This window comes from Xyrauchen texanus, chromosome 6 (genome assembly GCF_025860055.1).
Source record: "Xyrauchen texanus isolate HMW12.3.18 chromosome 6, RBS_HiC_50CHRs, whole genome shotgun sequence".
Classification (NCBI taxonomy): domain Eukaryota; kingdom Metazoa; phylum Chordata; class Actinopteri; order Cypriniformes; family Catostomidae; genus Xyrauchen; species Xyrauchen texanus.
The window spans coordinates 44,738,124-44,810,212 of NC_068281.1; the positions used below are offsets into that span (position 1 = coordinate 44,738,124).

The following is a 72,089-nucleotide window of genomic DNA, read 5'->3' on the forward strand; positions in this document are numbered from 1 at the left end:
AATCTAGCTGTTGAACGCAGGTAAGAATCTGTTTCTGCGTGAGCATATTGAATGGGAGTCTGTGTATGGCCCGGTTGAGAACTCGCAGGTCCAAGATTGGTCGCAACCCGCCACTTTTTTTGGGTAAGATGAAGTAAGGGCTGTTGAAACCCTTCTCCATCTCAGCTGGAGGGACGGGCTCTATCGCATCCTTGAGGAGCAGGTTTGTGATCTTTTCGTAAGGCGCTGGCTTTCTCACCGCGCAAGGAAGTAGAGCGGACACTGCTGAAACGAGGTGGGTGAACTGAATCGCGTAGCCGAGTCGGATGGTCCTGGCCAGCCAGCGCGATGGATTGGGAAGCCACGCATCCAAACTCCGTGCGAGGGGCACTAACGGGACGATTGCTTTTGACATACCGGGCAGGGCTTCGCGGTGGGGGTGGGGGGTGGGGGTCAGTTAATAGCGCGTCGGGAGGCAGAAGAATGGCGCGCACCAGCTGGATGACCCAGGGAGTGATGAAATCGCTCTTTATTGAGAATGTGGGTGCCACAGCCCGAAGGCGGTGCGGCAAATGAAACAAGGATTCTCCTTCCGGCTCTCCACCGGGGGACGGAGTGGTCTTGGTACCAGCTCCGGAGCAGTCTTGCTACCAGCTCCAGAGCGAACATCTGATTGCCTGGGTCTGACGTTCGCCCCACGGGTACATGGAGGTCCCCCATGTGGACAGAGCGGTTGCAATCCACTTGTGTCCCGAGAACACCGCCTGTCTCAGGAGTGCTTCGGAGCTTTCCTGGTACTGGAAGGGGTCCTGGAGACGGGGGGCGTACTCCACCTGCGAGGTGCTTGACGCTGGGGCTGAGAGCTGGGCCCGGGTTGAGGCCGAGCTACCTGTTGTATAGCCGCTGGGGGACGCCGTCGGTGAGCAGGGGGGGCGCGCTGGTTCTGCCGAAGTCGTCGACGGTGTCGCCGAAGAGGCCAAGCTGGGAGACAGGGGCGTTGAGAAAGCGTGCCTTGTCAAATTCGCACATCTTGACCATGTTCAGCCAGAGGTGACGCTCCTGGACCACGAGGGTGGCAATCGCCTGCCCGAGTGCCTGCTGTGACCTTCGTGGCTCTGAGAGTGAGGTCGGTGGCAGAGTGCAGTTCCTGCAGCACGTCGGGGTCGGAACTACCCAGGTGCAGATCTTAGAGTGCCTTGGCTTGGTGAACTTGCAGGAGAGCCATGGCATGCAGGGCGGAGGCTGCCTGTCCGGTGGCGCTGTAGACTTTTGAATTCAGTTATGACATTATTCTACAGGCTCTGGAGGGGAGTACCGGGCAGTCCCGCCAGGTGGCGGTGTTCTCGGGACACAAGTGGATCGCAACCGCTCTGTCCACATGGGGGACCTCAGTGTATTATGAGCGCCGCCCTGACCCGAGGAACCGATCGAGTAGCCGTGAAGGGGGGAAGGAGGTTTCCAGTCCAGCCTCGCGCTCACGGTGGCCCGGGAAAGCATAGCGGACATCTGCGCGTCAGCCTCAGACTGGGCGAGCAGACCCGAAAGGTGGCAGCCCTTGTCATCAGCATCAGACACCGCTGTGACGCTCTCCGATGCAGCGGCAATATCGTCATCCAATTCCGGGGTCTCAAGGGAGAATGCCGGCTGGCCGCGAGGCGAGCCGCACTCATCCAGAGCTCGGACGGAAGCAAGCAAGCGTGCCGGGTGTCGGGTGGTTTGTGGGGATTTACCCGGCGAAACAGAGCCCGTCGTCATCCCCAAATCGCCTTCATCGCCAGCCGGGTCATCCTCAATCCCGTTGGAAAAAGGAACAACGGGGGGAAGAAAGCCGCTATCGCAATGTTGCCATGGCTATGTTCTCGCACCGAGAACATGAACCATTCATAAAATGCTGCCTGCGTGTGATCGCAGCCCAGGCACATGAAGCAGCTTTTATTACTGTCAGAAGTGGAGAGAAATCAACCGCATCCAGGAACTACACAGAGGCGGAAAGACATCTTAAAAAGGACATTCAACGCCTGCTGTGTATTGCTCTTTTATGAGTGGGGACTCAAACTCTTTTAGAGGAAATAAACTTTTTTTAGGAGGAGAAACACTCTTTTAGGCAATGAAAGCGATGTTGAAGCGCCCAGGGGCATAAACTGCACAGCGTGCAGAGAGAGAACGCCAGCTGGAAACGCCAACAGCAGTGATTATCGCCAGTAGAGGTGAGTGAAACAGAGGTGAACTCAGCTTGCTGTTGCACAACGGTTCGGCTCTGAAGAAAAATTCTTACTGGCACTTGCTGCCCCGCTTCCCTTTATACCCGTATGTCCGGGGCGTGACATTGGCCTTTTCTCAGGTTCAGAGGTACGTTTAGCATCCAAGGAAGACCCCTTGTGTCACTTCATTCGACACAACGTCGAGTGAGTGACAGAAGGGGAACAAGGGACAAGCATTCTTTTTAAATTATTAATAGTAATTTTGTTTTGCTTTTTTGCAGACTTGTTCGGCCATGCACTAATGCTTTTATTAAAAATAAGTACAAAATAAACACACAAGTTATTAAAGGTTATAAAATTATAATTCCCTTTTGGGAGGGGCTCTGCCATGAACTAGCTCTGAAATGTCATTCTATCCAATTGTTCACCACAACAGCTAACATATTGAGTGGAGAAATCATAGACTACTAGAATAATCTGTCATTGCTAATATAATTTATTGCTACTCCCAATCATAGAAGAAAATAATTCATACAAATATTGCTGTATTTCACAGCATTATCTTCCTTCTAGTTTGTTGAGAAAGTACAAACAACCTTCTTACACAGAAAACAGCAAAATCAGCACAACAGATAATGTAACAATTCACCTACCTAATTGTAATTTTTATTTTCAGTGATAAGACTGGACAATGTTGATTCTATGAGTCAGAAGAGTGCCTAATTGGCTGAAACGCTTCCCACATGAAGTATATTTATACGGCTTCTGTCAAGTATGCAATCTCTTGTGTTTTTTCAACAACTGCTTTATGCAGCACAATGAGCTAGTAGCTAACAGTTAGCGGTTGTGTTATTGTTTATTGTACTGTGCTACGTTTAAGATGATGTCACGGCAGTAGAGGCGGTGCAACTGTGATGATCAGCCTATAATCCCACCCATGTTGAGGCGGCACTAAACAGCAGTGGAAAAGCAAGCTCAGAAAAGTAAAGGGAGTCGAGTCAAAACCGTAACGCGCAGTGGAAAAGTGCCATAATTGGCTGAAACTCTTCCCACGTAAAGTGCAGTGTTAAAGCTTCTCTAAAGTATGCAATCTCTCATGTTTTTTCAGGTCTCCTGACCTACTGAAACTCTTTTCACATGAAGTGCAGTGGTACGGCTTCTCTCCAGTATGCACTCTCTCATGTGCTTTCAGGTTTCCTGCTGTAATAAAACTCTTTCCACATGAAGTGCAGTGGTACAGCCCCTCTCCAGTATGTAATCTCATATGTTTTTTAAGGCTTCCTGAAATAGTGAAACTCTTTTCACAATGTGAACACTTGTATGGTTTTTCTCCAGTATGGACTCTTTTGTGCAGCTCCAAGTAAGAAGCTCTATGAAAGGCCTTCCCACACTCAGAGCACACATGATCTTTCACACCTGTGTGTTTTCTCTGGTGTTCTTTTAAACTTTGCACATGTAAAAAACTCTTACCACAAACTGAACACAAGTAAGGCTTCTCATTTGCATGAATTTTCCGGTGTGTTCTTAAGATCGATCTTGAAGAATATTTTTTGCCGCACTGATCACAGCAATATGACTTTTCCCCAGAGTGAAATGACAAATGAATTTTGAGACTACATGCATGTCTGAAACTCTTCCCACACTGAACACATTCGAAAGGCTTCTCTCCAGTGTGAATTCTCATGTGATTAGTAAGACTTACTTTATGTCTAAAACTCTTCCCACATTGATGGCATTTGAAAGGCTTCTCTCCAGTGTGTATTCTGATGTGCTCAGTAAGACTTTCTTTATATCTAAAACTAGACCCACACTGATGGCATTTGAAAGGCTTCTCACCAGTGTGAATTCTCATGTGATTAGTAAGACTTCCTTTCTGTGTAAAACTATTCCCACACTGATGGCAAGTGAAAGGCTTCTCTCCAGTGTGAATTCTGATGTGCTCAGTAAGACTTTCTTTATATCTAAAACTAGACCCACACTGATGGCATTTGAAAGGCTTCTCACCAGTGTGAATTCTCATGTGCTTAATAAGACTTACTTTCTGTGTAAAAGTATTTCCACACTGATGGCAGTTGAAAGAATTTTTGGCTTTTGCTTGTCGAGTTCTTTTTTGTGAGCAATTGTTTTCAGTTTGTGAGTCACTAAAATAGTTTTTTTCAGTTTTGAAACTATAAAGATCCGGATGGTGTTTCTTCACCTTTACTTCATTCAGTGCTTGACTTTCCGTTTTCACGTCCATCAGATCTGAAATAAAAACACAAAATGGCCACATTCATTTCAATGGACAAATTTTAAAATGAATGAAAGAAAATATACCCCAAAGTTTATAGTAGAAAGCTTCAGGGGTCAAGGCATTTGTTATTACTATATGTCACATTCAGTATGGAAAACAAACTACAGAAGAAGCCAAACTTAAAGGGGTCTCTTTTTTTTATTATTATTATCTTCCCTGAGGTCAACTGCTAATGTTATTAGGGCAGTGTAGGACAATGATCTAAAATATTGGAAAATGTCAAATCCATAGTGTGACGAGGAGGAAGGCGTGGCAGAGGACGCACTGAATAAGATGATACTGGGAGAGAGTCCGGTGGCGCCCGGCCTTAATCTGGTGTAGGTGGAGGGAATGGTGGGCCATGAGGATGTACGTCCGGTGCTGAATCAGATGATCAGCGGGAGACCAAGTTAAAGGGAAGCTGGAAACACCAGTTTGGGAGAGCGAGGCGCACGTGGCTTTATTGTGTGTGTCTGTGTTCATGTTTCTTTTATGTTGTTTTAAGTTGAGTTGCTCATTAAACTTTATGTTGATTGTTCAGTCAGTTCTCGCATCCTCCTTGCCCATTCTTTAACTGTTACATACGGATCTGGGAAGTCTGCAAATGTATTAAACTGTAGCACAGAGCGCGAAATTAGCACCCGCCACCCACCAAATGTGATGAGGCTGAATCCAGTTCGCAAGGTCACCCAAATGTATTTCACACGCAGGCTATTTTGATCATCTACCCACAACAGATGAGCAACATGTAAGATGTCTCTAAGTGACACATGACAAGAAATGCTGTTAGACACATATACACGTTTGAAGAAACACTTATTACATAAGAACAGACAAAACAGAGGCCATAAATGCTCTACTCTGATTCACTGTTTTCTCTGTTTCTTTCATCTGAAATCTGTTTGTAAAACTAATGTAATCTATGAGAATTCTGCAAATATTCTCTGATAATCTCAGGAGGTGCTGTGAGTTTAGTTTGCCTTATTACCACGAACCAGTTTGCGGTTAACATACATTGTGAAAGCAACTCTGCAGGTTCAGTAATATAAATCTTTGTGTTAAAGAAACAAAGATGAATTAAATAATGCAAGACACATTCATCTTAAACTTAAAATTATTTTCTATTTTTTGTTTCTATAGGCAGCATTAACTGTATTACCAAAACTGCCATACAAACACAAATTCAATCAGAACACACATTTGGCAGCATTATGTTGGGAACACAAGGTAATTTATAGTTTTTTTTTATTATGATTATTACTATCTTTACATTTATAATTGTTTTTATTTAAGATCAGGCTTTTAATAATGTCCACCTGTTGTCACTGACTGATACTTGCATGATGGCAAATGGAGCCACTGGAGACAGTAAATGTTTGGATTTGGGGAGGAATATTTTATTGATAAAATATTTTGTACATAGCCCAGCTCTAAATGTTAGTAATGTTTTTGTCACCAAAACTCATATTTATCATTACATCTCATATTTTAGTAACATATGATAATTTTCCACCCTGTCTCTGGCCCCTTGTCGGAAACGCTTGGTTTTGGCTTCAGAACTTACTTTAAACTTCAATGTAAATGACCACTGTCACACAGTCCCTTGAATACAGCCATATATGACACTCAGTTGGAAGAGAATGAACCAGCTCCACAACATTATAAAATTAAATTTCAGTGTTTACACAATGCAAATATAACACATTGCATTCAAATAAATTAAAATGTTCACTTATTGTAAGCATGTCAGCACCATAACCTATTAAACAGTAATGACATCTGAAATATGAAACCGCTTACTCGCAGTTTTTCTATCAGTTTCAATAGTGGTTTTAACTGCTCCATCCTTCATTAAAAGTTCCTTTGCAAACCTTATATTGTATTATAACTGGTTCACAAGGAATTCATGCTAAAATAAGCCACAAAATATGCACTTACATAGCACAGTGAACTAGTGGTACACACATACATTATCATCCTGCACTGAGGCGCAGATCGCCAAAAATGCATGTTTTCATAAACCAACAATAAAAAAATAGCACAGATGGGTGCAAGAACGCATCCAGGATGTGTTTGTACTCAAAACAGCAAGAGGCATAGCAGCTGAATGAATCAGAATGAGGTCTCGTTTTCAGAGTTGTAAATTGACACCACATATTTTAAAAGCAGTGCAAGATGCATGACAACAGTCTAAGGTAGAGGTCGACCGATAGTGGATTTTACCAGTAAGACACCTAAGTTGGGCAGTACCTGCCGATAGCCGATTAATCAACCGATAGTTTTAAAAATTGATACTGAGTGATACAACACTCAAAGTAAAATAGTGCTGAACTTTATTACAAAAAAAAACAGTACTGACTGAACTATGAAAATGTATGTTACTTTTTTAAACTACTAATACTAATATTACAATTTTAAAGTCAGCTGATTTTTAAATTGACATTGATTCCTTAGTCTACAAGAGGGCACAATAAATAGATAAACCATTCAGCACCATTATATTATTGCATAGAACATTCCTATCCTGGCTGTTAAAGAGCATTTCATTTTCAACTAATGAGCATAACAAAAAATAAAAAGCTTTAGTCTGTCCATATTCTCAAATGTAAAGTCAAAAGTAAAATGGAAACACTTCAATAGGCAGTTCACATGGTGTTACACTTGCACCGATGCCACAGTATACTACCCCAGACTCAAGCTATAATAACAGCGAAATAGCACATTGTTTTTTATTCAGTACTGTTGTATGTAATTTAGCAATATTCACAGATCAGATGTGTTTATGATATGCTTACACATTTCTCTCAGATGCATGAAAATATTAATTTGCTTTCTCACTTCACTAGCTTTAAATATGCAATTCAGCAGGATAACTAATGCAAAAAGATGGTAAAAATCGTGATATTTAAACATTTGGGTAGTACTTGTACATGCTCTAAACATTAGAGCATGTATTTTTGTCACATTGTTCTAACCGCTTGAGGCTAGCTTTAATGTTAACATCTTCTCAGCCTTGTCGGCAAACATCCTGCAGTTCCCTACTAATGCAGCATCTACTCAAAAAATCTATTACTTTATAATGATATGACAACATGTACTGTAGTGTACAGTATACATACCTTTTCATTGGTGATGTTTTAAATCTGCATCTGAAGTGTTCCTCTCCATGCAAAGTGTAGTCTCAAGTGTCAAAACAAACACCACAAGGCATCAGTGAAGTGAAATTTCACAGTAAAATGTTTATTTGGCCTCTAGAGGCTGCTCTCATTCTATATAATGGAAAGTGGACCCTTCCCAGCCACTCAAGCACCGGACGCAATTGGGAAAAAACTATCACTATTGATATTTGCAGATAACTGATAGTTACAGAAATCTGTTATCGGTGCTGATTAATTGGCAAAACCTATAAATTGGTCGACCTCTAGTCAAAGGCATCTGTCTAGTTCATGTTTATATACAAAAATAATTCTACATAGTCCTGATGGGTCCTTTTTGGTGTTCGGGAATACTGTAGTTAGCACTTTAGTTCTTATATGTCCTAATATCAATGAAAATGATATTCTCCATTTCATGACCCCTTTAAATACACAATGAACAACAGAAAATCTATTTTTCTTTTGTACCAGTAAACAAACATAACCGAATACACCTGCATCACTTTAAACAACATCTATGATTTATTAATGCATGGTTTCTAAAAAAAATTTATAGGGCTGTTTTCAAAATGTTGATAGTTCAAAAGATCGCCAAGTTTCAATGCACGTATTGATGCAGCACCTTCAGTATCTTTACTATGCAGCACTTTGAAAGTTTGAGGGTAGTCATGTCTATCATGGGACACAAGTGGCTGTTTCAATCACATGATCAGTAGTCCACAACATTTAAAGCAACATTATGTAACTTTTGGCCCTCGAGTGTTGGAGCATTCAAATGCAAACAACTTGCAGAAGAACATTTTATGTGCATTGTGATTCAACACTGCTCAGCTAGCGGATGAATCTCATGGTTTGAGATTACCTGCATTCTCTGTGAGATTTTCACCAGCAGAGCCGAGTCAAGATGTGCTATTATCATGTTGCTATTTTATTAATTTAAACATTCATAACCAAGATATTACTTGCTTTAAAGAAGATAAACAACACTCAATCACTTGATCAGAAGTCCACAACATTTAAAGCTACACTATGTAACTTTTGGCCCTCGAGTGTTGGAGCATACAAATGCAAACAACTTGCAGAAGAACATTTTATGTGAGATGAGATTCAGCACTGCTCTGCTGGCAGATGAATCTCATGGTTTGAGATTACCTGTTTTCTCTGTGATCACTCGGAGATTTTCACCAGCAGAGCCGGAGTCATGACGTACTTTTATCATGTGGCTATTTTATTAATTTAAACATTCATAACAAAGATATTACTTGCTTTAAAGAAGATAAACAACACTCTTTATATTTTTAGAATGCATTTTCAAGTGTTTTATCCACTTCATGTTAATGTTTGTGCTGTACGAGATGTGAGTTCAATTGAAGACACTTTATTTTGATTTTACAACCTACAGCTTTAGAGGACAATGCAGTTGAAATGTAATACTACAATGGTAGGTCTTTGCACTGCAAACAATAAGACTGTAATGTAAAATCAAAAAAGAGCAGGCCTCGAAATGACCACTTGTCTGCTTGTCCCGGAGAAGTGGATTTTTAAAAGGAGGCAAGTGATAAAGAATTGTACTTGCCCCACAGGACTGATTTAAACATGAATGTAAAATAACCGCCTATATTTGTGCTTAAGCCTAGGCCTGTGTCACTAATTTCAAGTTAATATTCTTACTCTGCTGTTGAAAATAATCACATAATTTTATAATCCTCTAGTGATCTAGTAACTGTGTGCTGTTTGACTGACAGGTGGCTTATGTGTGTGCAGGCTTTACACCTGCGTGTGTGTGGATACATGTCTAAGCGGTCAAATACATTTAAAAATTCCAACAAAATTACAAGATTACTTACCTGAAGGACAGATGTCGAGCCCTGAAGAGTAACAATAATGATGGCAACAAAATATCATTTATTAAACACAAAAATTATGTGCAGATGCAAATCATGCAGTACAAATGTTGTATTACAATTACATTAACAGTTTTCTTAATTGTTTTGTGTTTTGGAAGTAAAATATAATAGAGAGATGGTTACACGCTAAACAGATTCATATTATATTACTGTGCTATGAAATCAGTACTTTACTGAGTATTTTATTTTATCAGTACTACTTGAGATTAGCATATATTCATGGGGAACCACATTGTAACTATAGTAGCTTTTAGATGCAATTTGAAATTGTCTACTCATATAGCCTATCTGCTAAAAGGGCAATAAATGAAAAGTGATAGCAAATATGCATTTCTGTTACGGCAGTAAAAGAAATGAGAGAACAGAAGCGAGCACACGCACTTAGGGATAACACACACACTCATTTTGAAACTGCAGCAATGTCATAAAATACTTCGAACTCGTAATTATTAATAAATGTTACACAGTAACTTAATGGAAAATGAAATCTATTAAACGCTGCAAACAAACTGTTATCCCCAAATGTTTTTGATTAAAGCATTACAGCCAATAGAAGCTTCTACAACCCTAACATAAAACATTTCCATGCATTTTAGCAAGTAAACAACACTGGCAAACAGCTAACAATTAAATATTTAGAGAAAAATGTCATCCCGCTGCTGTCCAGAACTGTGACTTATTAATCAACCATTGTTTACCCAGCCGACAAAAAAGTGACGCAGATAGTAGCTGATCCTTCCTTCAGAGCTTATAGGCATGACAAACACGCAAGGGCAAAGGACCTCTGTCTGCAATTTCGTGCCAAATCTGTCCGACAGTTCTAAATAAAAATCTAAATATTATTGTAGGCTTACAATAGTTAATATTTGTGCATTTTTGTGAAATCTGGCATTTGGGAGTTAGACATGATTTAAGGCTCAGGTAAATAAAATATTGATATATTGATTATTAATCAATATAAATGTTAGGAAACCTCAAGGGGGTAATATAAAATGTACAGAATAGGTGGTCGCAAGGAACAGTTATCACAACATAGTACTTGTATTTTAGAGCTTCTTGAACAGGACGCATACACACAAAAGTTACTAAGGTTTTTGTTCTTCAACAATGACAGTTACATTGATGAGTTTGCGAGTTTACACTACACGATTTTAAGTCCGATTTTTGCTCGCCGACAGTTTTGTGGAGATTGCCGACAAAAGCCTGAAATCTTTGGCAAATCGGAGCTCGCTCCCGTGAGTATGAACTATCAAAGACACGATCTGAGAGAAGCGCCGACGCGTCACCGATGTCAGCGAGATATCTAGAATGTTAAATATCTGGACCTGTCTGCGATTCCAAACAGTGCAATGTGAAATATGTTTTGACTGAATACAACTGCAGCTTTGACCTACAGCCAATGAGAGACAAAGAAACAGGGCATGGGAAGTTTCAGTGGGAGGAGTCCTGATGTACCGGAACAGAACATCAACTAGCATGGCTGCGGTATCAAGAAAGTCTCTTTGGACCAAAGAAATAGAGGAAAAATTAGTGGGACATTGGCAGGAGCACCAGCGCCTATTTGATGTTTCATCTGAACTGTACCACAACAGGGTCATGTAGTGTGTAGGAGGCATTAATGTAAAAAACTGATGCAACTGCACAAACTGAACGATTAGAAATGGCAACGTTTATTATGCAAATTCTATGTATGTAGCTTTGAAGAAGTTTCATTTAAGCTGACAAACCACAAAATTACATAACTGTAATTGAAAATTCATTGTGTAGGCTATAGGAAAAATGCATATGCTCTAAAATATAGGTACAATACTATTGTCACAGAAGGTACAGTTTTGGTTATTCAGGGCGAGACAGAAATATTTTGAGTCTGGGGACAAGGCAGGGAAACAACTTGCCACATACATAAAACATAGTTTTCTTCCATAGTTTTCTTAATTCCTTCAGTGAAGTCTTCTGGAGGCAATATATTTACTTCTGCCACTTATATAAATAAGGCCTTTAAAGATTTCTATTTCAATCTTTATAGCTTCACATCCTTGTCAACCGATAAGGATATTAGCAAATTCTTGTTCCTAAATTGATGAAAGGTCAAAAAAGACTTTCTTGACTCACATATTACTTTGGAGGAGCTTGTTGAGGTAAGGTACCAAGGCCAGATGTTTTTGCAGCAGATTTTTTTAGGTCTTATGTCACAAAACTGGCTCCAATTATGTAAACATGTTATATAGTCATTAAAGAAAGGTGAACTCCTCCCAACCATGACAAAACCCTGATCAGTCTCATTCTTAAATGAATGTAAAAGTTATCGTCCAATTTCGCTGATCCAGTTAGATGTACAAATATTGTCTAAAATTCTAAATTGAGTAATTACACCTCTTATACATATAAATCAAGTGGTGTTTATTCGTGGTCATACTTCTGATAATATTAGATATTTTATTAATATTTTGTAGTCAGTAGCGAATGATCAGACCCTGATTGCTGCCATCTCACTTGATGCAGATAAGGCATTTTATAGGGTGGAATGGGACTTTTTTTTCTTAAGATTCTAGAAATTTACGGGATTGGGAACACTTTTATTAGGTGCATAAAGTTACTTTAAAAACAACTCTTAACGGCAGTGCAAACTAATGAATTAATTTCAGATTATCTTTCTCTTGGTAGGGAAACCCATAAATTTCTGTTCAGTCTTGCCCTGGAAACATTAGCAGCCACAATAAGAAAAGATGATTTTCCTGGTATTGTAGTAGGTGTGGTGCCTTACCTTCTACTCTACGTAGATTATATATTATTATTTGTCTCTGACCCTAAAAGATTTAAGCCTACCCTCCACAGAATTATTAATTATTTTTCCAAAGTTTAAGGATATAGGGTTGTGGCTGTGCCTGTCCGGAGAGAGAGAGAAAGCGGTAAGGGTGCTTACACCCGACTGTTATGTCTAACACCTGTCTCTAATTCCAGTGGGCATAGGGAGAGTGGCATATAAACAGCCACGCCACCGCCAGATGGGAACGAAACGAGTGACCAGAGACTGGTGTGTCTTATTTTATTGTGAAGCTGAAGACTCTTGAAAGACTGTTGAAAAGTTTGTTACACTGATCTAATTGAACTGAGATAAGCACAGAGAACAGTGCACACAAGAGTGTTGAAGGCAGAGAAATAAAGAGCCTTACTTGACTGCATTACTGCTCTCTGTCCCTTCCATCTCCAAGCTTGAACGCGTTACAAGGGTGAATCGGTACAAATCTGAAGCTTTTGCTCTGACAGAATATTGCCCTACCACAGCTTTCCAACCTGGCACCTTTCAATGGCTCAAGCAAGGCATTAGGTATTTAGGCATTTTATTTCCAGAAAATTTGAGAGATTTAGTAAATTAGTAAGTTAATTCTGACCCATTAAAGATAAGGTTCTCATGTGATGTTGATAGGTGGGCTTCACAACATTTGTCTATGGCTGGAAAGGTCAATGTTTTAGAAATTAATTGTATCCCCAAATTGAAATATCTACTGCAGTCTCTTCCTCTAGAATTTCCACTTTCTTATTTTAAACAATTTTATAGTATATGTACGTTTTTCATTTGGAAGGGTAAACAACATTGGTTACATTTCAGTAAGTTACATACACCAACTGACAAATGAGATTTAGGCCTCCCCAAAGTTTTGTTTTATTACTTTGCTTTTAATGTTATACACATGGCACATTCACAGCGCTTCACTTTTTCCACATTTTGTTATGTTACAGCCTTGTTCCAAAATTGATTAAATTCATTATTTTGCTAAAAATTCTACAAACAATACACCATAATGACAATGTGAAAGAAGTTTGTTTCAAATCTTTGCAAATTTACTAAAAATAAAAAAATTAAAAAAAATCACATGTACATAAGTATTCAAAGCCTTTGCCATGACACTCAAAATTGAGCTCAGGTGCATCATGTTTCCACTGATCATACTTGAGATGTTTCTGCAACTTGATTGGAGTCCACCTGTGGTAAATACAGTTGATTGGACATGATTTGGAAAGGCAAACACATGTCTATATAAGGTCCCACAGTTAACAGTGCATGTCACAGCACAAACCAAGCCATGAAGTCCAAGGAATTGTCTGTAGACCTCTGAGACAGGATTGTATTGAGGCACAGATCTGGGCAAGGGAACAGAAAAATGTCTGCAGCATTGAAGGTCCTGATGAGCACAGTGGCCTCCATCATCTGTAAATGGAAGTTTGGAACCACCAGGACTCTTCCTAGAGCTGGCCGCCCGGCCAAACTGAGCGATCGGGGAGAAGGGCCTTAGTCAGGGAGGTGACCAAGAACCCGATGGTCACTCTGACAGAGCTCCAGCGTTTCTCTGTGGAGAGAGGAGAACCTTCCAGAACAACCATCTCTGCAGCACTCCACCAATCAGGCCTGTATGGTAGAGTGGCCAGACAGAATCCACTCCTCAGTAAAAGGCACATGACAGCCCACCTGGAGTTTGCCAAAAGACACCTGAATGACTCTCAGACCATGAGACACAAAATTCTCTTGTCTGATGAAACAAAGATTGAACACTTTGGCCTTAATGGCAAGTGTCATGTCTGGAGGAAACCAGACACCGCTCATCACCTGGCCAATACCATCCCTAGAGTGAAGCATGGTGGTGGCAGCATCATGCTGTGGGGATGTTTTTCAGCAGCAGGAACTGGGAGACTAGTCAGGATCGAGGGAAAGATGAATGCAGCAATGTGCAGAGACATCCTTGATGAAAACCTGCTCCAGAGCGCTCTGAACCTCAGACTGGGGAAAAGGTTCATCTTCCAACAGGACAACGACCCTAAGCACACAGCCAAGATAACAAAGGAGTGGCTACGGGACAACTCTTTGAATGTCCTTGATTGGCCCAGCCAGAGTCCTGACTTGAACCCGATTGAACATCTCTGGAGAGATCTGAAAATAGCTGTGCACCGACGCTCCTCATCCAACCTGATGGAACTTGAGAGGTCCTGCAAAGAAGAATGGGAGAAACTGCCCTAAAATAGGTGTGCCAAGCTTGTAGTATCATACTCAAAAAGACTTGAGGCTGTAATTGGTGCCAAAGATGCTTCAACAAAGTATTGAACAAAGGCTTTGAATACTTATGTACCTGTGTTTCTTTTTTCCCTTTTTTTATTTGTAATAAATTTGCAAAGATTTCAAACAAACTTCTTTCACGTTGTCATTATGGGGTATTGTGTGTAGAATTTTTAGGAAAATTATGAATTTAATCAATTTTGGAATAAGGCTGTAACATAACAAAATGTAGAAAAAGTGAAGCACTGTGAATACTTTCCGGATGCACTGTATTTTGTGCTGTGTTTTGGATTTGAATCAATAAAAGTGTTAATTGCAACAACAAAAAAAACAAAGATGCATATACACAATATATCATCCACTGAGTTTTGGAGCACATCATGTCATCTGTCAGATGCATCTGGGGGTGAATTACAGAAAACTTCCTATCTTAAGTCTTACAGAAAGATAATAACTTTAGAATCCATTGCAATTTCAATTAGGGTCACATATAGGACAAAAGTTATTAAAGAATAACATTTTCTTAAATGCATTATCCTATCTTAACTACAAATAGGAAAAGAGTATTACAGAAGCATCCTAACTTGCCAAGAATCTTCAATAAGTGTCCTAACTTCAGGACAAACTTGCTAGCTTTTATCATACAGACATCAGGCACATGAGCCAAAGATGGACTGTCTGCATTCTGAGAAAACTGGTCCACATGTGGACAGTCTGTACAGACATTGCTAATGCAACAATTTGTCACACGTACTGTGCGTAAATCCTATCTGGAACACGGAAAACTTCAGTATACTTTGGCCTTAGCATGATACGCAAATCCTGCTAAACTAATGTACTGCAGGAACACAACAAACCTACCAGAACATAAGATAAAGCCCATGATATGCACTTCTTTTACTCTTAACTGGGGCATGAAATGCCAAATGTGGGTTGTTTTGCTTAGCTGTCAGCCACAGTGGCGGCCGACCTGTTCATCTCAAATTGACATTTGACAAGAGATGCCATTGATTAGACACAAAGTAGAGGTGGTGGCAGCGTAGTGGGCTAAAGCACATAACTGTTAATCAGAAGGTCGCTGGTTCGATCCCCACAGCCACCACCATTGTGTCCTTGAGCAAGGCACTTAACTCCAGGTTGCTCCGGGGGGGATTGTCCCTGTAATAAGTGCACTGTAAGTCGCTTTGGATAAAAGCGTCTGCCAAATGCATAAATGTAAATCTGCCATATGCATAAAGTTGCGCACTTGAAGGAAAATATTTGGTTATATACTGAAGAACAAATGAAAGAAAAGGCTGTTGCTATCTAATTAGAGGTTTTACAGAGGTTACCATTGAGTGCGTTTACATGCACGTTCTTACACCGATTTTCCTAAATAACCTAACAACATGTGTGGTTGTGTAAACTTAATAAACGGCATTCCTTTTTCGGTGCAAGGACATAAACGGGGCAAGAATAAACCAATCGACACAGGTAGATTATTGCAGATTTCTCGTTGCCTATACACACCTTAAAGGGATAGTTCACCCAAAAATGTAAATTCTCTCATCATTTACTCCCCCTCGTGATATCCCAGGTGTGTATGACTTTCTTTCTTCACCAGAACACATTTGAAGAAAAATAGAAAAATATCTCAGCTCAGTAGGTCGTTAAAAGGCAAGTGAATGGAGATTTCTCTTTTGAAGCTCCAAAAATCACAGACAGTCAGCATAAACTTCCCCCATCTGACTCCAGCAGTTAAATTAATGTCTTCTAGTTCCGGGCAATATGTCAAAAATGTACCACAATATTCTTTTTCATATTGTTCGATATCAACTTTTACAATATACATTCCATTTGCATTTTTTTTTTCAAATTGGCAGAAGAAGAAAAAATAAATACTAAACAGTCACTACAAAACTGCGTTGGGAGCCCAGAGACAGCAAAAACAATGGGGTCTGAGGGATATTTTACTAAAATATAAAAATATTTTATAAAGGTTATCAATCGAGTGCATTTGGAAATTAATGTTAAAAATCGTTTTGAAGCATAATATTCCAGCATTTTTTGGAATATTTTTACATTCAAATGATATATATTTATATTTTCAGTATCATTCCTCAGCCTTAGTGTCTGAGGAATGATACTGTTTAGGGGTATCCCCCGAAAGAAAATGTAGCTTAGTTGGTTTTGATTTAAATCTGTATTTATTTGTTTCTTTACAACCAATGGTGCATTTGTGTGCTTATCCTGGATGTCTAAACCAAGAGGAGAACGTAACATTACGTTTTCTTCAAATGTGTTTTGGTGAAGAAAGAAAGTCATACACACCTGGGATATCACGAGGGGGAGTAAATGATGAGAGAATTGTCATTTTTGAGTGAACTATCCCTTTAACTTGAATACAAGCACTGCGTGTAGAACTGAGGTGTCTTTGACTTGTGTTCAGTTTGCCTTTCCTGACTCTGAAACGGCTTCTGAATTTGAACCTGAGTTTTTTTTTTTTTTTTACTATAGCAAGGGCAGCAGAAAACTCTCTGGTAAAACTGCTCATTCTTGTGCTTTGAACTCATAACTACAATATTTCAGACTCCAGTTGAAGCGCACACAATCTGTGAGGTTGAAGAAATGTTATTTGCATTTTTAAATTAATTTTACTTGCTGTTTTGTGTGATAAAATTATTAAATATTAACTGATAATAACACCATCAAATGTGTTTAACTGCTTTAAGTTTTATAACTTTAATCTTCATGCACATATAATAATAAATAATTAAGAATGGACACAAACCTCTTTGTTCTTCAGTATCTTCATTTTTCATGACATTCGAACTGCATGATTCTGGATCACTCATGTCCTCAATCTCTTCTTTAATAAACATCATTTTACAATGTTTTATCCCGCAAATCTCAGTTGAAACACCTGGAGTTATTCCTGTTCCTGTTGAAACAAGTCTTCGTTTAGTTTGATGAGAATATTGGTGACATTTATAAACATGAATCCGATGCTCGAATAAAGTACAAACAAACAAAAAAATACAAAACTGCCAGAAGTTTCTGCAGGATTATAATTATCTATAGAGAAGATCGTTTACCGTTTTGCACCTATCTACGTCTGGAAACGTTGGAGCATTTATTTGTTAAAAGGTGAATGTTTATTATAACTGCAAATCTCTCAGATCGCCGCCATGTTTACGTGACGTCATACAACAGCATCTCGGAGGGGACATTCTGAACCGCTTGTGGTGAAAAACGCTTAACGTGGTTTAAAGGAGTTATGAAATTAATTTTTTTAACAATTAAATTACGTTCCCTGAGATCCACTGATAATGTTAGTAAAGTTCGAATACAGGCCACAATCATATTTGAAACACTGTCAGAAGAGTATGGACAAACTCCATAACTTTATGAAACTAAATTTCAGGGTTTACAAATAACACACATCCAAAAATTGCATCTGAATATATTATATTGTTTAGTTAGGCAAAGCAGCACCAAAACCATCAAACAGTCATGACAAATGAAATATTCATGAATGAAACAATTAACTCACGTTTTTGCGGTCAAGTCCAATTGTTTTTAACAGCACCATCCTTAAATAACAGTTCCTTTGCAAAGCTTGAATCATATTATGACTGGCTCAATAGCAGTCCACACACATTCATAGTCCATAGCACGATGAATAAACAAACACATATAGTTGCACTGAGGCACAGAACACCAGAAACGTATCCAAATGGTCAAAGACGTCGAGCTAGTCCATGTTAGCACTGAAATGCCAGTTCACTGACGATGAGCTCAATGAATGTTTAGTCGAACTTATCATTGCCAGTACTCCTTTTGATTCTTTAAGAAACGACCTATACAGCAAACCTAAAGGTCACCCCATTTCCGAAGTACTAGCAGAGGGACGAAAGTACAAAGCCTTAGCAGCTGGTAATGAACAGATACAACAACTTGGTATGTCACAGACTGAAAATGTCCATGCTGTAACAAGAGGACGAACGTGTCAAAACTGCAACACAAACCACAAGCCAAGGCAGTGCCCTGCATCCAACGATATATGCTCTATGTGTGGTAACAGAGGCCACTGGGCAAAGTGCTGTAAAAAGAGCAGACGACAGAGACCGCTATCAAGCCAGTGCAGAAGAAGTAAGTCACGAACACGCAACAGATACCAAAGCCACGCTCACCCATGGAAAGACCACAAATGCAAAGACCAGTCCAGCATTAGCACTGTAGACAGCACTAAAGACGATGAGTATACATACCAACAACACTTTTACTCCATCACCATCAGTGCAAAATGAATGCATAGCATTCATGTGAAACCACCCAGAGATGAGGCATATACAACTCTGAATATTGAACCACCTCTCTTGCAAGGACATGGATACACCCTTCGCCGGAAAATAGATACAGGGGCATCTGGAAACACGCTTCCACTGCGTACATTCAAACAGATGTATGGTGCATCACCACAAAGCATGGAACATCTCAAATCAGCATCCAATGTTAAACTGACGTCATACACTGGTGATGTGATCCCCTGCTTTGGAACCATCAACATGCCATGCCAGTACAAAAAGTCCAGATGGATAGATGCAAAGTTCTATGTCGTTGACGTACCTGGACCAGCCGTGGTTGGACTACCCACAAGTGAGCTCCTCAGCCTTGTGACAGTAAATGTTGATGTGATGACTGAAAGAGAGAACAATGGACATGAAGGACGACAAACAAAAGTGAGTACCCAACAACACATAAAAGGCTTCAAAGAACTACGAGAGAAATACCCAGACCAATTTGATAAAATTGGCAGTTTCAGTGGCGCAGCAAAGCTCATCCTAAAGGAAGGTGCTAATCCATTCATCAACCCTCCACGCAAATGCAGTATCCACATCAAGGACAAACTTCAAAATGAGGTGAACAAACTTGTCGATCAAGGAGTCCTGCGAAAAGTAGAAGAGCACACAGATTGGTGTTCTAGTCTTGCCTTCAGCACCAAAAAAGATGGATCACTTCGAATCTGCTTAGACCCTCAGAAACTAAATGCAAGCCTGAAGAGGTGCCCTCACAAAATTCCAACTGTGGAAGAACTAAACCCCAAATTTGCAAATGCAAAAGTGTTCAGCAAGCTAGACACAAAAGCCGGATAAGTCACAAATTCTAACCACGTTCCGCAATCATCAAACAGCAGAGCATATCTTTTTTTGGCAACCTGTACACAGACAAAGGCATCAGACCAGATCCAGCCAAAATCCACGATATACAAAAAATGCCAACGCCACAAAGCAAAGATGACCTCCATCGATTCATGGGCATGCTAAACTACCTGTCACCCTACATACCAAAGTTTGCTGATAAAGCACACAATCTGAGAGGATTGCTAAAAAGTGACTCACAATGGGTATGGGACACTGATTATCAGAAATACTTCGATGACCTAAAGAAAACAGTGACTGTTGATGCTTGCTTAAAGTACTACAATCCAGCAGCCACCCTCACACTGGAGGTAGATGCATCACAGAGAGGCATTGGTGTAGCACTGGTGCAAGACAACAGGCCCATTGCTTTCGGTTCGAAGACATTAACTGAATGTCAATCAAGATACAGCAACATTGAAAGAGAAATGCTTGCTATTGTGTATGGTATGCAGCGATATCACACATACTTGTACGGCAAATCATTCATCGTAGTAACGGACCACAAACCTCTCGTCACCATATGCACAAAGCCTCTGCATGCTGCTCCTCCCAGGCTACAACGCATGCTGATCCAAACACATGGATACAACTACAGCATCGTGTATCGTCCTGGATGCCAAATGATTCTAGATGACACTCTCAGCCGCCTGCCAAACCCTGAAAACAATGAAGATATTGAACTTGATGAACGCATTGATGGGCTGGATACCGAATTTGAAGACCCTGAGCATCATACTGTTGCAATTGTAAACTTCTCCCCAAACAAACAGGAGATTCTCAGAACTGAGACTGCAAAAGACCCCAAGCTCAGTGCGCTAAAAGAAATCATCCATCAGGGATGGCCAGACAGAATTCAAGACCTGCCAGAAGACCTACGCAGCTATTGGCCTTTCCGAGATGAACTTGCCATAGAAGCTGGAGTTGTATTTAAGGGCACACAAGTGCTTATTCCAGAATCCATGACCAGCGACATTCTGACTCAACTCCACGCAGCCCACCAAGGTATCGAAAAAACACGTAGGTTGGCTAGAGAAAGTGTATATTGGACAAAGATAAACACAGACATTGAAAAACTGTGCAGATCTTGCAGTACCTGTGCAGAAAATCAAGATGCACAACCAAAAGAACCTCTTATTCCACACAAAACACCCACAAAGCCATGGCAATACCTGGCGTCAGATCTATTCGAGATCCATGGACAACAGTACCTACTTACCGTGGACAGGTATTCCAAGTACCCATTAGTTGATGAAATGCCCATACCAGTAAGTAGCCATGAAGTTGCACAAAAAATGCGAAGTTACATGTCTTTATTTGGTCGACCAGATGAAATAATGACAGATAACGGACCACAGTACACGGGACAACCTTTCAGGAAATTCATAGCTGATTGGGGAATAGAACACATCACAAGTTCTCCACACTACCCAAAAAGCAATGGATTTATTGAAAGACATGTGAGACACATCAAATCCATCATCAAAAAAACAATACAACACAAAGGAGATGTACAAGTGGCTCTGATGCAGGTGCGAGCGACACCCATTGACAGTGATTTACCATCCCCTGCAGAATTACTCCTTGGCAGACCAATCACCACACTCCTACCAAGTCATGCAGATCCAGGTAAACTTGAACACAGACAGCACCTGGAAAAAGGGATTACAAGGATGAAAACACACCATGATCAATGTAGTGGTAGAGATTTACCACCATTGTTTCGTGGACAGAGTGTGAGAGTGCTGGACAAGGAGAGGAAAACATGGCACCCAGGGACTATTGTGGAAAGATGCAAGGAGCCGAGAAGTTACCAGATCCAAACACCAAATGGAAACACAGTCAGACGTACTAGGAGCCAACTCCGTGAAATGTATGCACCACACACACAGAAAATCCAGAAAAAGGTACAATTCGCTGAAATACCCAAAAGAGATGTGGTTGAACAAAGCCACAAGAATCCACTTGAAAACAAAATCACACAACCTCTTGAAACAAAAGCAGACAATACAGGTACTGAGACAACAAGACCAACATGCACAAGGTCTGGACGGGTCATTGTCAAGCCAGCGCAATACAGGGACTACGTGTAAATCTGAATTAATAGTCAAGTAAAAAGAATACCAAATATGGACTGAATGCTTATTTTGCACATGTGACCACCAAACAGGTTGTCATTGTTCATTATTGTTATAATGTGCACCCTATTGGGAAAAAAAGCTTGACATATTTTTGTTAAGAATTTTATGTTATACAGAAAAAAAAAAAGAAGCAATCTTGTTGTTGTATTGGTTGTCTGAGGTGTTTACACATTTATGTTAAACAGGGGGGATGTTGTGATAGTCTACGTAATACATGTGTACGTAGGACGCTGTGTGCGTGTACCGGAAGTGTATACTATATTGAACATGTGAACACCAAGTAAAGATGTTCGTACACCTACCTCTGAGGCTGTCGAGTAATACTTCAACCAGCACCAACAATTATAAATAGAGCAGATGGTCCAAAGGACAGTAGCCTATGTTGAGCAGTTTGTGATCAGTACAGCAAGTGGCAAAGCAGATGAAAGAATCTCCTCTTCCGAGTTGTACCTTGACAATGCAAAAAACATAACAATGGTAAAAGACAGAGACACAGTAAAATAAACTAGTGGCAAATGAGGGAATTTTCTGGTAGAGGCTGATATGTGAATATTAATTGACTAAACCAAAAAAAAGAGTGCATGTTTTATTATATCTATTTGCTGATAATTATGCTACACAGATGAGCTCTTTCTGATATCTTAAATATGATGGGTTTCCCGAGATCATTGCAACTTAAACTTTTACAACCATCTCAACTAACGTCACTCATTATTTTATGATGGAGTGACGCCTGTTTCCCAAACCAGCATGTAGATCACTCGTTATAAAGTAGAAATTAGTTGTTTTGTTTTGGGAGCTGTCCGGTCCAAAGGTGAGGATCACTTTGCCCAGTGTATCTTGGTGTTTGTCTTATCAATTTCTCAAAGTCTTGTATTTATGACGTTGAGGAATTTTTTGCAAATTACAAAGTTGAAATAATAAAATGAGCATAAAGTCAATGTTTTGAGTGTTTAACCTTCAAACAGCATAGAGTAGACTATTCACAGACTCTCTTAATGATTTCAGTGGATAGAAGTCTTTGATTATCACACTGGGAACCAATTGTAATGAACTGGGCCTGACACAAGACTCTAGATTTTAGATCACATGTCACTTAAGGCATATTAGATGGGCCCTCCCTCCATCCCTGAGGCACCGGCTAAAGAATATCACTTTTAACAATATAAAAATGATCCAGATGGACCATTCAATAAATTAGATATATGTAAATTGAATGGAGTTGTTCATCTGATTCATCTGCAGGATTTGTGAGATTCGACCCAACCTTTAGAGCCCTTAATGTATTAGGAAGATGCAGTTGTATTAAACTGAATTTTATTTTCAAAAAGATCCACAAGAAAAACTAACAACTATTAGATGGCACTAATATACTAAATAATATACAACATATTTTGATATTGACCCAAATGTCAGAAATAACCTATTTTGTGGGACACCAAGCTTTCTTTACTGAAGGGGGCACTAGACAGCTCACAAAACTGAATCCTCCATTGATCTACATTCTAATCATTCAAAACATTTTATATCTCATATAACTGTTTAACTCTGGAGAGTAAATTGTAATTAAAACTGATTCTTTTTGAAGTGTCTGGCTATTGCTATGGATTTTTGCCGAAATCTGTTATCAGTGCTTATTAATTGGCAAAATCTATAAATTGGTCGACCTCTAGTCAAAGGCATCTGTCTAGTTCATGTTTATATACAAAAATAATTCTACATAGTCCAGATGGGTCCTTTTTGGTGTTCGGGAATACTGTAGTTAGCACTTTAGTTCTTATATGTCCTAATATCAATGAAAATGTTATTCTCCATTTCATGACCCCTTTAAATACACAATGAACAACAGCAAAAGCTATTTTTCTGTTGTACCAGTAAACAAACATAACTGAATACACCTGCATCACTTTAAACAACATCTATGAATCCTCCATTGATCTACATTCTAATCATTCAAAACATTTTATATCTCATATAACTGTTTAACTCTGGAGAGTAAATTGTAATTAAAACTGATTCTTTTTGAGGTGTCTGGCAATTGGCCGTAGTCTATCTTATATGATGATTGCTTGGCAACTCTTCTTGTTGGTTCAAAATGATCCAACCAAAATGAAGCCACATTTTCTTTCCTTGACAGTTTTGGGAGGGGCTCTGCCATGAACTAGCTGAAATGTTATTCTATACAATTGTTCACCACAACAGCTAACAACATATTGAGTGAAGAAATCATAAGACTACTAGAATAATTCTGTCATTGCTAATATAATTTATTGTTACTTCAATCATAGAAGAAAATAATTCATACAAATATTGCTGTATTTCACAGCATTATCTTCCTTCTAGTTTGTTGAGAAAGTACAAACAACCGTCTTACATAGAATGACAGAACAATCAGCACAACAGGTAATATAACAATTCACCTACTTAATTGTAATTTTTATTTTCAGAAAAATTCCCTATTTTTTTTTTCATACTGTTTGCAATGCAAATAAAGATTAAGCTCAATGTTAAAAGACTGAACAATGTTGATTCTATGAGTCAGAAGAGTGCCTAATTGTCTGAAACTCTTCCCACATGAAGTGTAGTTATACGGCTTCTCTCACGTATGCAATCTGTTGTGTTTTTTCAGGTCTCCTGACCTACCGAAACTCTTCCCACTTGAAGTGCAGTGGTACGGCTTCTCTCCAATATGCATTCTCTCATGTGCTTTCAGGTTTCCTGCCTTAATAAAATTCTTTCCACATGAAGTGCATTGGTACGGCTTCTCTCCAGTATGCACTCTCTCATGCGCTTTCAGGTTTCCTGCCTTAATAAATCTCTTACCACATGAATTGCAGTTATACGGCTTCTCTCCAGTATGTAATCTCATATGTTTTTTCAGGTCTACTGATCTAAAGAATCTCTTTTCACATGAAGTGCAGTGGTACGGCTTCTCTCCAGTATGTAATCTCTCATGTTTTTTAAGGTCTACTGACCTACTGAAACGCTTTTCACATGACGTGCAGTGGTATGGCTTCTCTCCAGTATGAACTCTTTTGTGTTTTTTCAGGTCTCCTGACCTTATGAAACTCTTTTCACATGAAGTGCAGTGGTACGGCTTCTCTCCAGTATGCACTCTCTCATGTTCTTTAAGGTTTCCTGCAGTAATTAAACTCTTCCCACATGAAGTGCAGTGGTACAGCCCCTCTCCAGTATGTAATCTCATATGTTTTTTCAAGCTTCCTGAAATAGTGAAACTCTTTTCACAATGTGAACACTTGTATGGTTTTTCTCCTGTATGGACTCTTTTGTGCAGCTCCAAGTAAGAAGCTCTATGAAAGGCCTTCCCACACTCAGAGCACACATGATCTTTCACACCTGTGTGTTTTCTCTGGTGTTCTTTTAAACTTTGCACATGTAAAAAACTCTTACCACAAACTGAACACAAGTAAGGCTTCTCATTTGCATGAATTTTCCAGTGTGTTCTTAAGATCGATCTTGAAGAAAATGATTTGCCGCACTGATCACAGCAATATGACTTTTCTCCAGAGTGAAATGACAAATGAATTTTGAGACTACATGCTTGTCTGAAACTCTTCCCACACTGATGGCATTTGAAAGGCTTCTCACCAGTGTGAATTCTCATGTGATTAGTAAGACTTACTTTATGTCTAAAACTCTTCCCACACTGATGGCAAGTGAAAGGCTTCTCTCCAGTGTGTATTCTGATGTGCTCAGTAAGACTTTCTTTATATCTAAAACTCTTCCCACACTGATGGCATTTGAAAGGCTTCTCACCAGTGTGAATTCTCATGTGCTTAATAAGACTTCCTTTCTGTGTAAAGGTATTCCCACACTGATGGCAGTTGAAAGAATCTTTGGCTTTTGCTTGTCGAGTTCTTTTTTGTGAGAATTTCTTTTCAGTCTTTGAGTCATTAAAATATTTTTTTTCAGTTTTGAAACTATAAAGATCCGGATAGTGTTTCTCTTCCTTTACCTCATTCAGTGCTTGACTTTCCTTTTTCACATCCATCAGATCTGAAATAAAAACACACACACACAAAAAAAATTTAAATACAGGGCAGATGTGGCTCAGGTGGTAGAGCGGGTTGGCCACTAGTCTCAGGGTTGGCGATTCGATTCCCGGCCCACGTGACTCTGAAGTTTCCTTGGGCAAGACACTGATCCCCAAGTTGCTTAGGCTAGCGCCTTGCATGCCAACACTGCCGTTATTGGTGTGTGTGTGTGAATGAGTTCACAGTGTAAAGCACTTTGAAAATAGCTAAGGTATAAAATATTTACTTATTGTAAGCACATCAGCACCATAAACTATTAAACAGTAATGACATTTGAAATATGAAACCGTTTACTCACAGTTTTGCTATCGGTTTCAATAGTGTTTCAACTGCTCTGCTCCATGCAAAATGTAGTCTCAAGTGTCAAAACAAACACCACAAGGCATCAGTGAAGTGAAGTTTCACAGTGACATTTTTATTTCACCTCTAGAAGCCGCTCTCATACTGTATAATGGACAGTGGACCCTTCCCAGCTGCTCCAGCACCGGACGCAACGGTGAAAACTATTGCTATGGATTTTTGCCGAAATCTGTTATCAGTGCTGATTAATTGGCAAAATCTATAAATTGGTCGACCTCTAGTCAAAGGCATGTCTAGTTGATGTTTATATACAAAAATAATTCTACATAGTCCTGATGGGTCCTTTTTGGTGTTCGGGAATACTGTAGTTAGCACTTTAGTTCTTATATGTCCTAATATCAATGAAAATGTTATTCTCCATTTCATGACCCCTTTAAATACACAATGAACAACAGCAAAAGCTATTTTTCTGTTGTACCAGTAAACAAACATAACTGAATACACCTGCATCACTTTAAACAACATCTATGATTTATTAATGCATGGTTTCTAAAAAAAATATATAGGGCTGTTTTCAAAATGTCGATACTTCAAAAGATTGTTAAGTTTCGATGCACGTATTGATGCAGCATTTTCAGTATCTTTACTATGCAGCACTTTGAAAGTTTGAGGGTAGTCATGTCTATCATGGGACACAAGTTGGCTGTTTCAATCACATGATCAGTAGTCCACAACATTTAAAGCAACATTATGTAACTTTTGGCCCTCGAGTGTTGGAGCATTCAAATGCAAACAACTTGCAGAAGAACATTTTATGTGCATTGTGATTCAACACTGCTCAGCTAGCAGATGAATCTCATGGTTTGAGATTACCTGCATTCTCTGTGAGATTTTCACCAGCAGAGCCGGAGTCATGACGTGCTTTTATCATGTGGCTATTTTATTAATTTAAACATTCATAACCAACATATTACTTGCTTTAAAGAAGATAAACAACACTCTTTATATTTTCAGAATGCATTTTCAAGTGTTTTATCCACTTCATGTTAATGTTTGTGCTGTACAAGATGTGAGTTCAATTGAAGACACTTTATTTTGATTTTACAATCTACGGCCTTAGAGGACAATGCAGTTGAACTGTAATACTACAATAGTAGGTCTTTGCACTGCAAACAATAATACTAATGTAAAATCAAAAAAGGAGCAGGGCGCGACATTAACACTTGTCTGGGGCTAGTAGATTTTTAAAGGGGCAAGTGAACAAGAATTTGACTTGCCCAACCAGACAAGTAGCCTGATTAAAACATCAGTAAAGAAAAATAACCAGCTATATTTATGATTTAGCCTAGGCATGTGTCGCTTATTACCAAGTTTATTTTTAAGTTAATATTCTTATTCTGCTGTAGAAAATAACTGAGAGCACGTAATTTTATCATTCTCTAGCGATCTAGTATCTGCATGCTGTTTGACTGACTGGTGGCTTACAGTATGTGTGTGTAGGCTTTACCTGGGCATGTGCAAATACATGCCTAAATGGTCAAAAACATTTCAAATAATAAATCTTGGTGCAATAACAAAAAAAAGTAGATCTCATTCCACAGAACTGTGATCATCCATGTTGTAAACGATGGCAATGGAGACTTATCTTTATTTGACTACTGGGCTTAAATAATATACCTACCATTTGACAATAACCTCATCCCTTACCCAGTACATTTTACATTTCTATCCAGGAGAATCAGGTTGATTCATAGGTATCCTATTAAGTTGGGCATCTGTCGTAATTTTAGAAAACTTACAACAGAAAATTTGACATGTTAGTACTTGAGCATGTAACCAATATGTATCTGTCCTTTTTTACTCGGACAAGTGAATGAACAGTTTACTTGTCCGAGGGACAAGCACATCACAATGCTTAATGTCGAGCCACGATGAGTATTCAATAATGATGGTGATGAAATATCCCTTATTATACATAAAAAATAATGTGTAGAAAAATTTTATATTAAATTGTTTTTTAAGTAAAATATAGATAGTACAGCCGTGGCCTAAAGTATTGGCAGTGACATAAATTTTGTGTTTTGCAAAGTTTGCTGCTTCAGTATTTTTACATGACATAGATTATTTTTTCACATGTTTCTATGGTATACTGGAAAACAATGATATACATTTCATGAGCATTGAAAGGCTTTTATTGGCAAAAACACTCAATATATGCAAAGAGTCAATATTTACAGTGTTGACCCTTGTTCTTCATAACCTCTGCAATTTGCTCTGGCATGCTGGATATCAGCTTCTGGGCCAAATCCTGACCGATGGCGATCCATTCTTGCCTTATTGGTGCTCGGAGTTGATCACCATATGTGGGCTTCTGCTTGTCCACTCGCCTTTTGAGGATTGACCACAGGTTCTCTATGGGATTAAAATCCAGGGAGTTGCCTCGCCACGGACCCAAAATTTCAATGTAATGATCTCCGTGCCACTTCATTATTACTCTTGCCTTGTGACATGGTGCTCCATCATGCTGGAAAATGCAAGGATCATCACCACATTGCTCCTGGATCGTTGGGATAAGTTGCTCTAGCAGGAAGTTTTGATACCATTCTTTATTCATGGCAGTGTTTTTGGGCAGAATTGTGAGAGAGTCAACTCCCTTGGATGAAAAGCAACCCCAGACATGGATGGTCTCAGGATGCTTCACTGTTGGCATGATACAGGACTCATGGAAGCATTCCTCTTTTCTTCTCTGGACTATCGATTTTCCAGATGTCCCAAACAGTTGGAAGGAGGCTTCATCAGAGAAAATAATTTTGCACCAGTCTTCTGCTGTCTAATTCTTGTACTTCCTGCAGAATTTCAGTCTGTCCTTGATGTTTTTCTTGGAGAGAAATGGCTTCTTTGCTGCCCTTCCAGGCCATTGACCAAAAGTCGTCACCTCACAGTGCGTGCAGATTCACTCACACCAACCTGCTACCAATATTGAGCAAGCTCCGCACTGGTGGTGACATGTTTCCATAGCTGACTCCTAAGGAGGAGATTGTCCTGCCACCTGCTGGACACTTTGGGATGTCCTGAAGCCTGTCATAAAAGGGGTTTTATTGTTCCAAATGGAAAGTATAGAATACATTTCTAAAAATTGGAACAGGTATAGAAACTTTGGCAGAATGTTCATCTTGATGAAATTAATTTGTCCAGCAAGTGATGGAGGCATTTTTGACCATTGAGCAATGTCCTGGTGGGTACGGTCTAAAACTGGAATATAGTTGCCCTTAAACAAATGACAATTATGTTTTGTTACCGAGTGTAACATTTGGAATAAAGTCACGAGAGCTGGATCTAGATGCAGCTTTCAGAAATTTAATAAAGAAATAACACAAGGTACAAAATAACAAAATACAGGCAGAACCTGAAACGGGAAGCACCCAACCTCAGAATGATCTAGAGCTGGTCGGACCAGTCAGACTCTGCGCTACAAGACTGTTTTGATCACGTGGACAGGGAGATGTTCCGGTCCGCCTCTGATGACGACATCGAGGTTTACACTGATAGCGTAACATGTTTCATCAGTAAGTGTGTAGAGGACATTGTGCCAACCAAAAAAAATACGGATCTAACCCAACCAGAAACCATGTGTTAATGGCGAGGTTCGTGCGGCACTCAGTGCACGGACCTCCGCTTTTAATTCTGGGAACGCGGAGGAGCATAAACAAGCCAGTTATGCCCTCCGTAACACTATCAGAGCAGCCAAACGCCAGTACAGGCACAAAATTGAAGGACAGTTCAACACCACAGACTCTAGAAGCATGTGGCAGGGAATTAACATCATAAACGGAATAAAAACTCCACCATGAACAGTGCTGCTTCTCTCCCGGATGAGCTTAATTAATTTTATGCTCGTTTTGAGGACAACAACACCACCCCCGCGGAGAGAGCACTCGCGGCTGACGCTACAGAGGTTGGTTCACTCTCCGTCTCTGTTGCGGATGTAACCCGATCCTTCCAACAGGTGAACATCCGTAAAGCCGCGGGTCCAGACGGCATTCCGGGCCGCGTCATCAGAACGTGCGCGAACCAACTGGCTGGTGTTTTTACGAACATTTTCAACCTGTCCCTCTCCCTGTCTGTAGTCCCCTCATGCTTAAAAAAAATCAACTATTGTGCCTGTACCTAAGCAAGCCAAAATCACTTGCTTAAATGACTGGCGTCCTGTTGCTCTGACCCCCATCATCAGCAAATGCTTTGAGAGGTTAATCAGAGATTACATTTGCTCTGCTCTGCCCCCCTCTTTGGACCCATTGCAGTTTGCCTACCACAACAACCGCTCCACTGATGATGACATTGCATCTACACTGCACACTGCTCTCTCCCACCTGGAAAAAAGGAACGCATATGTGAGAATGCTGTTTGTAGACTACAGCTCAGCATTCAACACCATAGTGCCCTCCAAGCTTGATGAGAAACTCCAGAATCTGGGCTTAAACAGCTCGCTCTGCAGCTGGATCCTGGAATTCCTGTCAGGCAGACGTCAGGTGGTTAGAATGGGCAGCAACATCTCCTCATCACTGACCCTTAACACTGGAGCACCGCAGGGCTGTGTTCTCAGCCCACTCCTGTATTCACTATACACACATGACTGTGTGGCAACACATAGCTCCAATGTCATCATTAAGTTTGCTGACGATACGACGGTGGTAGGTCTGATCACTGACAATGATGAAACAGCCTACAGAGAGGAGGTGCACACTCTGACACGCTGGTGTCAGGAGCACAACCTCTCCCTCAACGTCAGTAAAACCAAGGAGCTTGTAGTGGACTTCAGGAAGAAAGACAGAGAATACAGCCCCATCACCATTAATGGAGCACCAGTGGAGAGAGTCAGCAGTTTCAAGTTCCTTGGTGTCCACATCACTGAGGAACTCACATGGTCCGTCCACACTGAGGCCATTGTGAAGAAGGCTCACCAGCACCTCTTCTTCCTGAGACGGCTGAGGAAGTTTGGAATGAACCAGCACATCCTCACACTGTTCTACACCAGCACTGTAGAGAGCATCCTGACTGGCTGCATCACCGCCTGGTACGGCAATAGCACCGCCCACAACCGCAAAGACCTGCAAAGTGTGGTGCGAACTGCCAGAAACATCATCGGAGGTGAGCTTCCCTCCCTCCAGGATATCTATAACAGGCGGTGTGTGAAAAAAGCTCGGAGGATCATCAGAGACTCCAGCCACCCGAGTCATGGGCTGCTCTCACTGCTACCATCAGGCAGGCGGAATCGCAGCATCAGGACCCGCACCAGCCGACTACATGACAGTTTCTTCCCCCAAGCAATCAGACTTTTGAACACTTGATCTCTCACGATCAACAATCAGCACTGCACTTTATTAATCATCATCTTGTACCACACACTGGACTTTCAAATATATTCTCCCCAATTCAACGACTGACTGTATATATATATTTTTTTTATTGTATGTGTATTCTATATTGTGTGTATTGTTTACTGTACATTGTATATTGTGTTGTATAAGAATGTGTACATTGTTATGTAAATTGTATGTAAAAATGTAAATATGTTGTTTATTGTAATTGGTACTGCTATGTTATTCGGAACTGCACACAAGACTTTCACCTACTGTTGCACTTGTGTACACAGTAGTGTGACAATAAAGTGATTTGATTTGATTTGATAACATGGAAAACAATGGAACTTGGCAGAACTAAGAAATAAAACAAACGTTACATCCATGCTGGGAACTGATACGGGAACAGGAGGAAAAATGCAACAACTCACAAAGACTTGGTAGAAATCAGGTCATTATATACACAGGGAATTAAGGAAATGAAACACAGATGAGAACAATAGCGAACAGCTGGCAGTGATGAGGGCAGGGAATTATGGTAAGTGTAGTCTGGGGAAAACAGATGACAGGGGCAAAACACAAGGCAAACAACAGTGAGTCATGACATAACCCACAATGGGTGGCTCCTGATGCCCAAGGCAGGCTGTAAGGGAGGCAGGGCCAAGATGGGGCTGGAGACCAAAGAGGCCAGAGCAGATCAGGCGGATGGCCGAGAGACCAAGGAGACCAGAGCAGATCAGGCAGACGGCCAGGAGACCAGGGTAGATCAGGCAGACGGCCATGAGACCAGAGCAAATCAGAAGGATGGCCAGGGGACCCAGGAGACCAGGGCACATCAGGCGGATGGCCATGAGACCAAGGAGACCAGAGCAGATCAGGCAGAAGGCCAGGAGACCTTGGAGACTAGGGCAGAGACTTGGGAATGACCTCTGTGGTCGTGAAAATGAGCAGAGACTGGGCAATGACCTCATTGGTCGTGAGTACAGGCAGAGACTGTGGAACGACCCTCCATGGTCGTGAACATGTGCAGAGAATTGGGAACGACCTCCATGGTCGTGAATATGAGCAGAGACTCGGGAACGACCTCTGTGGTCGTAAGTACAGGCAGAGTCTGGGGAATGACCTCCATGGTCGTGAACACTGGAATAGACTTGGAAACGACCCCCGTGGTCAAGAACACAGGAAGAGACTTGGAAACGACCTCCGTGGTAGTGAATACAGGCAGAGACTGGGGAACGACCTCCATGGTCGTGAGTACAGGCAGAGACTGGGGAACGACCTCCGTAGAAGCCTTTCTTCTTCTCCTCCAAAGTTGGCAACGCTGGCTTTGGGATGGCCAAGGCTGGCAACGCTGGCACTGGGATGGACGAGGCTGGCAATGCTGGCTCTCGGACGGACGAGGCTTCCAGCTCATTGGCCATGGCAGGCGTGGGCACTGACAGTTTGTGAGGAAGGTTCTTCATGGCCCTACGCACTGACATCAGTGGCAGACTATTCAACTTGGAGACATGGGCAGTGGAAGGCTTCGAGTAAGGAGTCGCAGAAGGCTTGGCTGTGACATGGTGTGGAGCAGACTCATGGTGCGTTCACATACAATGTGAATCGAGCATTTCGCGTGACACGATTACATACGAAGTCAATGCAAAGACGCGAATAGAAGTGAATTTGCGGCGGGCAGTGCAAATGCAGCGAATGGCGTGAAGTGAAAACACTTCATTTGCGTGTTCACGCGAGTTGAAATTTGTCAACTTCAGTGAGAAATTTGCATGATGCGTTGTCGCAAAAGCCTATCAGCATTGAGATTGTCCGGATGTCACTGACGTACTGATGTAGTAGCAGAAGAAATCTGGATAATGGAGGAAAAAGTTATTGTAGTGGTGTGTGGGCACACAATATTGCATGACACAAAGTCATACATGTACAGAGTCTGAAAAAAAAAAAAAGAGATCTTGAGATTGGAGGAAAGTGGGCGAGGAAGTTGGACTACCTGGTAAGATCTGAAAATATGCATGTCTACTTGATTCCAGCTATTGGTTGTACTTTATTATGAACCATTTTAGCACTAGCATTAGCCCAAGTTAACCGTGGGCTTTACCATGGTTCAAAAAGTTAACAGCATTTCATGTTTAACGTGTGTTTCTTGTCAGAGGAGATATGCAGGAGGAAGTGGAAGGGACTGTGAGACACATACCTAAAGGAAAGAAAGAAGGAGATGGAGAAGAGAAGTGGGTCAGCGGCAGGGACAGTAAAAAGGTGGAAGTACTCTGCGGCCCTGTCTTTCCTCGACCCATTTGTTACCCCGAGACAAATGACCAGTAACATGGTGTGGGCAGCCGAGGAAGACAGGACCGCAGAGTTCTGCAAAAATGCACCAGTTGAGCACCAGGGTTCAGAAGCAGCAGCAGGGCTGTCAGAGATTGACATAGGAGGTTGGAGACACACACACAGCAAGGGAAAATCATACGGAAACATTTTTATAGATGGATAACTAATTTTTTATTCTCAAATGTACCAAACCTGTTATTCCAAAAAGGATGGATAAAACATCCCTCAGTTGTGTCTTGATGATAAAACACTTGAACCACAGGGTGTCAAAGACAGGTTTCATTATTGCAGGAATACTGAAAACTAGAAGAAAATAAAAAAAAATAGGTTCAATTTATGACTGGAAGTGCTGACTTTAGTCAATAGCTAGAATGACCAATACAAATTAGGGAAGTTTAAGCATGTCAGGGATAATTTCTTCAAAAACACTTTTAAAAGCTTGTGGGAAAATCAAAGGCTAGCTAATATCATGGCTGAAAATGTACGATGTATTAAAATGGGTGCATTTGTAAATTTGCTGTAAATGACACTGATCTAGAATGACCAGTTCTATTAGACAATTCATACATCTACCACACAAGCAACCAATGGAATCTTTTGTTATATTGTCAATACAGACCAGCCAGATCAGTCACCAGAAAGGAGTGAGTCTCAAAGTGCTGCTGCTTCCTCTGCAACACCTGAGACCGCATCGCCAGGTATGTACATCAGTTGCTTTTATGGTAATATTTCTGCATGAATTATGTTTTTCACTATGACAAGTACTGTGTTCAATACTTTTTCCATGTTTGATTCATATTTTTTGTCTGGCTTCAACTGATAAATTGAGGGAATGCAGTACTTTCACAAAAGTGTTCTGATTTCATACAGTGAGGCGGACCCAAACAGCACAAGGGGTAATGAGGCAGAGATTGGGAGGCTTCTTCTCCAAGCCCTGAAAAGGCATGCTGCACCTGTCCCACCTCCTCTCTCAGAGGATGAGCTTTTTTATCAAAGCCTGGTTCCTTCTCTGACAAGATTGACACCCCAGCAGAAGGACTATGTGAAATTCCAAATTCATAAGTTGATTTACGAAGCCAGAACTGTGGTGCTCAATTTGGAACCCTTAGAATAGGCCACTAATATTTGCAAGGAATATTTTTTTGTTCATTTATGCTATTGATTCCTTAAATATGTTTTGTAAAAAGCATTAGTTTCTTTTATGTAAATGTTTTTAAAATAAAATCACTTTATTTCCATGGAGACTAAAATGTGATTTACTTAATATTCTTTATTTACAATAATACATTAAAGATGTATTACTGTATTTTATTAAAAAACTTTTAATTATAAAATTTTATTTTATAAAAACAGACAATATGATATGATGACCTATACATTTTTAAAGAGTGATATACAATATAGTAATATCACAGGAAGTTTGCTTATTAGTAATGTGTGGGTTGCTCTTAAAAGAGCCATTTTGGGTTTGCTTGTGCACTAGTCAATTTTATTTGTATAGCACCTTTCACAACACACATCATTTCAAAGCAGATTTACAGAAGATCAGCATTAACAGAAGATAAAACTGTAATGTCTATAATGTTGATGAATCATCATTGTGTAATTGATGAAATACGATTGTTAATCGTGTTTAAAAAAGTTATTATTATATTAATAACCCCAGTGAGCAAGCTGAAAGCGACTGTGGCAAAGAAAAATAACCTTGGGAGAAACCAGACTCACTATGGGGGCCAGTTCCCCTCTGGCTAACATCATGAATATAATGTAAATATTACTTCAAAGTCATGGTTTAAAAGTGTTAAGGGTCAGTATTTAAACATCGATTTTGTTTGAAATGTAAGATTAATGATCAATGTCTTTGAAGTCCATCTTGATTAATTGCAGAAGTTCACATAGATGCAATTGTCCTTGTTAATTGGCTGATGAAGGCTTTTGTTGGCAATTGTTAGTCTATGCATTCCATTTCAAGATCGTAGTCCATCAATAGACAGAGGTGATTCAGGCAGATATCAGGGATGTGAAACGCAGTTCAACTGGCCGGTAATTTCGGTGAGGTTCGGTGTTGTCCATCCTAAATCCAAGGTTCAGACAATGGCATATGGAGTATCCCATGTCGTATGGTTGGAGTTGGCATCAGTTCATCCTCTGAAGTCCATCATAATAGACTGAAGTGATGTTTGGCTGGCACTGGCTGCATTTAGTGATCATCATTCGGCGACACGTAGCAGTGGAGTCCAACACGAAGCAGGAATGGTGCTGGATCCAGCCAGTTCTGGTGACCTCAGGATTGGAGTCCCGAGGTTGAGACAGGAAAACAAATAAAATAATATAAGCATAGATGCCATTCAATTTATTGCAGAGTTATAAATCATGATCAATGTTTCTGGTTCCGGCAGACCCATCTAAAGCAGCCTAATTGTGGGTTGGAGGATAAATTAGGTGTATGCCTGGCTAAATAGAGGAGTCTTTAGTCTAGACTTAAACTGAAGGAGTGTGTTAGTGGAGACTATTCCATAGTTTAGGAGCAAAATATGAAAAGGATCTACCTCCTTTTGTCGATTTTGATATTCTAGGAACTATTAACAAGCCAATTTTGCGATCGTAATGAACGTGATGGAAAATAGTGTGGTAGAAGGTCACTTCAGTACTGCGGAGCTAGACCATTCAAAGCTTTGTACGTAATGAACAGAATTTAAAAATTAATACGAAATTTAACAGGTAGCCAATGTAACGATGATAAAATGCGGCTAATATGATCATATTTCTTGGTTCTCATTAGCACTCTGGCGGCTGCATTTTGAACCAACTGAAGTTTATTTATTGATCTTGCTGGACGTCCTCCCAGTAATGCATTACAATAATCTAGTCTTGAGGTCATGAACACATTAATTCGTTTTTCGGCATCAGCAACAGAGAGCATGTGCCTTAACTTAGCAATATTTCTTAGGTGGAAGAATGCTGTTCTACAAACATTGGTAATTTGATTTTCAAAAGACAGAATGGTATCAAATATAACACCCAAGTTCTTCGCTGTTGAAGATGATGTAACAGTACATCCATCAAGAGTCAAATTATATTGTAGTGAGTTTTTTGGTCCAATAATTAGTACCGCTGTTTTGTCAGAATTGAGTAGAAGGAAATCTCTGGCCATCCAATCTTTTATTTAATTGATACACTCTGCTAATTTAGAGAATTGTGAGATCTCATCAGGTTTTGAAGAAATATAAAGTTGTGTATCGTCGGCATAACAGTGGATACTTATTCCACGATTCCTGATACTATCTCCCAGGGGAAGCATATATATGGGGAAAAGCAGAGGCCCTAAAACTGATCCCTGTGGCACTCCATATTTTACTTTCGTTTGGTTTGAAAATTCCTCATTTACATAGACATAGTTGTAGCAGTCTGCTAAATATGACCTAAACCATGCTAATGCAACTCCACAAATGCCAACATAATTCTCTAGCCTAATCAAGACAATGTCGTGATCTATCGTGTCGAATGCAGCACTAAGATCTAAAAGCACTAGAAGAGAAGTTGATAAGAGCAAGTAATTTGTAACTCTGATAAGTGCAGTCTCTGTACTGTGATGAGGCCTAAATCCTGACTGAAATTCTTCATATATACTATTTATCTGTAGAAATAAACGTATTTGGGAGGATATTACCTTTTCTAGTATTTTTGACATAAACGGGAGATTTGAAGTCAGTCTATAATTAGCCAGTTCTCCAGGATCAAATTGTGGCTTCTTAATAAGCGGTTTGATAACTTCCATTTTAAAGTTTCTTGGGACATGTCCTAAGCATAACAAGGAGTTAATAATATTAAGAAGAGATTCTGAAATTACAGGGGATACCTCTTTTAAGAGCTTAGATGGTATAGGTTCTAACAAACATGTTGTGGCTTTTGATGTTTCGATAAGTTTTGTTAGCTCTTCATGACCTATGACAGAGAAGGATTGAAGTTGCACATGAGGAAAATTATTAGACACCGTTTTCTGAGGTGCTATGACAGATGATTGCAGAAATTTTATTTCTGATTATTACAAAAGTCATCACTCTTGTGCTGTGACGTAATATCTGGTTCTGTTGAGGCTTTATTCCTAACCAATTTAGCCACAGTACTGAATAAACATCTAGGATTGTTGTGGTTATTTTCTATGAGTTTACTAAAATATGCTGACCTGGCAGCTTTTAGTGCCTGTCTGTATCTACAGACACTATCCTTCCATGCACCACAAAATATTTCTAATTTAGTATTTTCCACATGCACTCCATTTTCCGAGCTGCTCTCTTGAGAGCATGAGTGTGATCACTGTACCATGGAGCAGGGCTTATTTCTTAAATTTTCTTTAATCGAAGTGGGGCGACAATATCAAGAGTGCAAGAGAAGACTGCATTTATATTTTTTCTTATTTCATCAAGTTCTTCTGGGCTTTGGGGTTTATTGAGTGTATGACATAGATCTAAAAGATTATTAGTGGAAGCTATCTTGAGTAGTCGAAAGAATAGTTCTACCTGAACGATAGCGTGGTGTAGACTGAGTAACATTAGCTGATTGCAGCATACAAGAGACGAGGTAATGATCCGAGATGTCATTGCTCTGCTGCAGAATTTCTATATTATCAACTTCAAATCCATATGACAGAATTAAATCTAATGTATGATTATGGCAATCAGTTGGTCCTGTTGCATTTTGTCTGATTCCAAGAGAGTTGAGAATATCGATAAATGCTAATCCCAATATATTATTTTCATTATCTATGTGAATGTTGAAGTCACCAACAATTAAAGCTCTATCTACAGTAACTACAAGATCTGATAAAAAATTTGAAAAAATGACAGATTTATATATGATGGTGTCACATTAAGCATTATTAGTTCAAAAGACTTACATTTATATCCTGTTCTCTGAGTAACACCAAAAACTTCCGACCCTTCAGACGAGGCTCATGTTTATAACAATAGCCTGGGGGAGTAGATTCATTTAAACTAATATATTCACCTGGTTTAAGCCAGGTTTCAGTCAAACAGAGCGCATCAATCTATGATCTGTAATCATTTCATTAACAATTAGTGCTTTGGTAGAAAGAGATCAAATGTTTAGTAGCCCTATTTTTATATGATGTGTATTTTTAATTTGTTTGTTTTGTTCAAGTTTGACCTTAATCAAATTTTTTCTAAATGAATTAGTGAGGGTATTGTGTTTGGTAGTTTGGGGAACAGACACAGTCTCTATGAGATATCTAGGTGATACAGTCTCTATGTGTTGTAGTTTATGTGACCTGTGTGACATCTCAAGGCAGCTAGCAGACGTTTGGATTAACCAGTTTGTCTGCTTCCTGACCTGGGCCCCAGTTAGTCAAATACTATCATTACTAAAACTGAGCCAAATTACAAGAGGGGAGAGCGGCACCTTCCCTGGAGGAATGGAGTCATTCTCTCTTTAGCAGGTCAGGTCTACCCCAAAAACTCTTCCAATTATCTATAAATCCTATTCTATTCTCCAGACACCACTTAAACATCCAGCCATTCAGTGACACTAATCTACTCTAAACCTCATCACCACAAGCAGGAACGGGACCAAATATTATAGTGTCTGACATGGTTTTTACAAATTCACACCCCTTGTTAACATTATCGATAGTGATATCCGACTGGCGAAGCCGGACATCGTTAGTGCTGACATGGATAACAATTTTAGAAAATCTAGACACTACTTGGTGTCTTGTCATGGGACAGTTCCCACTGCAGAGAAGTAGGATGTGAAGGCCTCCCTAACCCTGATGGCCTCTCTTGCTGAGTTGTTGGCAGCAAGTCTTCCCAGACCTGGTAGTGGCTCCACCTCACCAACAGGGATACTCGCCCTCACTGCAGCTGTCTGGATTGTCCTCTTCAAGAAATTATGGAGAACCCAAGTAGCCTTCACGCACTTCTCTGCAACTTCTGGATGTACCTCAATGGCATGCCTGCACATCCTCCACTGAGAAGAAAGGATCCCAAAGGCATTCTCCACAACCAGCCAACCACGGGACAGAAGGTAGTTAAAAATCCTACGCTCTCTTGGAAGGATGCGCCCATGGAATGGCCTCATGAGGTTTTTCCAGAGTGGAAAGGCCTCATCAGCAACAAAGACGTGTGGCTGGGGTCCTCGGTGGTCAGCTCCTGGTAGTGGCAGGTCAGCAGGCAGTTGGAGGGTGTCAGATTGTAGCACTCAACCAAACGCTTAGTTGGCCAGAATCCCACCATCGCTCGTTCTTCCATAGCCACCGACATCAATCACCCAGAAACAATAGTGGGCATCCACAACTGCAAGGAGAACTAATCGGAATGTTCCCTTGTAGTTAAAGAACTGGGATCCTGAGTTAGCAGGGGTTTTAAGAACAACATGCTTGCCATCCAATGCTCCACAGCAGAGAGAAAAATTCCACCATTCCTCAAAACTCTCTGCTATTGACCTCCACTCCACTGTGGTGGGCACAGCCATGAACTCCTCCACAAGGCAGTCTCAAATAGCAGTGGCGACATCAGGGACAATTATGGAAACAGTGGAGACCCCAACGCAAAAGCTGTTTGCGATGCTTCTGAATGAGTCACATAAAAGTAATCTGCAGCATATAAAACGTTTAATTTAATTGAGATGTAGTGAACATACTGTAGGTGGTAGTCTACATAAAATCAGATTTTAGTAGTATTATTGATATGGCTGCACAGCTGTCATAAACATCAATTGTCAGTGAGTTTATATCATTTGTTAAATATCTATGATTCAAATTTAGATTAGGTTATTTTGAGTGTTGATCGAGCAACTACAAAGTTAGCATAGCCTAGCCCTGATCGACCTGAACTTCAAGAAAAACAAACATTTTAAAAAGTTGCAGGATGAATTCAGACTTTTTGATCCACAAATTATGAAACTACCACTCACCGGAGACAGATTGACAGGTGCTCCGCAGCTGAGATGGAACGCCTGAAGTAGGTGTCCATCTGTGAAATCCTGGCAACGATCCTAGCAAACAGGTCATCAAACTGGGCACTGGTCAGCCTCAGGTAGCGCTGGAAGCGGCAGTCATCCAGACTCAGTACCTGGAGAAGGCAGTGAAATTCACTGAGCTGTATGCGCCTCCGGATAATATCATGCACCCAAACACGACGGCGTTTGGTTTTACGATGTATCTGGGACTTCCACAACAGATAAAGAACAGCAGTCATTGTGATATTGGCCATGGTTGATGGCGGAAAGAGAAGTTGTCATAGAGGCTCCTCCTCCTGTCTAGCGCGAGATTCGCGTTGTATGTGAACACCTCCAGTGGTCAAATTCGCGCGAGCAAAGCGAGCATCAGACTTGGCTGTGACTTGGTGTGGAGCAGACGCGGCCATGACTTGGCATGGAGCAGACTCAGACTTGACTGAGACATAGCGAGAAGCAGACTCAGACTTGGCTGTGACAAGGCATGGAGCCTACTGTGGCATTGCTGTGACAAGGCACGGAGCAGACTGAGGCGTGACTGTGACATGGCGTGGAGCGGACTCAGGCGTGGAAGGCTCGGAAGCCTGGATTGGGATAGAGAGAGGAGGATCCTCTGAAGCGATAGTTTTTAGCTCCACGTATTCCTCCCACATGTAATCTCTGATCTCCGGTATATGGATTTCAGGGTGTAATCGTCAAATCCTGCGAGGCAGGCTCCGGTGCTAAAGAAATTGCAGTATTCCCTTATCGATAAGCACGTCTGGCTCAGTTGCAGGAAGTATGCCACTAGATCCATTTTGTGGTGAGTTGTTCTGTGACGTTGGAAGGAAGTCACGAGAGCTGGATCTAGATGTGGCTTTCAGAAATGTAATAAAGAAATAACGGAAGGTTCAAAATAACATGGAAAACACTGGAACTAAGGAACAAGAATAAAAACAAAAGTTACATCCATGCTGGGAACTGATATGGGAACAGGAGGAAAACAGCTTGCAGTGATGAGAGCAGGGAATTATAGTAAATGTAGTCTGGGGGAAACAGATGAAAGGGGTAAAACACAAGGCAAAACAACAGTGAATCATGATACCGAGATTCCAAGGAAGTGTGGCATGACTTGCAGCTGTATTAATAAGCAAAAGCTCACTCTTAACTAGATGAAGTTTGTAACCAGAAAATGTACCAAACTCCTGCAGAGTGTATATAGGATATGTGGCATTGATGGCAAGGGATCATACGAAAAAAAAAAAACAACAAAAAAAAAAACGTCATCTGCATTCTTACATTGTTGAATGAAGATTGACAGAGGCTCTATAGTGAGGGCAAAAAACAGTGGGGATAACGGGCAACCCTGTCTCATACCTCGCTGTAGTGGAAAATAAGGTGAGAAGAAATGTTGAGGGGGTCTTTTCCTTCTTGCCCTACTTTGCATACTTTTAATTGCATTATTTATTTAATTTAGGGTAATAGGTACATCTGCAGCTTCCTTTGATTCCTTGCTGACAGATGGAATATAGAGACCTTAAAAAAAAGAAATCCATTAGACTTTGATCAGTGGCACATTCCGATGTATATAGAGTGGACTGGAATCACAAAATTCTCTGTTAATATCCTCATGATTTGTTAGCGGATTAATCTGAATTAATCCGATCAATCAAATGTGGAGAAGTTATGCCACAGCTCACCGTGTTTTGTGTACTCACTGTTAAAAATGTGTTTTGACTTTAATAGGGCTCGTTCGCTTGCCCTGAGGATAGCATGTCAAATTCAGCTTGAAATATCATCCTGCCTTTTATATATTTCTAGGGCTGGAGTGACAGCATACATCTTGTCACGTACTGATATGAGCTTTGATAGATCTGACAATTTAGCCATGGGTGATTTGCGAAAGGCAGCAGAAAAGGAAATTATCTTACCCCTTAGAAAGGCATTTAGAGTTTTCCCAGAGTAGAGCAGGAGAAACATGATCTGCTACATAAGCATCTAAAAACGTCTCTATTTCTGTATGAATAAAGGTGATAAAACTCATATCTGATAATAGAAGATAATTAAACCTCCATTGGGGACAGTTTGGCATACTGTCAGGAAATGCCAGATCTAATGTTAATGGTGCATGGCCTGAAGATACAATGATATTGTATGTGCAGGATTGTACAAAAGGGAGAAGAGTCTTGTCCAGGAATATATAATCTATGCATGAATTTGATATAAATAAGCACTTAAGCACATTGTACAGGGTGGTTAAGCCCCCTCACATTCCAGTTAGTGAAAAGATTTGATGCCCAGCTTACTGTCATCTGTGTGTTTACACCAACCATACTAAGTGATGACAAAATTATCAAAAGTCATAAATTCTGATGTGTGCAGAACATTTAGGGTGTACCGAGTGAAAAATTCTAAGCCTACTCCTCTCAAATGGGAAAAACAAAGAGATATTCATCAATGTCCATCTTTGATTCAATATAGGGATTTGAGTTTACTGTGGCAATGGAACTTAAAGCTAACTGTATAGTAGAAGATCCCTCTGATAGCATAGGCAACTTGCATGTAAATGGAAAGGCAAATTATTATAGTATTTTTTTCAATTATTTTACTTAAACTCTAAAAAGGAAATTAAAAGAGAATATGGGACTTAAAATAAAACCCCATCCCAGTGCAATATTTCACCACAGAAACAAAGAAACAATGAACAACCATGAGAAACATTGTGGTAGACACAGTCTGAGCTATACCTGGCTGCAGCCATGATTGGGTTGAATGTTCTTCTGCACAAAGGCCATCACTGCCTTCAGGTCCTAAAATGATGTTCTGTCCCTTTAAAAGACAGGCGCAGTTTAGCTGGGAAGCAGAGACCGTGTTTGGCCTGGGTAGCTCAGCAAGTGAAGACGCTGACCAACACACCTAGAGTTGCAAGTTCGAATCCAGCGTGTGCTGAGTGACTCCAGTCAGGCTTCCTAAGCAATCAATTGGTCCGGTTGCTACGGTAGGATATGGTCACATTGAGTTAACCTCATCGTGGTCACTATAATGTGGTTCTCACTCTCGGTGGGTCGTGTGGCGAGTTGTGCGTGGATAACGCGCTCAACAAGCCACGTGATAAGATGGCCTTAACGCGATACGCAATCCTGCAAAACTAAAGTACTGCTGTAACACAACAAACCTACCAGTACATATGTTAAGATAAAGCCTGCATTATGCACTTCTTTTACTCTTAGCCAGGGCATGAAATTCCAATTGTGGGTTATTTTTTTACCACTATGGCGGTCGGCTGTATGACCTGTATCTCAAAGTATCATTTGACAAGAGATGCCATTGCTTAGACACAAAGACGTGCTTGCAGGAACATATTTAGTTATATATTGAAGAACAGATTAAAGAAAAGGCTGTTGATGCACGTATCTCATTTGCTGTTTGTTCAGAGGTTTTCACTGAGCACGTTCTTACACGATAATCCTTATTAAGCCAACAATGCATGCAATCTTGTAAACGTAATAAATGTTGTTCCTTTATTGGTGTACGGTCATAAATCTCGCATTGCATGTAAACCTCTTAAACAGCGTTCTTAGTTACAGGCTTATCCAATGTGTGTACATGTTGAGCGCATGCCTCTACATACTTTGACATCAAAAGCAGAGAATAACTTTATTATTTCAAATCTCGCATAAATGCACATTTATAGCTTTGTCTGATTTTGTTAAATAAACCAATTTTCTGGAGTTATCAGGGTATTGGTGTGCATGTAAACATCCTCACTTTCATTGAAAATCAATGGGTGAATTCAAAAGATGGAAAATTATGCATTCAGAGGTGATCATTATTATTTGTAATGTTTTCTTTGCATGTTTATTAGGTAACTAGTAACAAATCAAAAAGGGAAATGCACAAAGCAGTAATGCTCAGGTCTCAGGAGGTTAAACAATATGTTACAATATATTGTAAAAATACAATACAGAGTAAAAATGTGCCTATTGTCAGTACAGGAATGGTATAAGATAAAGAAAAATTAAAGCAAGCTGATCAGCGTCTGTAATCAAATGAAGGTGGTTGCAGACAAATTGAAAATTCACACACTTTATAGTCGCCGTAACTACATAGTTCATTCATTGGAGATTCCTATAAAATATGATATCAAATTGATGAACGTGTTTTCTGATTGACTGTCATACATGCCAACCGTAGTCTAATTTAAAATACTGACCGTAGATCCATTGACAGAAAACTATTGAAAAAATAAACAAAATGTGTAAAGATGAAAACAACTTTACCGCAGTGTAATATATTTCCAACTCCACGTGTAGAGCACATAAGATGCAAAGATAAAGATTGTTATATTTTTTAAAGCCATTTAATTTGAATAATTAAAATGTTATTTAACATAAAATTATGATTAACAAAAGCCACCAAATGTGTTGACCTGCTTGAAGTTTTTTAACTTTAATCTTCATGAACAGACAATAATAAATAATGAAGAATGGACACAAACCTCTTTGTTCCTCAATATCTTCATTTTTCATGACATTTGAACTGCATGATTCTGGATAACTCGTGTCCTCAATCTCTTCTTTAATAAACATCATTTTACAATGTTTTATCCCGCAGATCTCAGTTGAAACACCTGTAGTTATTCCTGTTCCTGTTGAAAGTGTCTTCGTTTAGGGTGAGGTGAATATTGGCGACATTTATAAACATGAATCCGATGCTCGAATAATGTACAACCAAAACAAAACTGCCAGAAGTTTCTGCAGGTTTATGAGTATCAATAGAGTAGATCGTTTACCGTTTTGTACGTCTCTACAAACATTATCTAATATGGAAATTCGGTGCATTTATTTGAGTAAAAGTGAATGTTTATCAGAACTCTGCAAATCTCTCAGAGCGCCGCCATGTTTAAGTGACGTCATACAACAGCATCTCGGAGGGGACATTCTGAACCGCTTGTCGTGAAAAACGCTTAATATGGCTTAAACAACATGGGTTCCCACTTCGTCAGACCCAAGAGTGCATGAATTGTTAATAATTAAATGATTAAATGAACCCCTGGCTTTAAATACTGGTTTTTAGTGGAAACTATAATGGTCCATGTGGGTCTTTACTGATAATGTGATGACATGTTATGTTTAGTGCATGGATTAGCAACCTTTTCAACATTGTAATTTTTAAACATACCTGTCAACACTCCCGTTTTTAGCGGGAGTCTCCCATATTTCACACCCATCTCCCGCCCCCCTCACATTTAGTTATTTCTCCTGGGATTACCGGTCAGGCCAATGGGGCCAGTATCCAGGGCTTTAAGGCGGTGTGATCTAGTTTGGTGATCCCCCCTGCTTGAAAACCCTTTGGGCATGAACAAAACCCATTGAATCTATCAATTTGAATCAAGCATCACTGGTAGATGGGAGGAGAAGACTCAGCTGGTGCTCCGGTGAAAAAAAGCTAAATATACATTTAACAACAGCTGGACGGAAGAATTTAATTTCATATCTTGAACCCATATCGACAATGCCCACGCCTTTTGCAATGTGTGTCGCACTGATTTTAATATCAGACACGGTGGGAAAAATTACGTTACTCAGCACATTAAATCACAATGGCAAATATTTAGACTGCCTCTGCCAATTTATTGTACATGGTTATGGATTGATCTATGGCATATAGAGCCGATATGCAAACATGACCCTTCCAGGGGTGTATTCCAGAAAGCTGGGTTAATTTACTGTCAGATAAACCTTAAACTCTTGGTTGATTAACCCCAAACTTGCTTACTCTAGGTATGTCGGTTCCAAAACACCTGTGAGGAGTTAGTTTAATCAACCTACTGCTTAACCTCGAGTTAATGCGCGCGCACGGCGAACATATAAAGGCATTTTCAATGGAACGCTGAATTCAGGAGTCACCATGGAAACTAAGGGTGAAAAGTTACGTGCCGCGAACTTCTCCGAAGCGGAGTTAGAAGTTTTTAATGTTGGCTTATAAGGAGTTCAAGCCCATTATAATGAAAAAAAAGCAATACAGCTGCTTATGCGAGGGAAAGCCAATTGGCTTGGCAAAAAATAACTGACATAGTAAATGCGTACTTTTTTTTAATTTATTACATTTTAAATATGCTTGCCTTTTGTTAATTTGCAAAGTTGAACAATTGTCTTTTTGAGCATGTGGCATGACTCGACAAGCATTTACTTTTCTCTACATCAGTTTCTTAAGAATACAGTGCAATGTATATTGACAAGAAATATTTAGGCCTCTTGTTTTATAAGGTGTAATCCTTCTGGAGCCAAAAGAACTCTTTCCCAAGTCAAAATGAAACACAAAAACATTCTCCAAAAAGGTAACATTTTATTTTAACTGTTGTAAGATCAATGTCTTAAGTTACTTTTACAGTATTTGTCCTATATAGCTAATAGAAAGAAGGCTGAGGCCCGTCTAACTGGCGGGGGTCCACCTCCACCTCCTCTCACCCCATCTGAGGAGTTAGCTCTTTCACTTAATAAAGGTCGCCCTGTGGTCGATGGTATTCCAGAGGGTACTTCGTCAGACTTTGCTACCTCCCACAACAACTCAAGTGACTTGGTACAATGTAGGTATACCATATTAGTACTTATGATTATTTAGTCATACGTTTGGACAAAACGATCATTAACTCTTGTCATTAGGAAGAAGGCTAAATGCTTCTCAAATGCAGTCATTGTTTCACTTGTGCATTATGCATACATATTCTATTTTACAGCATATGCTGTTTACAGTAATCTGTTTTTTTTTTATTCTTGCATGTTCCTAATGCCTTTATTCAGTGTCTGTCATACTTTAGTAATTTTTCACATTTTTCTTGCAGTTGCTGATGGACGCATTGTATTATTGGATCCTCCTGAAACCACACAGTCTGTCACAATTGTTAGTGGTGCATTTTAAGAACCAGTTGCTTTTAGATCTTTCACTTTGTCTGCCAGACAAAGTAACCTTGCATATTTCCACTCTAGAATGATGATGAAGAGACCACATCTGCTGTGACTAAATTAGAAAGTGCTGGGAGACCCACAGAGGTATGATGCATATACTGGACAATGCATAGCTTTTTAGATGGAGTGAAAAATGTGTCATTTGTCCTGTGACAGAATCTAGCTGAGGATGTACATGCAGATGAGTGTCCATCTACCTCTACACATAATCTTAGCAGTGTAAGAACTTGTCCCTGGTTGTCCTTATTTACATAATGTTACTATGTGGCAGATTTTCTTCTTTAACCATCTTATTTACTTTGCCTTCCTAGTTGTCTGCAAAGGAGCTGTATAAGGTCCATCTATTAAAGCAAATTAAAAAAACTGACATGGACATGGACCTCATACAGCTTCAGCTAGAGGAGAAAAGGCTGGCCATTAAAAAGGCCAAACTTGAAATAGAACTAATGGAGCATTGCCTTAAGGTGAGAAGAATCATATGTGAACATGAATCTGTTTTTTTGTGTGTGTGTGTGTGTGTATAAAGCAATACATACAAATCTGTCATGTCTCTTTTATTTCAGGATCTGAAGAAATAGAACAGATTAAATAAAGTGATTTTGACAAATCATGTCTCTAAGCATTCTGCCATCTCTGTGGTCTGCTAGATTCAATGGGTGTTGTTCTAGGTCATCTTCATCAGGACAGGGGGGATGCCTCTCCTCTTATTGTGGCAATGTTGTGAAGTACCACACAAGCAACTGTGATGTCACATGCCCTATTTGGAGTGACCCTGAGCCCACGCAGACACTGAAACCTCACCTTCAGAATGCCTATTGTCATCTCCACCTTGGCCCGTGTTCTTCTTTGAGACAGGTTGAAGCGTGTCTGTGGTCCGGGCTCAGGATCAGGGTAGGGTGTCATCATATAGGGGAGGCAATGGTATCCTCTGTCCCCCAGCAAGTAACCACAGAAGTGTCCTGTAATGTTTGAGGTGTTTTGTAACTGTAATAAAGACTACAAGCATTTGTCTAACAAAACGTACTCTGTTGAAATTTGTTGCACAGAGATGACTCTCTAAATATTCTGGTATCATGTACAGACCCAGGCCATTTTGCCTCAACATTAGTGATGAGGTGGGTTGCATCACATATTACCTGTGGAGAACAATAAGTTTATTATTTGTAACACCAATATTAAGGAGCCAAAATGTAGCTATTACCTGCACATTGATGCTATGCACAGACTTCCTATTAACATAGTCTCCCTCATTGATAGATGGAGCTTTAATAGGAATGTGGGTGCCATCAATGCACCCAATCACGTTTGGGAACCCTGAAATTAAGATTAAATACAAGTTTAAGAAGTCTGTGTAGCCTTTACGTGTGTGTGCAGTCAAAATAAACCTATTAAGAAATGTCATTTTAATTGAAGTAGATGACAGAATTTCTGAGAGCAAACCTGCCACCCAGTGGAATTCTTCTTTAATAAAGCGCACAGGTTTATGGCCAGGGAACTGTACAAAAGTGTGTAGAAACCGTTTCAGTGCCATGCATACTGTACGAACGGCTCTACACACTGTTGCCTTTCCCACATGCTCTGCATCGCCCACATTGTAGAGAGAACTCCCCGTAGCAAAAAAGCGCAGAGCAATACAAAGAATTTGTTCGGCGCTAAGCGCTGACCCGCGGTTTGTTACGTTTGAGATGTGTGGTTTTAGTAGGTTTGTTAAATAAATTAACGACTCCCTAGAAAAACGATAGCGCTCCTGCAAATATTCGTTAGGATAAGAAAAGACATCGATACGTGGTCTTATCACCCTCTCACGGCGAATAAAACCCCGTATAATCTGTGCCTCTACGTCCACACGATCCTCATCAAAAGGGCACGCCATGCTCGGAAACCTCTCTGAAACAAACTAACCCTGCAACATAACCTGCTCCGGAGCAGGTTAAGTTCAGAGAGTGAGTTGCTATGACTACTAACATACCCTGAAAGTTACCTCCGTTTTTGGAACCGAAAGCAGAGGTTATCCGCTTACTTACTCTTAAACATACCCCGGTATGTCACAACCTGCTTTCTGGAATACACCCCAGCAGTGCCACTGCCAATACAAATATCTTGTGCACATTGAACAAATGAATGGCCACTGTTTGCTATTAATTTAATTGCAGTATCCATCCATTTATTTATTAAAGTTTCTTTTCCACACCATTCAGAATAATAGACGGCAGTCCCACAGTACAAAAAACATATAATTTCTGTACACAAAGATGTTTTAAATTAAGAATAAATACACAATATTATGTGAAAAGCTTCAGCATGTTTTTTTTTCAACACTTTTTAATGCTTTTTTCGTTTGGTAATTTATTTGATTTAATACAGGGGATTTGCCAGCATTTTTTCAAAAGTAGACTAAACGAATCGGTTACTAACGTAACCTCGGTTCTCTCTAGATGAGGGAACGAGTATTGCGTAAGCTAGCTTATGCTACGGGAAAGATTCATCTTTTCTGAGATATTGAAGCCAAAAAATTATCCTTAATTTTGTATCCATTGTCAACGCAGTGCGGCAGCTGCAGACCTTGAGCGGGCTAGCTAGCGAGCTCATAGGTTGCTCTGCGGCAACTGCTGCAGCCTATAGACGAGCTTGGGCGAACTCGCATCCAATGAGAGGCGTCCACGCGCTCACTGCATCAAAGCCCGCCAAAATGGGCGTGACTAGAGTGCATATAAGCGTAGTTCGTAGACTGGAACCCTGATTTTCATCTCTTCAGCGAAGCTCTTCGCATCTCTGAACCAGAAGCCGCGTCGCCGTTCGAGGGGCATCAAGCAAGCGTGGACAGCGCTCGAAGAAGCTGGCCGTCTTCGCCACCTTCAGCCATCCTGCGAGCTACGCCATCCGGCGTCGTATCCTTTTTAAAGCAAGCTAGTTCTTAACAACTTCACAAAAGAGTACGAGCGTCTTTTTAAAGATGAATCCAGCAGGACCCGCGCCGGAGTCGAAGGGGAACTAACATGCCTCCTCACACAGGCCGTCGACCGCCTCGGGCTCGAGTGGTCACCGCCCCCTGAGCAGGCACCCAACAGACTCGACGGCTGCTTTCTTCAGAGCCGCCGCCGCGCAGCACCCGCTACCCGGGCCGCTCCCTTCCTGCCGGAACTCCACGCCGAGCTTTCCAAATCTTGGAACGCGCCTTTCTCGGCCAGGGTCCGATCCCACGTCTCCACCTCTCTTGCTTCGGTGGACGGCGCCACCGAGAAGGGCTACGCTTCCATCACTCCGGTCGAGGATGCGGTAGCAGCACACCTTTGCCCGCCCTCCGCGAGATGGCGGTCTAAACCAGTGCTCCCGTCTAAGGCCTGCAGAACAACTTCCGCCTGTGTTGGCCGCGCCTATTCCGCCGCCGGCCAAGCTGCATCTGCTCTGCACTCTATGGCCGTTTTACAGATCCTCCAAGTGGACCTTCTACGGGAGTGGGATGAGGAAAGCAGGGATCCAGAGGCGGTTGCAGACATAAGAAGTGTGATGGACCTCGCCCTCCGCGCTACCAAAGCTGCAGCCCAAGCTATAGGGAAGTGCATGGCCGCGCTGTCTGTGACCGAGAGACATCTGTGGCTAACGCTAGCCGACATGGGAGAAGCAGAGCGCTCTACGTTCCTCAACGCACCGCTCTCTCCATCCGGTCTCTTCGGCTCCGCGGTGAGTGGTATCATTGACCGGTTTTCAGAGGTCCAAAAAGCCACACAAGCCATGAATCTCTTTCTGCCTCGTCGCGCTAACTTCTCTGCAGGCTGTCCACGTGAGCCTCCTGCACGAGCCTCTTCACAGCGCCCAGCTCAGCAAAGCCAGACTTCTCAGCGTCGACAGGGCGGCCGCCCTCGATCGCGCTCAGACAGCCGCCGCAGACCGCTGCCCCACGGGCCTCGGCCTAGAATCGCGCTGAAACCTGAACAACCGAAGTCCTCCTAGCTTTGTTGACAAAACGACGGATCAGTCCGCCGCGGCGGACCACCGTCAAAGCTTAGCCCCTGTCAGTCCCCTTCTCTCAGGCTACTACAGTGGTAGATTCAGCAGCCAACAAGCCGGTGTTAACACCGGCTTGCCTGCGCTCAAACGGCGTTTTCACGGCGACCCAAAGAAATCTTGTAAAGAGCAAACATGCCCTATGTGTAGAAAATGTGCCCACAACCCAGTGTTCACCCCTACACACAAGCATTACACATCCTGTGTCCCTATCAGAGCACACTCACATAAAGCGGTTACGAACTGCTCGAGTGTTAGAGTTAATAAACGCGCCCACGAGCCCGTGCGCGCGCCCCTCCTCTGCCCGCTCTGTCACACGGCCAGCAAACACCTCTCCGCATGTAAGTCCCGTGCCCGTGACTATGCTCGCACATCACTTATCAGATGTGACTCTTTCCCCATTTACCCCAATCGGTAAGTCACTCACAGAACAGCCTGTCTCTGCTGTCTGCGAGCAGTCATGCATAAACACACTAAGCGCGCTCACACATTCTGTTCAGCGTGCTGTGTGCGGCAATCAGGGTGATTTGGCCATTCACCCTCTAACATTACGCTTCAAAGCGTGGGAAGATATTCCAGGGATATCCGAATGGGTGTTAAGCACAATAAAACAGGGCTATTTGCTACAGTTCGATCGCCGTCCTCCTCGCTTCAGAGCGCGGCTCGAAACTACTGTGAACACGGAAGCAGCATGCATGCTTCGTTCAGAAATAGCAAACCTTCTGTGCAAAAGGGCCATAGAGAGAGTGCCGCCGCCTCTGAGCGAGTCAGGGTTTTACAGCCGTTATTTTCTTGTCCCCAAAAAAGACGGCGGCCTCAGACCAATATTAGATCTCAGGGTTTTGAACAAAGCGCTTGCAAAAAGACCGTTCAAAATGCTTACAACCAGCAAATTCCTCGCGCATGTGCGCCAGGGGGACTGGTTTATTTCTCTCGATCTGAAAGATGCATACATTCAGATTCAGATAAATCCCCGTCACAGGCCATTCTTGAGATTCGCCTTCGACGGCCAGGTTTATCAATACACTGTCCTTCCGTTCGGCCTGTCCTTAGCACCCCGTACTTTCACGAAGTGCATGGACGCGGCGCTCGCACCCCTGCGGAGTCAGGGTTTGCGAATTCTGAACTATTTGGACAATTGGCTGATTTTGGCACAATCACATACGGAGCTCCTGTCTCACAGGACAGTTCTCCTCAATCATCTGAACAGTTTGGGCCTTGCAGTCAATTGGACCAAGAGCTCACTACAGCCCAGTCAGGCAATTTCCTTCCTTGGAATAGAACTAGACTCAGTGGCAATGACGGCTCGCTTATCTACACAGCGCGCGCGCCGTTTTCATCGACTAGCCGCGTCCTTTCAGATGAACAGCCTCACGCCTCTGAAAAAATTTCAGAGAGTGCTAGGTTACATGGCCTCAGCCGCAGCAGTACTTCAGCTGGGTTTATTGCGCATGCGCATGCGCCCGCTTCAGCATTGGCTAAACACCCGCGCGTCTCCCCGGGCTTGGGCCACAGGCCACCAGCCGATCAGAGTGACTCAGACCTGTATCTCAGCTCTGCAGCCCTGGACAGTGGCCGAATGGTACCAGCGGGGAGTGACGATGCGAGCTGTATCTCGCCGAAAAGTCATTTCGACAGACGCATCCAACACGGGTTGGGGCGCGGTCTGCGAGGGCTCTCCGGTTTTTGGCCTATGGTCAGTTCAGGAAAAGCTCCTTCACATAAATTGTCTGGAAATGATAGCGGTCGAGTACGCGCTCGTGCGCTTCCTCCCGGTCATTCAGGGTCACCACGTCCTGGTCCGTTCGGACAACAGATCTGTGGTATCCTATCTAAACCGTCAGGGCGGTGTCAGATCCAGGAACCTCTTCCATCTGACGAAACGCATACTGAGTTGGTCCCAGTGCCACCTGCGCTCGCTGAGGGCGACGCATGTGCCAGGCCACCTGAACGACGGCCCAGACAGACTGTCCAGAGACAATATTCCCCCAGGGGAATGGTCCCTGCACGCTCAAACAGTCCAGACGTTATGGCGCATATTCGGCAGAGCAGAGATAGACCTCTTTGCGTCAGAAGAGAACTCTCACTGCCCAGTATTTTTCTCGAAAAGCGAGGACGCACTGGCCCAGGACTGGCCCAACCGCCCACTTTACGCCTTCCCTCCCGTCTCGCTATTGCCACAGGTAATGCAGAGGATCAGGGAAACGCGCCACTCGGTGCTCCTCATAGCCCACGCTGGGAGAATCAAACATGGTTCCCGGAGCTTACGCAGCTGTCACTGACAGCCCCGTGGCCCATCCCAGTGAGAGCAGATCTCCTCTCGCAAGCTCGCGGCACGATCTGGCATCCCCACCCAGAGCGCTGGGTGCTACACACGTGGGTGATCAACGACTACCCGTCGCTTTGCCAGAAGGAGTAATAAACACCATCATACACGCTAGAGCCCCCTACACGAGAAGACTCTATGCGTCAAAATGGTCTGTGTTTTCAAAATGGTGCACCGACAGAGACCTGGACTCATGGACATGTGGGGAATCGCCGCTGCTCGTGTTTTTACAAGAGCTGCTGGATAAGGGCAGATCCCCATCCACGCTCAAAGTGTAAATGGCGGCCGTCGCGGCGTTCGCTGAACCCCTGCACGGCCAGTCACAGGGTAAAAACGAGCTGGTCATCCGCTTCCTCAGGGGAGCTAGAAGGATGAACCCTCCGCGCCCCCCATCGGTTCCTATCTGGGATCTTTCTATAGTTCTCGAAGCTATGAAAGCCCCTCCCTTCGAACCGCTTCAATCCGTGGATGTGAAACACCTCTCACTTAAAACCGTTTTTCTAACTGCCCTATCATCAGTTAAACGGGTGGGAGATCTTCACGCGCTGTCTGTTAGCGCTGCGTGTCTTGAGTTTGGACCAAGTGACTCCAAGGTCATTTTAAAGCCTAGACACGGCTATGTCCCCAAGGTGATCGGTACTCCTTTCAGAGCACAGATCATTTCCTTGTCGGCGCTACCAGCATCTGATAGCGAACGCAACGCCAATCTCCTTTGCCCAGTCAGAGCACTGAGATTGTATACTGTGCGCTCCGCATCTTTCAGACGCTCTGAGCAGCTTTTCGTTTCGTTTGGAGGGCGCACCAAAGGTCTCGCCGCCTCGAAACAGACACTGTCCAGATGGATAGTGGACGCTATTGCTGCCGCGTACACGTCAAAAGACCTACCATGCCCGCTAGGCATTAGGGCTCACTCCACTAGAGGCATGGCCTCCTCGTGAGCATGGTCCAGCGGGATTTCCATTCACGACATATGTGTGGCAGCGGGCTGGGCTTCCCCCTCCACCTTTGTCAGATTTTACAATCTGGAAGTACCCGCTCTGCAGGCTAAACTGCTAGCGGTTTAATACGCTACAGCTCCCCTGGTGAGCTGCATTAATGGGACACATTCCACACAGACCGGCACCGCCGCTCTGTCTATGTGCTTATGTACTACACACACACTGGCCCGCACTCTTGCCGGCCAAATATTAATTCCCCACTCCCAAGGGCTCCCCCGGGTCCCCCTTAATTCCCTGGGGCTCATGCAGTGGATGCTTGGTGCGCACGGCGTTGACAAAGGGTTCCCGTAGCGTAAGCTAGTTAGAGCATAAGCTAGAACCTCTCGTAAGAGAACGAATCGGTTACTAACGTAACCTCGGTTCTCTCTAGATAAGGGAACGAGTATTGCGTAACCGGCCGTGCTCGCGCCACGAGCGATTTTTCGCTTCATTCAATGAAAACCAGGGTTCCAGCCTATGAGCTACGCTTATATGCACTCTAGTCACGCCCATTTTGGCGGGCTTTGATGCAGTGAGCGCGGACGCCTCTCATTGGATGCGAGTTCGCCCAAGCTCGTCTATAGGCTGCAGCAGTTGCCGCAGAGCAACCTATGAGCTCTCTAGCTAGCCCGCTCAAGGTCTGCAGCTGCCGCACTGCGTTGACAATGGATACAAAATTAAGGATAATTTTTTGGCTTCAATATCTCAGAAAAGATGAATCTTTCCCGTAGCGTAAGCTAGCTTACGCAATACTCGTTCCCTCATCTAGAGAGAACCGAGGTTACGTTAGTAACCGATTCGTTTAGTCTACTTTTGAAAAAATGCTGGCAAATCCCCTGTATTAAATTAAATAAATTACCAAACGAAAAAAGCATTAGGCCTACATTAAAAAATAAATTACCAAAAAAAAAAAAATATATATATATATATATTTTTAGACCTATATATGCCTTTTCTTTTCTCAAACTTAAATGAGCTTTACTCTGTTCTGTAGATGAATAAAATCGGCTGAATGACGTTCTCAGAATGTTCTGCACTTTTTACAAGAATATAAACTATCAGAACATTTTGTCCAATGCAGAGTTCAGAAAATTAGCTTTTGAACATTTTAAAACATTTAAATATTTTAAATCTAACCCGCTTTACCTCGGATCACATTTACTGATTCTTCAGAAAATATACATTTGCATTTTGAAGCTTAAATACATTTTAGATGATAATCAAGTTCAGTTGGTCATTAAAAGTTGCTGGAGAAATATGCGGGACATAATGCAGTTGTGATGACGATCCTTTAGATTAGATGCTTGTTCAAAATGTTGAATATCAGGAATGAATCATCAGTGGTTAAATTGGCTTTTGTAGGGAGGGGGAGCCCTTATTTACGGTGAATGGTCATCCAAAATCCTGCCGTAAAATGACTTAATGTGTTTTTACACCAAAGGGGCTCTTTTTCCAGTATTAATGTGTGAGGAGTTGAGTTGTTATTCAAACAAAGACAAATACTTTACAATTCACTTACTTTATTATTATTTTTTACCTTGAATGTTAACAGGCAGGCAACGGATTTCACCCTTGGAAAATGTATGAAATGAATATGTTTGAAAATATTGGTTGACAAATATGTAAACATCTTTTTATACCAATTTTTTTATTTTAAGACCATTCATGCGCTGTAGGTCGATGAGCGCAGGGTGATCTGTGTATGGGCGATTTCTTTTGGCAATCGACTCGGCTAATTTATGGCTATGCGTTGTTACATGCTCGCATATGTTTTTTCATAACGATCTCATCTGCTTGTCTTTAGTATCCCCATATGGTTTAACTCTGCCATATTGCCACTCTGATGAAAAAGTGTATTTGTTTGAACCATATCTTAGCACACCTGGTGACCCTGCATCTCTGCATATTTCACATCCCAGTGCATTATTAGATAGGAATATGAACGAGTATTTGGTTTTGAAGTGTTCATATTAGGCCAACAAATTGGCAAGGCTGGGTTGCTGGTTGTGCCTTTCTTTAGGGCTTTTCTACTAAATTCATTATTCAATACATCAAAATGACTGATTCTGCACACTTCTGGGCTTACATCTTCAATCTCTATCATTCTTTTAATATGGTAATTAGGGGAGAGCGGGGTTGGTTGGCACACTTTTCACTTTCTGTCATATTTCTCAGTCATCCTATATGTTAAAATAGTCTAACCAGTAACAACTTAAAGGTTAAGATCTCAGCTACTCAACAGATACATTTCATGTTCACAAATGATTCCTAAATTTTTTTTATTAATCATTAAAGTGATGTTGTGCACTTGTGCCAACCAACCCCAGTATGGGGGTTAGTTGGCACATGAAATGGGGTTGGTTGGCACAGATGCAATAGTTACAAAGTATGAGGTAAAAATATAAAGAACTTGAGCATTTAATTCAAACCAGATGCAGAATAACATTCAACAGAATTTCTGCCCATTTTTAACCAAATTATTAACCAAACCAAAAACAAATACAGTTTGTATAGTAGCCTATGTGTGTGTGTGTTTGTGTATGAGTGGCACTGAAGACAAACTTCCCCAGGCCGACTATTCCCATAAAACTCAAAACAAACGAGATTGTATTCATTTGAACTAAACAACAGTTTTTATGTGTGGGGTGTGTGTGTGTGTGTGGTGAGTGGCACTGAAGCTAAACTTCCCCCGGCCGACTATTCTCTTAAGACACCTGAGATACATATAATAATAAAACATATAATAGTATTATTATAATATGAAGTCTATATATATACATTATAATACAACATTCATTATTTTTAACATGTGTAAAGTGTGTGTGAGAGTAACAGAAAAGGGAGTAACAGAAAAAATGCTGTTAGGCTAACTAGCATGTCAAGATGTCTGTGTCTCAATCAGATGAATCACATGAATCACAGTTCTGGCAGATGTAGACTGGTAGACCTGGAGTGCATAAATCGTGGGCCCACTTTTTGCAATTCAGGCACTGAAGCCAAACTTCCCCAGGTCGGCTATTTCCATATGATTCTAAACAAACCAGACAGTATTCCTCTTCATCTTCATCAGACTCAGATGATGATGATCTCCTTTTCTGCTTTTTTTTAGGAGCAGGAGCTTTGGATGGAGCTTTCAGTTGTGGTTTCTTATTTTTTAGTCTCTTCTTTGTTGCGGCCTTTTGTTCCTCCAGTTGTCGCTTGACTGGTGTGTCTGTCAGGTTGGCAGTCTTCCTCTTCCTTCTGACGGCACCACCAACTTTCCTAGGCCCAGCCTTAGGGAATGGGCGCAGCTCTTCTGGGGTTTGGGGACATCTCCCAGTACCAGCAGAAAAACCACTTGGTCCGGGCACAGCATCGTCAGTGGCAGGGTGAAGCTGTTGCACAGCATTGTCAGTGGCAGGGTGAAGCTCTTGCACAGCATCGTCAGTGGCAGGGTGAAGCTGTTGCACAGCATCGTCAGTGGCAGGGTGAAGATGTTGCACAGCATCGTCAGTGGCAGGGTGAAGCTGTTGCACAGCATCGTCAGTGGCAGGGTGAAGCTCATCGGGGACAGCAACAAGATCAGCAGTTGGGACTGGATTTGGCCGGTCTGTAACATAAGATGGGGCAAAGGCCTCTTCTGGAAAAACATCCCTGTTATAGGGGAAAATTCCAGACACCCTGAATCCTGATTGGATGTTATTTGGGGTTGCAACCAATGGGTATGCTTTGGCAACAATTCCAGGCACATCATATATAGACATGGTTTTGCCAGGGTTGTTCAGCATCCATGAGTCACAGCTCGTTCAGTGGTAGCTGCTCGATCGCTCTAGCCGTTAGCGGGTTTCCATGGTAACGTTGCTGTTATGCTTAGAATTGTGACAGTTTTCCCTTGATGGCTGTGGGCGGGGTGCTGAACTAGCGATTAATGCATTTATGATGTCTGATAATTCCATGTAGCCTGGGTGTCTCTGTGTAGTCTTGTTAATTATCCAGTCTCATATGCCATGTATTTGCCAGGAGTCAGGAGATGAAAAAAGTGGAATAACAATATTTGGTGCTGAAGGAGACGGAGCTGAGCTCCGGCAGGGTGTGTTGTGGACCTGAGGAGGCGGAGCTGCGCTCCGGTGCGCTCCGGCCCAGTTTAACCTCTGTGTATCATATGTAAACACTGATATAACACTGCATCAATGTTTCTTTAATAGCTGTGCACACAGCATATACACATCGATTGATGATCCTTATACGGAGACTGAATGGTTCCGCCACTACTTGGTGCAGGTTGCCAGCTTGAACAGGGACATGATGATCCGATTTACGGGTCGGAACCGGTGCCAACCTGCAATAGGAGCAACATCAGGACCAATATTACAGTCCTATCAGAAGGGCAACTGCTCCCTTTTGATTGCAATTTCTCCTCTTTTGATTGCTTTTATTTGTGAAATTAAAATGATAGTAAACTGGCTAATTTTAATGAATTGTCTCAATAATCTCCCCATTTTAACAAAACCTCAGAGGAAAAAAATTTGGGACATCTGGGAGGCGAATTAGCGATAAACACACATTTTTAAATGGAAACGGCTTCTTTTACGCTAAACCAAAACTTATGTGACAAAGTGTTTTTTTAGGCATGACGTCATCACACGCCATTTTTATCGATAAAAGGCCATTTGAATGGAAACGGGCAGAAGGCTGCAAATGTCGCATTTTCACTTTGACGATAACAAAATAGTGCGAAAGGTTGATGGACACTAGGCTAGTGTTACTACCACGTAGCATAGTAGTAACCACTGATCTATATATATATATATATATATATATATATATATATATATATATATATATATAGAGATCAGTGGTTACTAAAGAAATATTAAGTGTTCAGGAGCATCCCAATCCTTTAGATGAGTGCAAATGTGGATGTGTTTGCACACACACAAAGTCCTCAGACATGTGCACACACACACACTGACACACAGGTGCACACAATGAGTGTTGAGCATCCTTTTGTGCATCGTCATTCCATGTACACTCTTTGAGAAATATTTCAAGGGCTCGTTTGAACCAATATAGTCTGCTGTAATTTGACATATCATTAAATGTTATATGCATGTTTCAGGAAGCAATAAGGAAAGACGTGACAAAAAGCCACTCCTGTTTATTATATTTATGAGTCTGTGGGAATTTTATACACCAATACTCGTCGTACTTTATTTCTCGTGATCGAAGCAAATAAGTATTCCCATAGAAACGCTAATCAAGCCGGCCACAAGGCAAAGGTGTCAAAAGAAAACACACAGACAGACCGGGAAAAAACATACAACCCACCCCACCCATAAGGATGCCTCCAGGCATCCCCAGATGGTCCACCAAGATGTTGATGGAACTCCTCAATAAGGGCACAATCCAGAATGTCCCGAGCTGGAACCCAACATCTCTCCTCTGGACCATAACCCTACCAGTCTACCAGATACTAATAACCCCTTCCAATCACCAGTCCGGAGATGGACATCTCTGGTGACCCTCCAGGTGTGACAGCATCTCTGGAGAAAAGAGTGCATGGACGGAACAACAGCAGGTGACACTTGGGAGGGAAATAATGAGGGCTGGTAGCCTTAACCGCACTGGAAGTGTGACAGACCATAGACAAGATGGGAAGGGGATTATGAGCATACTCCACTCAGGTTAATTTGTAACTCCAAGTCAATGGATTTCACGAAGCCATGCAGGCGCCTTTCCAAATCTTGATTAGCCCTTTCATCCTGCCCATTTGTCTGAGGATGAAACCCAGATGATAAGCTTACAGTAGCCCCCAGCTGTCGACAGGAATCTGACCAAAACTTTGACACAAATTAGGGACCCCTGTCAGAGACCCCTGTCGGAGACCCCTGGGAGACCTTGAATGCGGAAAACATGATCCACGACAACTGCCGCTGTCTCCCTCGTGCGATGAGTTGAAGTGAGCCATCTTCAAGAACCGATCCACCACAGACAGGACAACTGTATTGCCATTGGATGGGGGTAACCTGGTAACAAAGTCCATGGCAATGTATGACCATGATCTCAAAGAACCAGCTCCTGGGTGGAGGAAAGACCCCACTGAAGGACCTGTGTTCGGACTGAGTCAGGAACAAACAGACTCTCTGGACACTTCGTGGGAATGGTGACATCGCGCAAAGCCAAACGGACTCTGAACTCAGTCCACCAGCACCCTTTTGGATGGGATGACGGTATCTGGGGAGGTCGAGTTGCTCTCGGTTTTAGAAGAGCAAGATTAGGCTTTGGCCTTAAGGTTCTTAGATCCAGGGTGATACAAGATGGTAAAGTCAAATCTGCCAAATAGAAGTGCCCAGTAAATTTAACATTGTGTGGTGCAGATGTACTCATGGTTCTTGTGATTTGTCCAAACAAAAAAAAGGACTCCTGAACACTCCAACCAATGGCACCACTCCCCCAATGTCAACCTGACAACCAGTAATTCCCTATTCCCAATGTCGTAATTCCGTTCCACTAAGGCAAGACGTGAGAAAAGAATGCTCAGGGGTGCATTCTCTAATCTGACTGAGATCTCTAGGACAAAATGACCCCAACCCCCACCGATGATGCCTCAACCTCCAACACAAACTGATTAGATGGGTCTGGGTTAATGAGGATGAGAGCTGAACCAAAGCAGCTCTATAACTTTTGGAAAGAAGACTGAACCTGCTGCAACCAACAGATTGTTTCTTTGTGGAGGTTAGATTCGTCAAAGCTGTGGCAATCTAGCCAAAGTTCTGGATGAACAGTCTGTAAAAATGGGAAAACACCAGAAACCGTTGGTTTACGAGAATCTGGGGTTGGCCAGTCTGCAACTGCTTTAACCTTGGCAGGGTCCAACCCAATACTGTCAGATCAGATCAAACTCCAGGAACGGAACCAACCTTGTGTGAAACTAACACTTCTCCGCTTTGATTAACAGACGATTATTTAGCAGTTGCTCAAACACTCTTCTGACCTGCTGGACATGGTCCTGACTATTCTCGGAGAAGATTAGAATGTCAAGATAGAAAAAAACAAACCAACTGACCATGTCTCTAAGCACATTATTGACGATTGTCTGGAAGACCTCCAGGGCATTAGAAAGGCCGAAGGGTTTGACCAAATATTAAAAATGCCCTGTCGGTGTGATAAAAGTCTTCCATTCACCCCCTCCCTGATCTGGACAAGGGGGTAAGCACTGCGGAGGTCCAACTTCATAAAGACGGAAGCTCCTTGCAAGAGTTTGAAAGCTGAAGACATCAATGGCAAAAGGTAATTTTTAACTGTAACATAAGTCAACCTCAAAAATCTATGCAGGGATGCAAAGAACCGTCTTTCTTGCCCACGAAGAAGAGCCTTACCCATGCTGGAGGTAGAAGGATGGATAATACCGGCTGATATACTTCTCAATGCCCTCCCTCTCAGGTACAGAGAGCAAATAAAGATGTCACCGATGTGGAAAAGTGCAGGGTAGGAGATCAGTCACAGTCGTATGGGTGGTGCGGGGGCAGAGATGCACCTCTGGACATACTGAACACCGCCCTCAGGTTGTGGTAGACCTCGGGTACCCAAGAGAGATTCATAAGCTCTTCCTGCAACACAGAACAAGGGGAGTGAGTGGAACCAAGTCATTGTGACAAACAAAAAGGACTCCAAGACAATACTGAACTCTCACCCCAGTTTAAATGAGGATTATGTAAAACCAGCCACAGGTATCCCAGGACCACTGAAGCAGAGAGGGAATGAATGATGAAAAACTGGGTCTCTACAACATGGTTCCCTGAGATGGTGAAAATGAGTAGGGCAATGATGCGAGTGACCTTGGTGAGGGAAGTGCCACAAAGAGTGCTGGCGGAGATGGGTTCTTTTAATGGAGAACAGGGAAGTGCCCACTGGATGAGATTACCATCCATGAAATTACCCTCAGCTCAGTCAATGAGAACGGAGATCCAATGACTGATGTTGCCACACTGCAGCCTGGCCAGGAGGAGAATACGAAGTTCATGGGATTTCTCAAGAGAAGTAACGCTAACCATTAGCCCCTTTCCTACTGGTGAGCAGCACCTTTTACTAGACAGGATGCAGTGGTGTGCCCTGGCCGGTGGCAGTAAAGACAAGATGATGATGTTCTTCAGGTGATAGCCAAGCACTCCCAATCTGCATGAGCTCCTCCCCTGATGCATGTTCAGGCGATGTGTCCAGAGTGGACAATGAAACCATAGCTGGAGATCACTCGCAGAGAAAGAAGACTCTACAGTGATGTCGTCACATGGTGAGGCAATTATCCACTTGAATAGCTAGATCGACCAGAGCATCAAAGCTGGCAGGAATATCAAGCAGGTAGATTTCATCTAGAACCCGGTCGGAAATCCCAAACAGAACCCAGTCCCATTGAGCCTTCGCATTCCACCCACAATTCAATGGAAAAATCAGAGACTGACCGGTCTCCTTTTGATGAAGATTAGAGAGAACCCTTGCTGCCTCAGTCCCAGTGGCAGAGCGGTTGAAGACCTTGCAGAGTTTGGTGGAGAATGCTTGGAACGAGGCACAGCAGCTGTGTTTGTTATCCCACACCGCGGTTCCCACAGTGGTTGGACGTAGTCCACCTTAGAATCATAGAAATCTTAGAATCACGAAAAGGTACAATCGACAGGTATTAGGCTCACCAGAGTAAGGTGCTGGTGGGTTGAACCAGGACTCGGAGCATCTGGAGATGGTAGATTCAGCTGATGGTGGAGCTGCTGCGGCCTCCCGATAGTGGGATCGGTGTTGGGAGATAGCTGAAGTTGTTGCACCAGTGCAGTTAACTTGGCTATCTGCCCAGCCATGTCCCTGATGGCTTGATTAAGAGTGGAAAGCTATTCCTGCTGAAACTGGCTCCTTCCGCTGAGTTCATGTTTGGCCAGATTGTGTAGCAGAGGATAACTCAAATGCTGATGGAAATGTTTGCAGCTCTTTATTTATGACACACAGAGGTAAACTGGTGAGAAAAGTAAATAATGGGTAAACCTGGCTCAGACTGCAGCATGGAATCGAGGAAGAGATGATAGCAGGAAGACACTCGGGCAGAGAAGGATGAGAATGTAGGCAAACAACTGAGGAAATCCAAAGGTGAGTATAAATCCATAAACAGGTAAATTCAACAGGCAATAATCCAAACTGGGTTAGAACTGGGTGAGAGAACAGAACAAATAACAAAAGACAGACAAGGAGACAAGACTGCAAACCACAGGGAAACACTGAACAATCCGGCAATGAACGTGACACACAAGGGAGAATATATAGGGAGATGAAATGAGGAACAGGTGAGGGTAATTACCTTGTGATCAGCATGAATGAGCATTCCCATAGAAACGGCCAGGAGACAGGAAAAAACAGACAAACCCACCAGGATGTGACAACATGTGACTGTTAGATGAAAGTGGAGATTTATAGTAAAAAAAATACTTAAATATTGATCTGTTTCTCAACCACACCTACTACATCGCTTCTGAAGACATAGATTTAACCACTGACCCCATTTCCACATCGTATTAAAGGGATAGTTCACCCAAAAATAATTTACTCACCTTCATGTCATCCCAGATGTGTATGACTTTATTTCCTCTGCGGAACAGAAATTATGATTTTTAGAAGAAAATCTCAGCTCTGTTGGTCTATACAATGCACGTTAATGGGTGCCAAAATGTTGATGCTCCAAAAACCAAATTATGGCATCATAAAAGTAATCAATAAAACTCCTTATTTTTGTGTTTTAATCCTTATTTTCAAAAGTGGCAAAATAGGTGTGGGTGTGGGAAACAGATCAATATTTAAGTTGTTTTTTGCTAGAAAATCTTTCACCTACCCATTAGGGTGTGATATGCCTGAAAACGTGAATCACCGAAAACACAAGGAGAACAATGTGAAAGTGAAAATTAAAGTGGAGATTGACTGAGCAGGGAGAAGAATTTATAGCAAAAAAAAAAAAACTTATATATTGGTCTGTTTCTCACCCACACCAATCATATCGCTTCTGGAGACATTGATTTAACCACTGGAGTCTTATAGATTACTTTTATAATGACTAATGTGATATTGTTTTTTTTTTGGAGCTTCACCATTTTGGTACCCATTCACTTGATTGTATGGACCTAAAAAGCTGAGACATTCTAAAAATCTACAATTGAGTTCAGCTGATGAAATAAAGTCATACACATATGGAATGGTATAAGGGTGAGAAAATGATTAGATAATTTTTATTCTTGGGTATTCTTATACCTTTAAGATGCGTTTATTTAATTTTTTTGGTGAACTAATTTGGTGGTCATATTTTAACATTGACAGAAATACCCTTAGCTCAACAAAAATCACATAAACTGGATACTTAGATACTTTTCCAAAGTGTGTTATAATAATTTGTATCAATTTCAGCAAGAGATTGCAAGTGCTCACATTGTGGAAAAGGTTTCACTTTGTCAGGAGACCTGAAAGCACATGAGTGGGTGCATACTGGAGAGAAGCCGTACCACTTCATTTCATTTGGGAAGAGTTTCAGCCAGTCAAACTCTCTACTGACTCATAGAAAAAAATATTGCTCAAAGTTGACAGTAAGCAATGTTAATCTTCATTTGTCTTCCAAATCTTCCAAATAAAGATGATAGACACCGGCAGTTGACCAGCCCTAGTAAACACTCTCTCTGTCGCACCACCATCTGAAGTTAGCCTTTTCCCTCTCGAAGGCTTGATTAGACTGATAAGGGACCGGGTGTGTAGAATCACAACCCGGCCCCGCCCTGTCACATTCCTCCCTCATTCTCTCAGGCCAGGGAGCCCCCAGCTTGACGTAAACACCCTCTTCACTTTCCCTGGGAGAGGGCGTGACCGGCAGGTCATCCCCACCTTCCTGAATCTGGGAGGGGCAGGGGGAGGGAAACAATAATGATTAGATTAGGGGTACTCCCTGTAAAAGTGCAGTACCCCCAACAAAAAAACACTGTAAAATTTCAAACAGAGGGAAAAGGCCAACGCGGAGCAGCAGTGGGAGAGAGAGAGGAGAGAGAAGAAAAAAAACACTTACTCGCCGGTTCTCCGATACACAGCAGCTCGGTCCTCGGCCACTCCTCCACCCTCTAATGGATGACAGCCGCGCCTCCCCGGGCGCATCGGAGGCAGTCCACCGGCCCCTGGTGGACGGAACACCCTGCCGCATTCTCGATGAACCGAAAGGATCTCCCTTGCCTCTGGCAGCAGTGCTCCCACTCCAGGTGGTCGGCCGGGAGCCCCTCCCCACTCGCGGTTGGCAGTCCTCTCTTAACCCTGCCACATTTAGTGGCTTATAGCCCCCTGTATGTTATTGCCCTTTCAATAAAGTTTTGAAGAGCCCTGCTTTAGGACATGGGGATTTCAACAATACCAATTTTTACGATATCAGCCATTTTTGCTTTCCGCCATTTTAAATTTTTATCAAAAGTCATGTTCTTTTAAATGCTTTGTTTTTCATTTAAAATAAAATGCTACCTCAACCTCCTCCCAGCCCTTATCTGGCTGATCTAGTGAGTTCCCCAAGTCCTGTCCTGGCTGGTCCTGAGCCTCCAGCCTTTCCCTTTGCTGGTAGTCAAATACCACAACAACCTTTATTTCTTGCCTACGCTTGTGTATCTAGTGAACTAATGTCTGTTCCAACCCTACAGCTTAAGTTTGCTATAGTGCCCTCTAGGGGTAGGCAGCTTCTGTGTTATCCAGCTGTCAATCCCTTCCTGGCCCTCTAGTGGTAGAGAGCTGCCAGTGAAGCCTTTTGTCCCTTTACCCTCAGGTGCTACAAAGCTGCCAGTGCAGCCTGGCCAAACGCTGGCCCGCGGGCCAGATCTGGTCCTCCACATGGTTTAATCAGGCCTGTTGCTCATTTAGCCTGAAACATTTTTTTTTCATTGGATATTTAAGTTATCTTGCATTGGGACCTAATACATAGTATCTTCCATTGGGACCTAATACATAATACAAGAGCTTAACATGCCAGGTAAGAGATGCAAACCCCCAGTTAGAGATGAAACCTGCGGAACATGGAAATGTTCCTCATAATGTTATACTGAAAGGGTCATGAAACACACCTAGTTGAGCCCAATGTTTCACACTGTTTACACACTGTTTTTAAAAGCATAGCCACAATACTAAGAGTAATACGGTTCAACGTGACTAACCTTGTATGTTTAAAGTTATCCAGTATTTCAACTCGATTGTCATGACAACATAATACCGCCAAACCATGAGTGTAAATCCTGTTAACTCGATGTAAAGTAGATAAAAATTCTGCTGCTTTATGTTTGAAGGCCACCAAACATGCTTGCTTCGGTACAGTTATGGGCCGTGGTCTGTACATTCTGACGTGTGATTTCAGTCTTATATGTCCATGATCCAACACAGAGAAGCAACAATGGAATCAGAGATCTGTCTAACAGCCATCCCTCACAAATAGCATGTTTGGAGAGCTACTTGCACAACTGCAGCCAAGAAATGCTATCACTAATCCAGTTATGGACTGCGTTGAATTTTGTGAAGTGATTTCATTCTGACCCTATGTTTAGTCTGGTCTCATGTCTGTTTCCCGAGTGCTGTTAAAGTCTCGCGACTGCAAAACAGCGGTTATGTCCATGAGTTTGAATTCTCTGCTGTTGCTTTAATACAGTGGTTCTCAAAGTGTGGCACGAAGGTATTATAAAGGGGGCATGGAAGACTGACCCATCCTCCAATCCCAATCACTTTCACACATTAATCAAAAATAGTGACAATACACAAACGAAACAATGTGTGCAATTTATTTTCCTCTTTTCTCATGCCTTATTTAAACTTTCGCCTGGCACAACAGCGCATCCTGCTTGTGCAGCTCTCGACAGTCCAAAGCATTCATGATGTCAGGTGCTCACACAGTGTGTATGTAAACAAGCCGTTGTTGCGTGTGCTCCAGTTTCGAATGGGTGAAGATGTGAATTAACACTTAAAGGAGCAATATGTGACATTGACATCAAGTGTTTAAAATTGGTACTGCAGTATCAATTCAAAATATTGGAGAGAATTGTCTCCACAGACCCCACCTCCCCAGATTTGAAGCTCACGCAAGTTGCCAGGAGGACACGCAACAGGAATGAGCAAACTGACAATGGCAAGCGACGAGCCTTACACAGTAAGTATGCAATGTTTTTATTGTTTGCAAATTATAAACCATCTCATGTGGATTTTTTATAACTCTGTCAATGTTAGCTAGATGTATTGCTGGCTTCCATGGCTGCAGCACGCTGTGTTTGCCCACTAACATTTTTCAAATCTGGCAACCCGAGTGTCAAAATACTATTGGGAAATGGGCAGTGGGCAGGATCACACAGGCCAAAACACAAAAAGGATTTCCCGCCCGGAACAGATATTTCAATGTAGAATATACTATATATGATGTATATATGTAGCACTGTTTTCGGAGAAGCCAGTATTTCAACTTAGCATGTTTCCTAAATCTCTGAAAACATATGATAATATTTTGCTTTAGTACAGTAAATAAATTACATATTTCACATTTAAATTTCGGTCTGCTCACACTATCATATGGCTTCAGAAGAATTGAAATTTAAGGCACGAGTGCTATGGACAACTTTAAGGTGCTTTTATGTGTGATTTGGAACTTGGACAGCCACAAACACGATCCTCTCATCCCAAAATCTTGTGTTTCATGGATGAAAAAAATCATACCCGTTTTGAATGATGAAAGTGAGTACATGATGGCAGAAAGATCATTTTATATTTCATTGATTTTTAAAGTTTGTCAGTATCATTAATCAAGTTTAATTATTGTCCAGAGGTCCTGACAGCACTTAGTCATCGCTGTCTTGTGATACTTGTTACTTTTTTCTGTGCTGGCCAGGATGGGGCAATCACAGTCGTTTATTAGTACTGGATGAGAATTTAAAAAATATTTTTAGAGATACTGTTGAGGCATATTTTCATTCATAGTTTTGAATCCTTGAATTTATCAGTTTTAATTAAAAATAACTATCTTGTTTAAAAATGTCTCCAGTTAGATAAACGTTGCATGCTGTCCTACCAATCATAACTAGTTTTGTGATGTTGCATAAATGTTCGTTTTGAAACCAGAAGAATGAAAGGGATAAATAAAACAAAGAATTATCCACTTTCCCCTTAACCATAAAAATGAGTGCTATCATTGTTTTCAGTGAACGCATAACCTGTACATATCTGTTATCTCAAAATATGTGTTTTGTGGTTTCATGACCTTTTAATTTGTGCAATCTGGCAACCATGCAATATTTTATTTGTATATTTTAGGAATTGTGAAGTCCCTCGCACCTGTATTTGAATCTAAATATTGCGGTAATAATTTATCATAGTCATGCAGCATGTTTTTTTCAGTTGTGTGCTGAATGGGAAGTCAAACCAGTGGCGGACAAACCATTGACGAGACCCGCATCATGACCCACAGTTTGGTAGTATTTTGAGAATAAAATAAGTAAATGGGCCAGCTTTGTGTCAGACATTAAGAGAAGCTTTTAGAATCTATAATTTTTTCATTTTATATTTTATTAAAACAAAACCCCAATGTAGAGAGTGTTAAATTGAATAATAAATTACCAGGGAAGTAGAGATGGTAAAATAAATAATTTATAATTATGCTCAGCCTGTATTCATCTACCTTTGTATTTTAGACAATTGCAGAATAGTCCCATCAGTGACATATATACTTCAGAAAATTGTGCATCATGAATTAGAATGGGTACACAAATATTTCTGGGCTGAAAAGATACACAAACCAAATCAATGTGGAACATTTTATCTCAAAAGAAGTACAATGTGGCCCCCCATGACCTACTTAAACCTTGATGTGGCTCCAGTACCAAAATAATTGCCCACCCCTGCAGCTGCCATTCCCTTTCCTACCCTCTAGTTTTAGCAAGGTTCCAGTGCAGCCAATAGTCCCTCTGCCTTCTGGAAGTAGCCAGCACTCCATGCATCCTTTAGTTCCTTTCTTTCCCTCTGCTGGTAGCAAGATTCCAATGCAGCATTTAGTCCCTTCCTTGCCCTCTGGTGGTAGCGACTGTCAGTACAGCCTTTAGTAAAATAAGAAGCACATTTTATTATTGTATCATTTATTTATCATTTATTGTATTATGTACTGTGATGAGGCCTAAATCCTGACTGAAATTCTTCGTATATATTATTTCTCTGTAGAAATGAACATATTTGGGAGGATACTACATTTTCTAGTATTTTCGACATAAATGGGAGTTTTGAAATCGGTCTATAATTAGCCAGTTTTCCAGGATCAAGTTGTGGCTTCTTAATAAGTGGTTTAAAACTGCCATTTAAAGTTTCTTGGGACATGTCCTAAGGGTTCTGAAATTTCAGGAGATACCTCTTTTAAGAGCTTTGTTGGTATTGGATCTAACAAACATGTTGTGGCTTCTGATGTTTCGATACGTTTTGTTAGCTCTTCATGACCTATGACAGCAAAAGATTGAAGTTGCTTGTGAGGAAAATTATTAGATACTGTTTTCTGAGGTGCTATGACAGATGATTGCATAATTCCAATTTTATTTCTGATTATTTCAATTTTATCTGTAAAGAAATTCATGAAGTCATTACTCTTGTGCTGCGACATAATATCAGGTTCTGTTGAAGCTTTATTCCTAACCAATTTAGCCACAGTACTGAATAAACACCTAGGATTGTTGTGGCTATGAGTTTACTAAAATATGCTGACCTGGTAGCTTTTAGTGCCTGTCTGTAGCTACAGACACTATCCTTCCTTGCACTACAAAATTCATCTAATTTTGTATTTTTACACATGCGCTCCATTTTTCGAGCTGCTCTCTTGAGAGCATGAGTGTGATCATTGTACCATGGTGCAGGGCTTATTTCTTTAATTTTCTTTAATTGAAGTTGTGCAACACTATAGAGAAGACTGCATTTATATTATTTGTTATTTCATCAAGTTCTTCTGGGCTTTGGGGTTTATTGGAAGCTATCTTTAGTAGTCGAAAGAATAGTTCTACCTGAACTATAGAGTGGTGTAGATTGAGTAACATTAGCTGATCGCATCATACAAGAGATGAGGTAATGATCCGAGATGTCATCGCTCTGCTGCAGAATTTCTATATTATCAACATCAACTCCATATGACAGAATTAAATCTAGCGTATGATCATGGCGATGAGTTGGTCCTGTTACATTTTGTCTGATGTTGTGTGTTACAATCTTAATCAGTATATATGTGTGTGACAAATCTTAAACAATGTATGCCTGCTAACAAATGATGAATGATATGTGTAACTAACTAGAAAATATATGTAAAAAAAAACGCTAAAAGGATAATTGAATGTGAAGATGTGATAAACTACGGCTGCATTTCTGACACAGGAGATGGGCGGAACCTAGAAACAGTATTCTACATTGGAAATTCTGATAAGAACGAACCAATGGGAGGCAAAACCAGTAATCCCACTGCGGCAAAAACGAACCAATGGAATGATTGGAACTTATCTCTTAGAATATTGGAGATGCCCCTGAGGCAAAAATAAGCCAATCAAAAGAGTAAAAAACTGAGAACAAAGGAACACACCCTGGGTCAGAAATGTAGAAAAGAAGGGAACACAGGAGAAACAGGGTCTTTGAGCTGAGCTTACAGGTGAAGCAGACAAGATCCCCAGCTGGGCAATTTATTTTTGTACTTATTCTTTCTTGTTAATAAATACTATTTTTATCTTGAAAACTTGACTTCGTCTACTCAAAAACGAACAAGACACTGACTCCAAGAGAGTTGAGAATATCGATAAATGCTAATCCCAATGTGTCATTTTCATTATCTATGTGAATGTTGAAGTCATCAACAATTAAAGGTCTATCTACAGTAACTACAAGATCTGATAAAAAAATTTGCAAATTCACCAAGGAAATCAGAA

The 72,089-nt window shown here is 41.5% G+C and overlaps 1 protein-coding gene across 1 annotated transcript; it reads right to left on the reverse strand.

Annotated features, from left to right (window-relative positions):
* Positions 1-754: 754 nt before the first annotated feature.
* Positions 755-45,777, reverse strand: LOC127645738 (zinc finger protein 665-like). The gene is made up of 6 exons (XM_052129399.1): positions 45,375-45,777; positions 24,489-25,902; positions 20,655-20,773; positions 19,173-19,244; positions 17,335-17,484; positions 755-4,424 (listed from the first exon to the last, which is right to left on the reverse strand). Exons 1-6 carry the CDS (start codon positions 45,466-45,468, stop codon positions 3,247-3,249), a joined length of 3,027 nt encoding a protein of 1,008 aa, XP_051985359.1. The 5' UTR covers positions 45,469-45,777; the 3' UTR covers positions 755-3,246.
* Between the last annotated feature and the right edge of the window lie 26,312 nt (positions 45,778-72,089).

Bases quoted from the DNA above. Each gene is read 5' to 3' on its own strand.
- LOC127645738 (XM_052129399.1), bottom strand. From the start codon at position 45,468: ATGATGTTTATTAAAGAAGAGATTGAGGACACGAGTTATCCAGAATCA. The intron at 17,485-19,172 runs GTACGTCAACGA...TTGTTTCAACAG, and splicing joins TCCAACCACGGCTGGTCCAG to GAACAGGAATAACTCCAGGT. The intron at 4,425-17,334 runs GTTTGTGTCCAT...TTTTTATTTCAG, and splicing joins AGATACTGAAGAACAAAGAG to ATCTGATGGACGTGAAAACG.